Consider the following 67609-nt stretch of genomic DNA (forward strand, 5'->3'; position numbering starts at 1 on the left):
CCCTTCTATTTATCCCCACTCCAAACTTGTCATTTGCTCGCTCATTCTGTCCCTTCCTCGTCTGCATACAAATTTAGGACATGTTATATATATGTCCATTTTTTGTGGCCTTTGAAATGCACATGAAATGGCAGACACACAACCCAGATGTAATATAACAAAAATAATGTTGGCTTCTGGGAAGTTTTTACTCAAGAGCTTGCAAGGTTTAATAATAGTGTGATGTGCTTTCAAGGGATTTTAGTTGGTAAGAAATTGAAGTATTGAGAATTTGGAATTTCTTTTTTACTTACTGACCAACACTAGAGGATTTTAGTGCATCAGCAACAAAATAAAGAGCACAGACTGCACATTATACTTGTATTGCTTAACCTTTTATACATTTCATGCTGCCACAGAGACTGATGGGAAATGTAGTTGTAACTTAACATAACTTGACAATACTTTGACGTTGTGTTCTACAACGTACATTTTCATTTCATTTAACATGAATTTTGAAGCAGTTATTTTAAATTTTTAAAAACGTATGTTTCTAATTAGTAACTAAGACAATTTGGGGTGTGAGTGTGTGCAGTTTACATTGTAGAACAAAACATCAAAATATCGTTGTTGTGTTTACCACAGGCTTTATTTCACTCATAAAAAAAAAAAAAAAAAAAAAAAAAACATTATAAAGCTCCATAGGAAAATCTTGAGGGAACCAGTGCCGAATTAGGGGCTATTTGAAAATGGGTTTCATTGTGCAAGTTTCTGAAAATGTTTCCAGTATTGTCTCTGTGTAAACTACAAAAACGCAAATTTGTGAATTCAAAAATGTGAATTTGTGAAGACGGTTACATCAAGCGAAAGCGTATGCTCGGGCACATAGTGTTTCTTTACAAAGTTACATTGCCAGCTACTGCCCTAAAATGCATAATATAGCATTTTTATTTGTTTTTGCGGATCACTGAGAACAGGGATCGTTTTGACAACTTTGTCATCTTTTTTTAGTAAATCGTCATGTAAACATACACTCAGGGCCATTAGTTGGCAATGTCACTTTGTAAAGAAACACCCCACGAACACGTAACTTAATACGCATGCGTGAACATGCAATACGCATGCTCATGACGTCACCGTTTTCACAAATTCAAGGTTTTGTTGTTTACATCGTACATCATTGGATTATAAGATAACGAACAGGTACGATTTTAAAACAGTTTCATCTCGAATCAATATCTCTTATCCCTATAATTATTTATGTGGCATAATGCTGTGTAAGAAGTGGTATGACTGTACCGTATCCTTTAAATGTCCGTCTAGTTTCAACTTGCCGCGCTAGCAACTGCTCTCTCTCTGCGGAAGCTTTGCATTTAAAGACCTAATAAAATATTTCCACTCAACATTCAACTCAACGATCAATATTTTGTATCTAATTATTTACTTACCAACGCTTCGCGTGGGTTTATTCTGAGATAACAGCCGGCTGAATGTACATTATCCCTTACTTAAAACATAATTTATTCCTGTGATGACAAAGCTGATTTTTCAGCATCATTACGTCTTCAGTGTCACATGATCCTCCAGAAATCATTCTAATATGGTGATTTGGTGCTCAAGAAACATTTCTTATTGTGATGTTATAATATTTTTGAGGAAAATGATACATTTCTCAGGATTAATTTATGAACAGTTGGAAAAACTGAAAAAAATTATTTGAGAAAGAGATATTTTGTCACATTATAAATGTCTTTAATTTTGATCAATTGAATGAATTGAATGAATTTCCTTGCTGAAAGAAAGTGACCATATGACTGGAAGGCAGCAAAACAAAATACTTCATGTCTACCTAATGTGCGAGATATGGCATGGGCTGAGACTGTAATGAGAGAACCAATCAGCTGCTCGTTAGGAACCGTTAGTGCTTGTTATGGTTTAATTAGTACAGCACAGTGCCTCTGATTAAACCTCCTATGGTTTCAGCATTCAGTTAGCCGTCTGTGTTCTTTTATCCCAGCCTAGTCGGATAATAGCTCCAGTACAGTTCGGATACACCTGTCAACTAACCCACCTCCAGCGTCTCTCCAGATTACCTGCCAAAACTACTTATAAAAGGCCCTCAGTATACCTGTCAAATTTACTGCATAATCCCCAAAGAATATCTGTCAGGGTTCACTTCTAAAGCAACTTCAATGTGACAGTCAAAATTAGTTCTTGACCTATGGAGTTTACCTTGTGTGCAAGGCTAGCAAACAAACCAGCTGGCGTGTTATTTGTATTCTCTTACTTATAATTGTGAAGATTAGAATTACACAGCCAAATGAGCATCCGCACGTGCGTGATCGGATGGAGCAGGCTACGGAAAATCAATGCTGATTAGCCGCATGAAGTTGCTTTTCATTTTTAAAGATTATTGCTGTAAATTTGGGGATTACAGCTTTTATGTGGGAGCCGTAGACATTGGTCTACCACCCCTTTTACTGGGCCGTTAACCCGCTATGATTAAAACATGAGTACACATATACTTAAATGCACTGAGCATATATTTTACAAACATTACAAGCCCTCTGCAAAACTGCTCGCTGCAAGGCGAGCACTTCAAATGATATAAAAATTGCTGGTGATTTAATCAACAGGCTGTGCAGGAAGTTTTTTGGGGAATTAGCCGTAGCCTTGCTCTCTCTCTTTTTTTTTTTTTTTTTTTTTTTTTTGACTTATTGTGGAAAATTCAGCCTGAACACAAACTAATGGAGTAACTCAATCGCAATCTGACTCAAAACTGCTTGTGTACAGCAAAGCCACAGTCATTAAATCATTAGCCGGCATTAAGAGAGCTCTCACATCATATATCACACAGATGGGGAATTACATGCTCTCTGGAATCCAAATTAAAAGCTTGGAACATTACGGCAACTTTGACATAACACAGGCTGTGTAAATAAAACAGTTCGGCCTGTATGTGTGTTGACGCTTGTGAGTATGCACTCCAGTGCATCATGGGGAATGGTTCTGACATGAGATGTGTTCTTTATTGACCCTGTGGTTTTTCAAGGTTCAGAACATCTCAGTGAGCTTGTACACACATTGATGTCTTATTGATGTATCTACAGGTATAGATTCTCTATTAACAAGCACTATACAGTTCACACAAAGCCTTGACAAATGCAGTAATGACTTGCCAATGAATTGACTGTTAACAGTGGTGAATGACCCAAAGACTGTGATGACACATTTCTGCAATAATTAACTTTGTAACTCAATTTTCTTTCACTGCTGGATACGCTTTTGAATAGTGTTATTTCATTTCTAAAAACATTGCTACAAACAAACAGACTGACACAAAAGATTGTTTTTCTCAACTTGTGAGTCATTTATTTATTTTTTTATTATATATTAGACATTTTATGATATGTTCCTGTCAACACTGAATATTTATTTGTGAATGCTCAATTCTTCATTCCTCATTTTTCAATTTAGATGACTTTTCATACTGTACATTAAAATGCTGGTATAAAACTTTATTTTGATGGTCCCTTTTGAACATTCTACTACGTAACTTTGCAACTGCATGTCAACTAACTCTGCATTAGAGTATTAGTAGAATGTGCTTAATATCTGCTAACTCTTTATTGTGATGGTCCTCCAGCAGACATTCTACTGACTATAAGCAACTTAAGTCAACTTATTCTGACCCTAACACCAGTCTACTTATACTCTTCTAGTGTAGGTGCACTGTTACTTGTAGTCAACAAAGACTAAGACCCATTTGTTAAAGGGACCATCAAAATAAAGTGAAACCTATGAGGTGATGCCTTAATTCCCTTGTAGTGTTTTAAAAATATATATTACCATCTTATCTGTATTGATGTTCTGTTAATAACTGTGCATATTAATATGCAAAATATATTACATTTTGTTTGCTTTTTCAGACATTTCTGTTTTCTTTTGTTCAAGAAACAATTTTGGTACTTTGTTGAATTTAAGGCAGAACCATTTGAGAACCATTGTTCCTAGTCTAGGCCTTTCCAAAAAAGTAGCCGTCCTGAGCGGAAGATAATGCTTTCTGAGTCGGCTGACTCCTCTGTTTCTGAGCCCTGCTGGGTTGATACGTGGGGACTTCCCGAGCCAGACTCTGGGAGGTCAATCTTCTGAGGTAACCATTACCGGAGCTTGTATGTGGATCATCCCTGGCTAATCTTGCCCCTGCAGCTTGTCTCCCAAAAGCTTTTCCCGCATGGAGCCGGGGCAAACCCAGCCACCCGTGCAGCAGGAGCAGCAGGAAGCAATGTGCTTTGCCACAGCCCTACAGAGAGATGCTGGTTAACCAACCAGATCAATACGGTGGGCTCCATGATCTCTCTGACCCCTGCTTGCGTTATTATTTCCCTTTCTCTCTCTCTCCCCTTCTCACTCCTCTAACATATTTGGTTTAATAGTAAATATTAGAGCTGAGAGCTTTGCTAATGGACATCTGTTCCATGCTGCACTTATTAGGTATAAGAGCTCCTGTCCCCCATTAGGGCTGATCACTAAATGGTTAATAAAGAAAGGCTTTTGTCTCTTGTCTAACAAGCCTCTTACCATCGCTTCAAAATGTCTAGTATTCTCTGTCATAGCTGGTCCTCTGGGTCAGCCGAAGACTGGAATCGCAGACAGAAGAGAAGGAGAGGATGAGGAAAGGGGAGGACAGAATTACTCAGCCCCTGGAAAAGAATGAAAAAGGGTCAGATTTTAATGGCTGTGGTCTGCCCAGCTCGGAGGATCCAGTTGGTTTATTAGAGCAGAGCCTCTTACCAGCCCAAATTACCAAAAGATAGAGAGAGAGAGTACAGCTGGAGGTGTTTTTTTATATCATATTTCTTTTCACCCATCTCCATAGTTTGGGGCTTCTGGGTTGTTTTGTATCAGGAAATCTCCAAGGCCAGTTTTACACTGACCACACTTGTCTACCCCCTGTCACAGGAGAGAAAAAATAACAAGGTACAAGGGTTACTGCGATGCAGAAGAGAAAGAGAATGCAAAGTGAACAGCTTGGTACAGCTAGAATGAGAAAATACCAAAGAGGGTAGAGAGTAAGCAAGACATAATGTGGGAGAGAGAAAGAGAATGAAATGAAGAGAAAATGCCACGCAAGGCTGATCTAAAACAAAATTATAGCCAATTAGTGTGTCTCAATATCCTTTTACTGTTGAGATGATCTCTAAAAAGAATGTGATTATACATATCTCACATTCGATTTGTATTACCTTTGAGGGGTTTAAAAGTACATTTTGCCATCATTTACTCATTCTCATATCATTCCAAACCTGCTTTTTTGCTCATTCAACACCAAACAAGAACTTTTGCAAAATGTCCGAGCTGCTTTCATGCTTTCTTACTTACAATGGAAGTGGATATCTCTTTAAAGTCACAACATCCATTGCATGTAATGACATCACATGTTCAATGCATGTTGTCTCATTTGAACTGTTCCTTCTTATTAGTCACATCTTGCCTGTACTTGTATCCCACATAATTAATCATTCAACCAAGCATTAAATTCCATTTTACAGAAGGCTTATTTGATAGTATTTATTGCATTTTATTTAAATTTATATAACTTTAATTTAAGAGAATTTGAAAAATTTGGGTATGAGTGGGTGCAGGTGTGTCATGTTAAGAAAATGTGATGATTCATTGGAGCCTGGTTAAGTTCTGGTTAAGGGGATTATGGTTTTTTAACTGCATTGCAGAGCAACACTGCCACCCAATGGTTACTGTGAAACTGAGACAAGCTGCCACCTGCTTCTAGAAGTGTGTGGTTATATGTTGCATGTGTGTGCATCTGTGTATGATAAAAGGCAGAAGATGAGAAATGGTTATGGATTATGGGCTATGCTGCAAATCCAATACATCTGCCATATGAATAGGAAATGTTACAGGAGGGAAAAAAGGAAGAAAAATTGAGGGTTGGAAGAACAGTGGCTCATATGAATCATATGAATGCACGTAGCTTCTTTATTTTGTAACTCACAGAAGCTCAGTAACATGAAGGTTAGCCAAGGACTCCCTATAGTGGCTATAAAATTACTGTAGTGTGGGCTTTTACCAAACGCATGTAAAAACAACCTGTAAAAGTAATGGGCCAGCAATCACTGGCGTCAGCATCTCTGTGATATTACGGTACCCTGAACTCTGTCTCATTCTTGCTCTTTCTTTCTCTCCTTCTCACTCTCTCCACACACACATATGCACTCTTGGCTGGGAAATGAGTTCATCTCACACATCATAATTCTACTCTCTCCATCTCTCTCTCTCTCTCTCTCTCTCTCTCTCTCTCTCTCTCTCTCTCTCTCTCTCTCTCTCGCACACACACACTGCCCGCTCCAGTAAACCAATACATCATTTCCCTAGTAGAGTCTGTCTCCTCTCCTCATCTGTTAGACAGGGGTTTATGAAGCATCAGCACAGTCCAGGCTGGAGCCCTTTACCAGAGCACAGAGTTCAAACGATGAGTCCTCTATGGGTCCTTGTCTTTATATATCTCTGTTTTCACTTTATGAATAATCCACAGCCACATTTGACACTGGGTTAAATGTGGTCTCTTAAAATAGCTGGAGTTTTGTGGATTTAGACCATGCCTCGTATAGCATTCAGGTTCTATCAGAAAGACTCGGAAGGCAAAATAACGTAACAAAGCATACATTTATTAACATCCCAGCATGCAAGTATTTATAAAGTTCTTTGGCGTAGGCCCCATCCGTAGCTCGCAATCAGAGGGTAACGGAATCTGCATTTCCTGCCTGAAGACGAGGGCAGGGGCGTAGCCGACCCCTGGGAGGTATGGACAGGGACCATCCTGGTGGTGGTGGGGAGGATGGAGGTAATTAATAGCGTCAGCATCTGCGAACTCAGACGTGTGTAAGTACCTATCTTTTATACTGCAAGTATTAGAACACGATTGGTTAGATGTGAAGGTAATAAGTGACGTAACAATTGAGTCTTCCTGGCAGAACTTACACTAAAGCTTTAATTTATCTGTGTGTTAGAGCAGTGTTTCTCAAACCTGTCCTGCAGTACCACCAGCTCTGCACATTTTGTATGTCTCCCTATATCTGACAAACCCATTTCAGGTCTTGCAATCTCTACTAATTGTCAGAACCAGGACTTGAACCAGACTCTCAAACTTTGAGCCACTGGAGGACGGTGAACCCAACAGTAAGACGCACTATGGAGAACTTGAGATGCAGAAAGTCTTTTAATAAGAGTTCAAGCAAAAGTCCACAGCTGGAGCAAAAAACAGCAAAAAGTAGTTCTCAAACAAAATAAGTCCAAAAAGGGTATTCCAGAAAATATCCAAAAGATTCAAAAAAATCTTAAAGCAAAAAACCTCCAAAGGAGTAAGTCCACAAAAACAAAACAAATAAACACCAAGCAAAGAAGCCATGAGACAGAGTCACTTAAATACACACGGCAGAACGAGACACATGTGAACCTAATGACATTAATTACAAGCTGAGTAAGCTGGGCATGAGGGTACCATGAGGACCTCTAGAGGCCAAAACACAACATGACAAGCAAAATACTGACAGGACTGCCTTAAAAGACTGCCTTATTTCCTTTAGTGAGAGCTGATAGTGGAGCCACCACAGAGCTGAAGTTCAAAATGAACTTGCGGTAAAAGTTGGCGAAGCCAAGAAATCGCTGCACCTCCTTCACAGACGTGGGAGTGGGCCAATCCGTAACTGCTTGAACTTTCTGAGGATCCATTTGAATATGACCAGGCTTAGTGATGAATCCCAGGAACTGTACTTGGGTCACATGAAATTCACACTTCTCAGGTTTGACAAAGAGGTGATTATCGAGAAGGCGTCTAAGAACCTTCCTGACATGCTCAATGTGTTCACTGAGGGAACTTGAAAAAATGAGAATATCGTCCAGGTAGACGAATACAAACTGATTGAGCATGTCTCGAAGTACATCATTTATCAGAGCCTGGAAAACTGCAGGAGCATTGGTGAGACCGAAGGGCATAACAAGGTACTCATAGTGCCCGGTGGGAGTGTTAAATGCAGTCTTCCACTCATCACCTTGTCTAATGCGCACTAGATGGTAAGCATTGCGCAAGTCGAGTTTGGTGAATATGGATGCTCCCTGCAGTATCTCAAAGGCTGTGGCCATAAGTGGCAACGGGTAACGGTTCCGGATAGTGATTTTGTTGAGGCCTCTGTAATCTATGCAGGGTCGAAGGCCCCCATCCTTTTTGCCCACAAAGAAAAAACCAGCACCAGCAGGTGAAGTGGACTGATGAATGATGCCTGCTGTGAGGCCCTCCTCAATGTACTTGTCCATAGCAGTTCGGGAGAAGACAAGGAGAATATGTGGCCTCTGGGGGGACAGGTACCTGGAAGCAGGTCAATGGCGCAGTCATAAGGACGGTGTGGTGGTAAAGAGGTGGCTCTCTTTTTACTGAAGACTGCCTTGAGATGGTGGTACTGAGTGGGGACTTGAGATAGGTCTAGGGGATCTTGAGACTCGAGAATAGGGTCAGGGGAACTCTGGACCAAACAGGTGACATGACAAGTGGGACCCCAACTGAGGATAGCGCCAGTGGCCCAGTCAAGGTGAGGGTTATGGTGAAAAAGCCAGGGGTGGCCAAGGACCACAGGGAACTCTGGAGATTGTATCAGGTGGAAACACAACTCCTCTTGGTGTTGGTGAATAGAGAGGCGAAGGAGAGAGGTTAGAAGGGTTACCTTCCCGGGACCCAGAGGTCTTCCATCCAGTGCCGTAACCGTCAGAGGGGTAGTGAATGAGTCAGATGGGATCTGGAGACTCCTAGCAAGAGATAAGTCCATAAAGTTCTCGGCTGCACCTGAATCCACCAATGCCTTGAGTTGATTTCCCCAAGCGAGTGTGATGGGGAGAAACAATCCTGAATTGGAAGGTGGGGCAATGCAAGTAACTCCCGTTACAGTCCTTCCTTGCCTGTACGGGACCGAGCGTTTCCCGAGAGCTCTGGGCAGGCAGAACGAAAGTGTCCAGGCAGTCCACAGTATAGGCAACAACGCTCCCTTATGCGGCGGTCACGTTCTGATGGGGAGATCCGGGTACCACCCAACTGCATCGGCTCTGGAAATCCTTGGGACGGAGGTAAGTTCTCTGTGGGAACTGAACTGACAGGAGGTTTGAAAACAAACTGGCGACTCGAATTCCTCTCCCTCAGACGAATATCCAGCTGGACTGCCAGGTCAATCAGAGTCTCTAGATCATGGGTAGGTTCTCGTGTTGCAAGTTCGTCTTTGAGTGCCTCAGAGAGACCATTCTGGAAGCAGACCATGAGAGACTCGTTATTACAGCCACTCCCTGCTGCAATGGTGCGAAAATGGATGGCATATTCTGCAGCACTGCGACTACCCTGCAGGAGGGACAGCAGTCGTTTAGATGCATCTCGGCCACTGATGGGATGATCAAAAACCCGTTTGAATTCCCCCTCAAATGCAGAATAACTTGAGCAGAAAGGACTCTGGGCATTCCAGACAGCTGTTGCCCAGGAGAGAGCCTTACCAGAAAGGAGCGTGATGACATATGCAATCTTGGCCCTGTCTGAAGGGAAGGATGATGGCTGTAGCTCAAATGTGAGGGAGCACTGAGTGAGGAATCCACAACAAGCACTGGGGTCTCCCGAGAATCATTGTGGTGGAGGTAGTCGAGGTTCTACAAGGGGAGCTGACATTTGAGGGTCCGGAAGTGGTACAGAAGCAGCAGTTGAGACAGTAGCTTGAGTAGAAGACAGCCGATCGAAGATCTGATGGACAGAGGTCAAAACATCAGACAGTAATTGTGAATGCTTAGCCATCAAGGCCTCCTGATGGACCAAGCACTGCTTCGTGACGTTGGACTGAGGACTCATGCTTAGCCACTGTAGTGAAGAGCTCTTCCGCGCTGGGCGTCTCTGGGTTCATGTTTGGGCTTGGTGTTTCTGTCAGAACCAGGACTTGAACTCGGGTCTCCGGTGTGAGAGTCAGACTCTCAAACTTTGAGCCACTGGAGGACGGTGAACCCAACAGTAAGACGCACTATGGAGAATTTGAGATGCAGAAAGTCTTTTAATAAGAGTTCAAGCAAAAGTCCACAGCTGGAGCAAAAAACAGCAAAAAGTAGTTCTCAAACAAAATAAGTTCAAAAAGGGTATTCCAGAAAATATCCGAAAGATTCAAAAAAAAATCTTAAAGCAAAAAACCTCCAAAGGAGTAAGTCCACAAAAGAATAGAATGAATAGAATCGGGCATTTATATAGCGCTTTCATATGTACTACTGTACACCCAAAGCGCTTTACAATCATATCAGGGGATCTCTCCTCAACCACCACCAGTGTGCAGCATCCACTTGGATGATGCGACGGCAGCCACAGTACAACGGCGCCAGTGCGCTCACCACACACCAGATATAGGTGGAGAGAGGAGAGAGAGTGATAAAGCCAATTCAATGTAAGGGGATTATTAGGAGGCCATGATTGGTAAGGGCCAATGGTGGAATGTGGCCAGGACAAAAACAAAACAAATAAACACCAAGCAAAGAAGCCATGAGACAGAGTCACTTAAATACACACGGGAGAACGAGACACATGTGAACCTAATGACATTAATTACAAGCTGAGTAAGCTGGGCATGAGGGCACCATGAGGACCTCTAGAGGCCAAAACACAACATGACAAGCAAAATACTGACACTAATGAGCTCATGAGTTGAATCAGTGATAGATGAGGGAGACATACAAAATATGCAGGGCTGGTGGTACTCCAGGACAGGTTTGAGAATGTGTCCGAGTACTCTTAAAAGTTGTTTAAATGAACTTTTAGCAGATATTGCATTTTAAATTTTGTCTTTCTCTTCCAGGAAAACGGAAGTTGCATGTGATGAAGAACTGACTGTTTAAATTATCTGTTATTTAAATTTGACATATCTCTCTATATAAAAGGAGCTGGATGTATTGAAGAGTCTGCATATTCCTTTCTACATCTAAAATGGGTTGTTTGCCACATTTTAATGCATTATTTATAGAGGTATAACAATGAATAAATAAGTATTATAATGTATTATAACTGTGGTTACAGTTATTCATGAGATCATACAATGTATTATAGGATGCATTGACAGGCATAATTAATGCATTAAAAATACTGGTAACACTTTATTTTGAGGGTCCCTTTTGAACATTCTGTTGACTATAAATAACTTTGCAACTACATGTCAGCTAACTCTCATTAGAGTATTAGTAGACTGTCTGCTTAATATCTGCTAACTCTTTATTGTGATTGTCCTTCAACCGACATTCTACTTACTATAAGTAACTTTGCAACTACAAGTCAACTTATTCTATCCCTAACCCTACTCTACTGACACTCTAATGAGTAAGTGCAACATTACTCATAGTCAACAGCATTGTAAAGTCTGTAAGTTAAGTGTTACCATATTGTTTTTAAAAATAAATAAATAAATACATATTGGATGCATTAAATAGATAAAAAGTGACAGTAAATATAAAATGTTGGAATCATTGGAATCCATCAATAGACAATGTATCAAGCAATTTCACAGGATCCCTAAATGTCACTAAAGTCTAAAAACAGCCCAATCAGATGTTTCACAACTTGCTAGAAGCAAGCAGGATGGCAAACGCCAGGAACTGGAAATGTTTCATTGCCGTTGCAGCCCTGCTCTGGCATTCATGAGTATGCATATTTCAAAGTAAAAATCAATTAGTGGCCTCCTTTGCCCTTTGCAATTTTGCTGCTGCATTTTACAAGTTCCAAACTTGTAAGCAAACATCTTCCTGTAAGCCCCCTCTCATTCCCCATGAGCTCTACCCGATTACGCTGATCTCTCGGAGATAAATCGCTGACTCTGGGCTTGGGTTTCCTGCCCCTTCCTGGAACTCTCCTTTCATCTCTCTTTCCCCCTTTTTCATCTATTTTTGGGGCTTAAATGATATTGAAAGGCCGTGTTCCAGTCCTCTGTTCAACCAAGATAAGATTATTGATGTGGGCGCATCTAGCTGAGCCAATGCAACCCCTCTCCCAAAAAAAAACTCATAGTGGCTCTGAAACTCATAGAGAGTGGACGTGTTTGTTTCATTCCACAAGCTTATATAACAATCACGGGTATTGAGAACAGGCTAAATGTTTCAGTCACAGCGATCCGTACAGACAAGTCCGCAAGCTGTCTTTTGTTAGCCGTTCTAAAAAAAAAAAAAAAAAAGAGTGAAATTTGTTAATTAACCTTTCGGGCAAGTGCATTCATTGTGCATCTGATTAAAAGAAAGCGTTCAGCGTTTGAAGCTGGGTCATCGCTCTCATCTTCCTCTTTATTTCTTCATTGTCATTTCTGACTTGCTGCCTTTCACCGTTTATGGGAGAGAGAGAGAGAGAGAGAGAGAGAGAGAGAGAGAGAGAGAGAGAGAGAGAGAGAGAGAGAGAGAGAGAGAGAGAGAGAGAGAGAGAGAGAGAGAGAATTTGAATTTTAAAATACCTTTTATTACAATTCAAGTCACACAAGAGAATACAGCTGAGTTTTTAAAACTCACAAGATACTGTTGAAAGTCAAAATATTATCATCAACGTTACACAGTACGTCTTTTATACACCACCTTTGTTCAAACATCATTAAATTGTTTGTGGCATCGTAGTACCGGAAATCGACTAGTATTCTAGATTTCAACAACAAAGAGAAAAGCAATATTACATCTACGTCAGAATCCTTTTCAATCTTGCTTTTTCTACTTACATAGATTGCCATTTTTGCTTGCCCCAAAAAGAAGTTAAACAACTGACACTCATAAGACCGAATTCTTGAGTACTTAAAACCACAAATAAAAATCTCCATGGAGAACACTTCATCAAATTGCTTAAATAAATCATGTAAAAAAATAAACAAAGGTCCTAATCTTCTGCAATGCATAAAAGTGTGAAAAACAGTTTCCCTTTGCAAGCAAAATGGACATTCAGGATTGACTCCATGGTTTATCACTGAAACAAATGCATTAACCGCTATAGTCCCATGCAAAACTCTCCATTGCAAGTCCCCTGTTTTTTTAAGCAATGGTGACTTATAAAGTGCCCCCCATTTAGGTCTTGTATTTTCACTTAGATGTAAAACATTACGCCACGGTGTATCTATCTTTCCATCAAGAGTCTTCTTGTTAAATGCTTTAACACAACAATCATACATTTCCTTACTAGATGCCTTTCCTTCTCCTAATAAACTTAAATTATTACATTTTAAGAAAAAACCTGTACACATTTCTAAATCAGGCATTAAAGACAGATTTGGAAACGGATCATCCTCCTTTGGTTGAATGTGTCCTTCTTCATAGTCCTTTATCATTTTTAACTCTTCATCAGTAAAAGTTCCTTTCCATTTAGACAACAGCTGATTTAATACCCGTGTTGACCTCATCTTCATCATTCCTTCCATTGTTTTGGTGTCAGATAAAACAGGTCCAGTTATGCGAATTAGAGTCCCAATAGTAATGATGTGAGATTTCATAAGTAAGTCCATCAGAGCAGGAAAACATCCTTCATTTGAAACATCAAAACGTGATCCACAAATCAACGGTTCTTGCAATGTCCAGTACAAGGAGTCCGTTTTTTCACTTCTTAATACTTTAAAACATGACCATACTTTAAACAAATTACAGTAAAATATTGGTAGCTTAGATATAGACAACTTCTTAAGGTTCATCCAGAACAAAGGCTTATCTAGACCCAGACCTTCAAAGTTTTTAAAAATGATGGAAGCAACCAAACTCCAATTCTGGTCTACAGAACTTTCAAGAAACCTTTGTGCATATTTTAACCGAAAAGCTGCCGCTCTGCTCTGTAAATGAATCAGACCTTGTCCCCCTTCGTTTTTAGACAGAAATAAAACACTTTGAGGCACCCAATGTAAATTGTCCCAAAAAAAGTTAACTAATATAGCTTGAATTTTCTTCAGAAGAAGTGCTGGGGGATCAATACATGTTAACCAATGCCAAAGAGTGGAGGCTACTAGATTGTTAATAATTAAAACCCGTCCTCTATATGACATATTAGAAAGTAAAAACTTCCATTTGTTCAAACGCCCCACTATCTTTTCTTCTATCCCCTCAAAATTCTTTTTTACAGTTGTATCATCTCCCAAATACACACCCAAGTATTTGAACCCATCTCTACTCCATTTTAACCCTGCGGGGAGACTAGGTTGCCCATGCAGCCACTTTCCAATTAAGATAGCCTCGCTTTTGTTCCAATTAACCTTAGCAGAGGAAACAACCATAAAATCACTTAAAATCTTTGTTAGTTTTGACACATCACTTTGTTTCTTGATAAAAATGACAATATCATCAGCATAAGCTGATAACTTAAAATACATTTCACATTTTGGAATAATTACACCCTTTAACTCTGCTCTAAATTTCCTTAACAGGGGTTCAATTGTTAAACTATACAACATGCCTGAAAGAGCGCAACCTTGTCTGATACCTCTATAAACACTAAAGGGGGCACATAAGTCACCATTCACCTTCAGCAAACTTTCAACATCACAAAATAAAACTTTTAACTTATCAATAAAATTCCTATTGAACCCAAAAGCGTCTAAAACCTCCCATAAATAGCTATGTTCGATTCTGTCGAACGCTTTCTCTTGATCTAATGAAATCAGACCAAAATCAACACCAAAGAGCTTACTGACATCAAACATATCTCTAATAAAGGAAATATTATCAAAAATTTGCCTTCCTGGTACACAATAGGTCTGATCAGCGTGGATGACTTCTTCCATAACCCCACTCAATCTATTTGCTAATGCTTTGGATAAAATTTTATAATCACTGCACAACAATGACACAGGCCTCCAATTTTTAATGTCACTCAGGTCTCCCTTCTTTGGCAGTAGAGTCAGCACTGCTCTACGGCAGCTCAGTGGTAACCTTCCACTGTTTATACTTTCATTAATGACTGCAAGCAGATCGGCACCAATCTCAGGCCAAAAAGACTTATAAAAGTCTATAGATAGGCCATCTATTCCCGGTGCTCTGCCGCATTCCATGCCTTGGAGAGCTTTCTCTAGCTCTTCTAGCGTTATCTCTCTGCAGAGATCGGCGTTTGCCTCTTCAGTCACCTGAGGAAGATCTTCAATAAACACATTAGTGTTTGGCCTGTGTAGAAGTTCACTGCTATACAGCTCTTTATAAAATTCTACCACTCTCTTCCGAATTTCTGTATGATCCGACAAGAAAGCACCCTCTTTAGAACGCAAAACATGAATACATCTTTTTTGGCCATTTTTCCTCTCCAAACTGAAAAAAAATTTGGAAGATATATCCATCCACTCTATATTCTTAAAGCGAGATCTGATCAGAGCCCCCTGTGCTTTCAGGTCTAAAATTCCAGCCAATTCTTTCTTCTTTCTGTTTAAAATTCCAATAAGCTCTTGATTCTGTTCTGTTCCAATAGATTCTTGAAGTTTCTTTATATCATCTTCTAACTTTACCATTGAACGAGTTAATTCTTTAGTGATGTTGTAAGCATACTGTTGACTCAATTGTTTGATTTGGGTTTTTCCGAAATCCCACCACTGCTGCAAAGATTGAAAATCAGATTTGGTGGTTCTAAACTCATTCCAAAAAAATCTAAAGATATCTCTAAATTCCATGTCAATTAAGAGTCTGTTATTAAAATGCCACATAGCGCTCTTTGGTTTTATGGATCCTAAAGTTAAAAAGCACTGAACTAAACTATGATCCGAAAAACTAACTGGAATAATAGAGCAATCTCTGAAAAGATTAAGTTGATGGCTGAAACCATAAAATCTGTCTAATCTTGCTAAGGACAACATATTATTATAAGTGTGACTCCATGTATAATGTCTCTGTGTCTTATGAAAGTTCCACCAAATATCTACAAGCTCATGTGTTTCTATAAATTGAATTAGCCTTTTTCGTGAAGCCATATGCGGCTCAACATGATTTCTATCTGATGCAAATTCAGTGCAATTAAAATCTCCTCCAATCAAGAGCAAATCTTCAGAATTGCAATTACTTACTGCTTTACATAATATATTTAGAAATCCCAATCTTTCAACTGCATTGGTGGGAGCATAAACACAACTAAAACAATAGAAAGCATTTTCAAATTGAGCTCTTACTTGTAAAAATCTGCCTTTCACCACTTCTTCTACTTCATATGAAATTGGAATGGAGTTTTTAGAAAATAAGATAGCAACACCGCCACTCAGAGATGTGTTATGACTAAAAATGGGTAACCCATCAAATTCTCTTGCCCAATTTTCTTCATTGGAGACATCACTATGAGTTTCTTGTGCAAGTAGAATATCTATTTTCTTCATCTTGATTAACTCATATAATTCAAACCTTTTCTTCTCCTCTCGTGCCCCATTTAAATTAAGAGAGGCTAAGTTAAATTCTCTCATTAAAGAGAAGAAAAGGATAATCAAGACACACAAAAAAAGTGTGTTTTTAAAGCTTGGCATTGTCGACATTAATTCCTACTTGAGAATTCACTTTAGTGAGAATTTTTTCAGTCTGTAAACCTCTTGATCAGAAAAAAGACCTTCACTCTTAAAAACCTTTGCTTTTTCTACAAATTGCTCTAGATCAGGAAAATACTCTGTAATGCGCACATTTCTTGCATTCTTTGTTGTTCTTAAAAAGAGCTTAATATCATCTGCGCTGTAGGATTGTTCTGGCAACTCAATATTTGTTTGATCGTAAGTAAAACTGCATTCTGAAAGGTCAGTTTCACTGTCGGTATCAGTTTGACTATTTTCCATTGTTTTCGATTTACTGCCATGGCTCTGCCTCATTCTCCTCTTTTGTGGTGTTTTAAAAACGCATTCATCTTGTTCTCCCCCAGAACACTGGTCTCCTTCCAGCTCCATGTTCAGAACCTTTTCAGAACTCTGCATATCTAGACCAACAGTTAACTGCTGCCCTTCATCAGATACAGAAGCTTCCATTTGCTCATTGCCCATTTGCTTCAAAGCTGCAGCTTCACTTGATGAATCGGTTAAGACTACAGGTTCTTGTACATTGTTTACCTCAACTACATCCACTGTTGAAGGCACCTCAACTACATCCACTGTTGAAGGCACCTCAACTACATCCACTGTTGAAGGCACCTCAACTACATCCACTGTTGAAGGCACCTCAACTACATCCACTGTTAAAGGCACCTCACTCCTAACGTCTGTTGCTACCTCTTCTCCCTCACCAACTTTTTCAACCGGTGCTGATGAAACAGTTTTCTTAGATTGCTCATCTTTTTTCGGACAAACCCTCACGAGATGTCCTATTTCACCACAACCAAGGCATTTCATGCTGTTGGTTGTGGCATAAACCACATAATTGAAGTCATCGTGATTGAAATTAAACGTCAAATCCAATTCCTCTTTGTTATCCTTTAAAACCATATACACAAAACGTCTGAACGACACTACGTGTTTCAGTAACGGTGATTTACAGCCGATTTGTATCATCTTAATTGGGGAAACCAACCTACCATGTCGCTCCAACAATTGAACAAGCTTCTCATTTTTAATGAAAGGCGGCACGTTTGACAAAATAACCTTTTTGGACGGAGTAGATAACGGTAACACTGGAACAAACACATTGTCAATGACAACACCACTTTCAACCAAAACGTTCGCTAACTCAACGGTTTTCAAAAAAACAACAACCGCGTTGTTCATTCTTGACGCCGACAGAACATTCTCACAGCCGACCACCTCTCCCACAGCTAAACTGCACTCTTCCACGCTAGCATTCAAACTTATTTTCACCGCATGACGCCGTGTGAGGAAATCTAACGTCCTCACACCTGAAGTCATCCTGCCAGTTATAAAAACTGGCAGAAAGACAACAACACACTATCTTAATACTTCTAAACCCGTATACCACAGGTAAGGAGACAAAAGATAGAGAAAAGGAAACTTTTTTAGGCACAGCGGCCAGAAAAAAGAAGGTCAAACACTCACCACACTTCTCACTCGCTCGCTCAACAAACGCTCACGCATGCGCAGAGAGAGAGAGAGAGAGAGAGAGGGAGAGAGAGAGAGAGAGAGAGAGAGAGAGAGAGAGAGAGAGAGAGAGAGAGCAAATTACGAATCACTGTCAACACAGTGCTCTCTCACCCTCCATTCTCTCCTCTGTTTCTTCCTCTTCACTGTTTATCAATGCACAACTCCATTGTGAAACGCCACACTGTAACTATAGTAACCTCTTAGCAGGTTGCCGTAGTGATATAGTGTATTCCTGAGCAGGAAACAGAGAGAGAATTAACCATCAGAAGGTTCCCTCTTTTGCACTTTAACTCTCTCTTTTAGAAGCCTGACACTGTTCGACTAGCCATTAAAACAAACCTAATTGCCCTATCATTGATTGATCTGTGTTTTTTGGGGTTTTACTTTAGGTTTCATTCGACCCAGTACCCAACAGTTCTGTGATATTCCAGGAAAAGCTAAAACAGACTACCTGAAAACCTGGAAATGCAAGCAATTGAAGTGCACATTACCGAAAACCATGTGTTAATAGGAAGCAGGGGCTAAATATGAATAAGTTGTGCTAGTGTATATCACCATGCTAACCCTCCAAGCTGCCCAGTTCATTGTGAAAATATTCCAAGAAATGTGATTCTACTTACTTCTTACGTTTATTTCCCTCATCTGAATGATTCAGTTCCGGTAAATGTGTCTGCAGTGAAAATAACTTTATGCCTCTTTGTAAATGAAAAAAACATCAATTTGCAGTAAAATGGAATTGAGTTTAATACAAGGATGCGCAGTAGCTCAACGTTATACCAAAACTATAAACATCCTTTTGTCAGGTAAAAACATTTCCGAGCTGTACTTATAAATGGCACAATGGCGGTCTGTGATGTGCAGATGATGTCTGTGGGAAAATTGCTCCGTTATCTGTGTTTTTGCTTATCGGATGTGGGGGATTGCAGCAAATTGAAATGCGCAGTGCTAAGGGGCGGCTTTTCTCTGGTTGTGTCCAATCGCTCATGGTTTATCAGGACTCAACCTCTGGGCACATTAGCACCAGACTGGAGGTGGAGATGGAGCATCCACAGAGTGTGAATCTAATTCTCTGTGTGCGCTCTCACATCTTCCCTCCATATTCATGTGTGGGTTATGAGATGCAATTATGAACTCTTTGAAATCATGGAGTATTTTATGAGATAGCATGAAGTTATCGCTCTTTGTCTTTTCCGGTTAATCTCTCTCTCTCTCTCTCTCTCCCTCCCAGTCTCAGTACACCGCCATTTGTGCTTTGGAAATCTCTCTCATATTTTTTCATTTAAAGCCGGTTAGAACTGCAGGCATATGTGTATGCGCGCATGTGTATGTGTGTGTGTGTGTGTGTGTGTGTGTGTGTGTGTGTAATGACACCATCACCTCCCCTAACAGGGTCATTTGTTGCTTTTCCAATATACCATTATGCCCAAACAGCTATTTTTCACTCAAATGGAAAATGTGGATATGGAAAAGATTTCTGCTCAACTTGATTGTTTTCCACGCGCTCTTCCAACAAATCTCCAGCTTGTTCTCAGGCAGCCTCTGTCACACATTTGCTTTTATTGTAACAAGTCTGTCAGTGTGTTTTGTGGATTTTGCCTCATAGGCTTTCTGGAATAACACCGCTATTCACTGCAATTTATGTGGTTAATTTTCAAAGCTAATTCTGTAGTTTGGAGTTTAAACCCTGGCGATCGATAGGGAAAAAAGAAAAGCCACTTTAATATTGAATCGGGAAATGTTTCAGAAGGGATTTAGGAGGTGCTCAAGGGATCAAGGGATTCCTTTCCACCTGAGACGGTGAGATGGTTAGGAGATATCAATGTAGCCAAAAGACAAATGCTTTTTTCTCCCAACTCCAACGACTTTCCTCTATGTCTTGTTCTCCTCCCCTCGTCGCGTCCCGCAAGGTCTGCAATTAATGCTCTTGGTTCCCTTCCAGAAAATGGAGGGAGTGTGGGATGGGCTGGAGCATGGAAGGTGGAGGTGGCTATAACGCAATTTAGTCTGATTTTGCCCTTTTCCCAGTGATCAGAGCTGTCAGCGTTCAGTAATGATCCTCTCATTGACATAGCAGTTAACAGCTCTTCAGGAACCTCACTCCCCACTGCGCTCTGCTCCACATGTATTAACACTCTGCTAACCATGGAGAGAGAAAGAGAGACCAGGTGTATCATTGGTCGTTTAAAAGGCTACTAAATGTGTGGCTATTTATTCATGTAATGCTGCAAGAACGCATTTATTAACTGATTTAGTGAGGTTTATGCTTCAAACAAGAGAAACATGATGGCAATTGAACCAGACCAAACACATTTACACAACTGTGCAATGCTTTGGGGTCGATTAGATTTTAGCAGGCCTAATGCGTTTGACAAAAGTATCTTATGCTCACCGAGATTGCGTTTATTTGATCAAAACTACAGTTATTTTGTGAAATATTGTTACAATTTAAAATAATTGTTTTATATTTCAATATATTTTAAAATGCAATTTATTCCTGTGTTGGCAAAGCGGAATTTTCAGCATCATTACTCCAGTCTTCAGTGTCACATTATCCTTCAGAAATCATTCTAATATGCTGATTTAAGTAACTAAGGTAACATTTTTATTATTATAGTAGCATTTTTATTCAAATTAATTCTGAAAGCAGCTGTGACGCTTAATATTTTTGAAAACCGTGATATTTTTTTCAGGATTATTTTACACCAGAACTTAAAAAAAAAAAAGTAATTTATTTTGAATAGAATGCAATATATGCAATATACTGTAGTACAACCATGAATGCCCACTTTTTTAGGGTTTATTCTACATTTGTTTTCTTCTTAAATTTTGAAAGAAATTATTTGATAAAGAATTCTAAGCCGTGTTTTAACAATAAATAAATAAATAAATGTTTTTTTTTTTTTTTTTAATAATATTCAATAATTTAAGGGTGAATGTAACTACACTCATCCCAAGAGGCATTCCAAATTATGAATTTAATTAAAAAGTAAAACTATTCAATTACAGTAATTTATTTTATGTATAAAAACAATATACCCCAAGTTTATTTCAAAATGTTCAGGGCCCGGTTCCACGATAACGCTCACTCTTAGCGCGCTAAGAAGACTCGAAAGATATATCTTACCAAAGTTGTTTATGTTCCTAAGTTTGTTCCCTGAACCATACCTTAGGAAGCTGCTTAAGATATACCTTCTTACGTGTGACGTTTCTGGGTGCTGTCCGTGGCGATGGTGCTGAATTGGTTGATATCGATGGCTCGAGAATCAGTTATTCTCTCGTGCAGGGGCTGTTTATGTGAGAAAGTGGTGTTCTTTATAAAAGAAGCACTTCATATAATCCAAACTATAATAGACTATAATAGCCTAGCCTACATATTTTTAAATTGTATCATATATTGCTGCCATAATAACCATTTCAAATTTGTACGTGCTTTCTTCTCTTTCCCATTTTTGTTTGCTGAGGTGGAGCTGCGATGAAATATTGTTCTTGGAAATACTTTCCAGCATTTCAGTAATAAAGGTGTAGGCCTACATCTCGGTGCTCGGCAGTGATCAAAAAGGGTTTAAACAGTGGATTTTGAATCTCTTCTTGTAAACTCAGAGATGTGGATTCAGACGGCAATTAAATTACCACACGACCTGTTTGTCAAAAAACAGTAGGTACTAATTTGGCCAGGGATTTTTACGCGGGTTGGGTGAGAAAAAACACTGATATTATGGATTCGGACGGCACTAAAATCACCGACTCACCCTATAACACCTATAAATGTTTAAAATACCATACAAGCCCATGAGAAACAATATTAACTATAACTGACAGTAGCCTATGTTTTCACTGGCCTTTAAAAGCGCTTTTTAATTAAATTAATAATATTGTATAATAATATAATTAAAAATCTAACAACAATCAGTGTAATGACAATTTTATTCTTTGCATGAAAACACTTGAATTAGCCTAATTTAGTACTGTCTGGGTGTATTAAAACTTCAGAATTATATTCGTATAGACCTGCAACAGTGATAAGGTAAAGCTAAGAGTGGTCCAGACCAACCTTACGAAAGTGTGACTTACAGAAGATACAGATGGTGCCCAACCAGAATGCGACTTTTACCGCCGCCGTTCCCGCGGCGGCAAAATTGGGATGTGTATTTGCTGCCTTTTACCGCTGAGTGGCGCTGTAATCACAGACTTTGAAAAGTGTCAGTTTATTCTCTTTAATGCCGTAATCTGCCGCGGCAGTAATCTGAGCTGAGGTCACAGATAAATTTAAGATAAATATTGTGGTTAAACGAATTCAAATTCATTTAATTTAAACAAAGTAGACACACGTTAACATTGTGTGCCCAGTTTTTCTATAATTTAGAAAGGCTATGTCAATAGGTTACTTGTCATTTACTTCGTGTTATTTTAATGTGTTTGTAGATTTATTAACTGAAACATAACAGTGAAATAAATTAAAATAATTTACCGTAAAATTAAAACATTTTCAGGACTTGCAGTTACTAGGCTAACCGATGTTAGTCGGTTTAAGCATTATTTCTTATATTCAGAATTAGGCTTACGTTGTTATGATTATCAGTTGAATTCTTTAATAAATAATCAACCACAATGCCTATTACTACTGCCGCAGCAAAAATAAACCAGTCGAATTTCAAAGTCGTTCGCGAAATTACTATAGGCTATACCGGGCAAGTGACAGGGCAAAACAGCAGCAACTGCGGCATTTTAAAAGGTAAGCTTCCTATCTGTTTATTTAAAAAAAAAAAAAAAATTAAAAAAAAATCATTATGTGAACAAAAATGAGACTGATTGAATATGTTAAAATATAAACAAACAAAGCAGAGAATAAAACAAACTTTTAGGGAAAAAATATAGGCCTATTATGCTCAGAATTGGTTAACATTAACGAAAGCAAAATATGTAAAAATACATTTCAAACAAAATAAAACAAAACAAATTCGTGGCCGAGTGGTAGGCTATAATTTACGTTTCAAATCCCGAACAAACATGGGCTACTTTTTTATTATTAATTTGATTTGATAGTTCTAAAATATTGCTACACCATATTGTTTTTTTCTCCTATAGCCTATAGGCTATTAAATATTTTATATTTTTAAAATAAAATTACCATTCATTTCCATTTTACATTAGGGACAATCTTTTTCCAACAGAATGGCTGAATTAACATCTGCATAATAATAATAATAATAATAAATAAATAAACAGCACAAGGTCTTGTAAAAACACTTTTTTTATTTTTTGACATAATTTTTTTTTTTTTTTTTTACTTTTAAAACAGAGAAAATAGTAGACCTAGGCTATTCAGACGATATCTGTGGTCAATGCATTAACAATAGACTCTCGGAGCTTCAAACGATCTGAGATCGAATCTCAGTATAGCCGACAGTGTTTATGTTTTTCCGTTCTTGATGCTTAAATATGCATCTGTTTATTAAAGTCAATCACCTTGTTTAATTATCAATTGTACATTAACATAAATTTGCTACATTCCAGTTGAGCCGCTGCACGCTATGACATATCTGATGAAGGAAGACTGTCAGCCGATTGCACCAGAAAATGAAGATGATGAAGCTCGTCTTTAATCTGCTAAATTATGTTTTTTTGTGTGTGTGAATCATTCACGAGATTGAGATGACTGACAGTAATACCCGGCCATAGCAACGGAAGACATTTTTCAAAACAGATCGAACAAATCAGAAAAATACTTTCAATACAGTATTGCTTTCAATTAAAAAATAAACAATGAAAATGTAAAAGAAAAAGAAAATTAATTAAGTTTGAAAACCCATCGCACATTTCAAGGTATGAATAAAGTGTCGGGACAGTTTTATTTAAACAGGGTTGCATCGATTCGATAGAGTTTATTCCCTTTGCGATGCAAAATAAGAAACATTTTAAATTTATTGTCAAAGAAATTGCAGCTAAATTAAAAAATGAAAACGGTACAAAACGAAAAAAAAGTTCAAAGCAACATAAATTAAGAACAGGCGTTTTTCTTTGCCTCTCTCGCGCTGGATATTTTTTTAGTAAGTTTGGTCTCCCTCACTGCGCGCGGCGGGTCTTTTTCGAAATTAAGCATTTCAGCGTAAAAAACACCATACAGCTGATAATACTGTATATGTCGCTGTGTGTCATCCACACAAATCACGAAAGAAAAAACTGTAACAAATAGCTTTTGTTCCTTCAAAGATACAACATGCCTTGCTGAATTCACCTACAATAAAACGAGGTGGGTCGCGAATTAAATAGCTCTGTATCTGCTAAATTGAAATTGTGTGTGGAAAACCTTTAAATACAATCAATAAAACTACAATATATAATTTAATAAGATATAGGGCCTACTGTACATAGGCTATGGACTTTTGGAGATTTTGAGATTAAACCTTAAAATAACTTTGCCTTTGCCTGCTCATCAGGCTGGCTCCGACACTCTCCATATGAAAGACGGAACATTAACACCTCTGTCCTGCACCCCCACGATAAAGCAACTATTGCCTTCTCCAAACCCCCCACAGGCTAGCCGAGTTTGCAAAACAAAACAAAGAGTTTGCCACTCGTTGTGGTGTGCCAAAACACTTCATTATAAACTTCAATATTTCATTCAAAACAATCTCAAAACGCTTTGTGACATTTTGAAAAGCCGTGGATGCATTACTGCCACTGGAACCATGAACGCAAATACTGGTTCTGATTTTATTGTTTGTCGTTTAAACGTCATATATATATATATATATATATATATATATATATATATATATATATATATATATATATATATATAGGCCTATATATTAACAGAACTGCTTTTGAAATTACGATTGGAATTATTATAGGCTACAGAAGTAAAGTCATTGTATAATATTTGTTCCTTAGTGTAAAATGGAAATGCATGGTGATTTTATTTTGTAAATAGGCTATAAGCAAAAAACTATGTTTTAGAACTAGACAAATCTCTCTGCATCAACAATAGACTATAAAATGCATTAATAGGCTAATATAAAAATATCAATAGTCTAAGTTAGTTCGGGATTCGATCCCGTGTCATCTAAATGATCATAACGTAAGTTCAACCACTCGGCCACGATTCACTCGTTGCGACATGGCCTAATGTTCCAGTGTGTGTTCGCTCACACGAGCGAGAAGCGCTCTTCATTCAAATGAACGCGCCGCCGCGTTTGTCGAACACTAATTCAACATGCCAGAATAAAACCTGGCTTTGGAACAATGCATAGCGCCACTCGTCGTGGTCTGTGCCAAAAAATTATAATAATTTAGTTTCATTTATTTCAGTGTTAGTGTTTGAGTTAAAAAAAATCCTCTACAAATTATATTAACACAAAGTCGGCTGTAAGAGTCCTTTATAGGCTAAGTAAAAAGCAAAGGGCTTACAGTCTTAACATTTAGGCTACTTTGCTTAAATTCGATACATTTATTTTCAGTAGGGCCTAATAAATTTGTAGGGATGTAATTTCAGTATGCTTTACCAACGCTATGTATTCAATTAAAGTTCCAAGAGGTCTGTTATATATTTCCTTCCCAGCTGACACTAATATGCAAGTGCACAGCAAAAATCACAACTTGTGCTTGCTGCGAACGCAACTTATTTAAGGTGTCTCAACTGTACACAGTCTACCCTACAGTGTGAATTCGTTACAAGGTTTCATTTAATTATTTTTTTTCCATCTATGTTGAATATGAAAAGTGAACAGCACGAGTAGCCTAAGATAGGATGCATTAGGCTATATCGAGAGATGGATATGGAGTGGGTCAGACATGATTTTGACCACTTCATTAAAGTCCGCGTGAACCGGAAGTTGCAAACGACTTTTCTCCAGTGCTGTGACGTATTTCCCAGTGAAAAGGAATATTGAACAGAGGGCAGGGTTTTACTCTAGCGCTCCTCCTCTCCATCTCTCGCTCATAGCAGACTAACGGTTTGAGGGGAGTGGTTAAGCGTTTCCCAAACCAAGCCGTCAAACATACGTCATCAGGGAAGGTCCTCCAATGCAGAGGGGAGGGGCATTTTCAGATTTTGATTAAAGATTACAAAGCCAAAAAAATTTTTTGTGTGGATTGACTTGCATGGATGAATTGTTCACCACAAAACTAACAATTTAGGCAAACAAAGTAAATATGGTCAATTTTGAATTCATGTGGACTTTAAGTTTTGTTCAGTAGAAAACCTTTCTTTAAAGTGAATTTCGTTTTCTATAAATTGTATCTTAATTTTAACCAATTTTTCATCAACCAATTGCCTGTAAGTTGCCTATAACTCTTATAAGTAAGAGAAGCAAATATAACAGACACTAATCATGGAGGCGCCCGCGCGGTCACTTGCGTTGCACGTCAGCTGGAGCGCATCTCATCCTAACTTAACGAAACTCAGCGTATGCCTCACACAGACATGATAAATACATCAAATACACAAAGCTTGAAATGCCTTCAAACGAAATAATTCAAAACGAAAAGAAAAGGCTACTCTCTGATAATCAGATTATGTCTTTATGTGCATTTATCTCTAGGTGCGTTCACTACAAATATGGCGATCGTCAAGAAAACACTAGTTTATTGATAAAAATCAATGCACGCATCACCGGATTTAAATACACATCTTGCTTGTTGCACGCACACATATTATGTCGACAAAACGATATTATGATATAACGAAATATTATGTTGAAATAACATTATTATTAATAATACATCTTTTAGAATATTTGATTAAATGCTGATTGTTGCGCTTGTTCAATTTAATAAAATTAAAACTTTAATTGTGATAATTCAAATAGGCCTAATTGAAAATTAAATATTTAGTGGCCAAGTTTTGCTAATTTATTATATAGGCTATTATATGCCTATTGCCTATATTAAGTAGGTCATATTAAGACAAGGCATATATTAAGTTATTTTAGCTGTTATGAGAAAAAAAAAATCTAACGAAATCTAAATTCATAAATCAAATAAATCAAAAAAAAAAATTCTAACGCCAATTCAACATGCCAGAATAAAACCTGATTTTTGAACAATGCGTAACGCCACTCGGCCTGGTGTGCCAAAACACTACATTTTAAACTTCAATGTTTAATTCAAAACAATCTCAAAACGCGTTGTGACATTTTTTTAAAGCAGTAGCCAAGCCAATATAGATTAAGGGCATTGAAACCAGGATCTTAACTAAAACGCGTTCCGCGTAATCTCTCAAAATTTATGCCACACTACTCCATGTATTTTTTTTTTTTAAGGACTGCTTTTGAAATCACTATAAATTACTATGCAATTGTATCGCTCACGAGAGCTCTTCATTTATCTAATTCCTCAATAGAATAGTAAAAATATTCAGCGTCATTGCTCCTAATATCGTTTCTATTTTTAACTTTTGATTCTATTTTTTCAGTTCTAAAATTGATTCTATCTTTAGTTCTATTCTGTCGTAGTCTTATAGGCCTATTTATATATATGAAAAATATGCCTATTAGGCTTAGGGTTTTATATTTAACCCACTTACATTTTAAAATACGGCAATTGCTGCTGATTTGCACAATGTCCCTTTGCGCCACCTGGCGGTCATTTCGGGAACGACTTTGAAATGCGGCTGGTTTATTTTCGCCGCGGTGATTTCGCCGCGGCGGCTGGCGCGGCGGTAATAGGCATTCTGGTTGGGCACCATCTGTATACTTAGCGTACGAACGTGTCGGGAATCATGCCATAACGTTAAGAGAGAGGTTAAGGAATAGGTTAAGAACTACTTAGCGATAAGAACGTTTTGGGGAACCGGGCCCAGATATTTAAAACAAAGTAGTTGGAGATTAGTTTAGTAGTTTAGTTTAGTTTAGTCTAATTTAGTTGTACAAATGCAGTATGTACAAATCCATGCTCTAAAATGAAACATGAGTCTTTTCCAAGAACTGATATTAGACCAGACTGAATTTCAATTTCCCTCAAGTGCAGCCTTTCCTCTCTCTTCCCTGTTTTCCTTACAGTTGTGTTGTTAACGTTCCTGGAATTGCGCAGTCCATTTGCCAAGAGAGTGAACATGGCTTAATGAAAGACTCCCATGAACACACAGTGCTGTCTTTGATCTGCAGAAATCAGGCTAAATGCCACGTGCGCCTCTCTGATTAGGCCATAATGAAATGAATTAGCCAGAGACTGCATGAGCTCCTCTCTACGGGTGAGCTCGCGGAGCAGACTCAACAATAGAGAGGACAGGACGAGCAGTTACCACAACAGGACTATGAGTGTAGCTGAGCTGTAGAATTTATGCAGTAGCACCCGTGCACACACACATCACTCTCTGTGATTCATACACGAGATGAGAATAAAATACGCGCCTTCATGGACATTCACACATTTGCAGACGCAAAAAACACCCATGTGAAAAAACACCGAAAGTCATCTCAGCCACTTACTCACCGTGCATTCACACATGCAATCACCACGCATTAAGTGTCAACGATAATTGCGTTGCATTGCAAATGAAATGTGCATTATAGAGTAGTGCAGATCAGCCCTTGTGTACATTAATTGCACACTGAAAATGACACAGGAATGCAGAGGTGTCAACAACACACTAATGCTGAAAGACATTACTGAATGAATACACTGATGAGCCAAAACATTATGATCAGTCACAGCGAATATCGTTGATCATTTCCCATGATCCACATATTAAGATCTGGGTAGATTAGATGGTAAGCAAACATTCAGTTCTCAAAGTCAACGTGTTGGGTGCAGGAGAAATGGGCAGGAGGAAAGATCTGAGCGAAATTGTTATGGCAAGCGACTGGGTCAGAGTACCTCTGAAATGGCAAGGCTTGTGGGCTGCTTCTGGTCAGCAGTGATGAGAATTTACCAACAGTGTTCTGAGGAGGGACAAACCGCTGACAGGGTGTTGGGCGCCCAAGGCTCACTGATGCATGAGGGCAACGAAGGCTATCCCAACTGGTCCGAGCCAACAGAAGGTAAACTGTGGCACAAATCACACAACATTTTAATGATGGCTATGGGAATGTGTCACAACAGACAGTGCGCCTCTGCTGCGTATAGGAAAAAGCCTACAATGGGAACACAAGCATCAGAACTGGACCTTGGAGTAGTGGAAGAAGGTAGCTTGGTCTGATGAGTTCTGTTTTCTTTCACATCACATGGATGGCCATGTATGTGTGCTCTATTTACCTGGGGAAGTGATGTCACCAGGATGCACTGTGAGACGACGACAAGCCAGTGAAGGAGTGTGTGCAATGTCCAGCCATTCACGTGGACATAAATTTGACACGTGCCACCTACCTAAACATTGTTGCAGACCAGATGTACCCCTTCATGACAATGGTGTAGCCTTGTGAAGTGGCCTCTTTTAGCAGGATTATGCTTCCTGCCACACTGCACACATTTAGAAATGGTTTGACGAACATGATGAAGAGTTGAAAGTGTTGCCCTGGCCTCCAAATTCCACACATCTCAATCCAATTGGGCGTCTGTGAGATGTGCTGGACCAACAAGTTCAATCCACGGCAGCTCCACCTCGCAACCTACATGACTTGAAGGATCTACTGTAACGTCTTGGTGCAAGATACCACAGGACATCTTTATGGGTCTTGTAGAGTCCATGCCTCATGGGTCGGCACTCTTTTGGCAGGACGCAGAGGACAAACAGCAAATTAGGCAGGTGGCCGTAATGTTATTATTACGGCCACCGTAATTATGTTTTATGTTTAATTATGTCACTGTAATCACTGTTATTATTATATGTTTTTGCTCATCGGTGCGTATTTAATATTGTAACTAAAGACGCTGTAGCTGCACTGCAAGGAATGGTGATGGCATCCACTAAAGCCCCATTCAGATTCAACTAGTTAGCTATGAGAAGGTTAGTTAAAGACACAGTTGTGTCTATAATTGTATCCCATCTGAATTAAGCATAAACAAATTACATTAGTTTGGTGGTCCTCTTTAAAAAAAATAAATAAAAAAAATCCTATTATTTTCACCTTTTGCTGACATTTTTCTGTGTAAAATAACAGTTGGTTGTTCCAGTTCTGCTGGCATCCCATCTGATGTATGATTAAGCAATAGGAATATCACATGCATAGTGATGATGTTCCGAATATCGCTGTATTGAATTTTACTCCACCACTGACAAACTAAACAAAAGCTGATAAACCATTACATGTCTCCAAGCAATTAGTTCATGAAGTAGTTTTGAGTTAATCCGTTGAATGAACGAATCATAACTCATTCATAAAGACAGTCTCTTGTCGCCATCTACTGGCATAAAGATGCGGCATTAAGATGTAACATTAAGAAGTCTCTGAAAAATCCTCTAATCTTTCAATACCTTCCTAATCAGTAAAATCACAATGTTAATAATTGTAACTCAAATGTAATTTAGAAAACTAATACTGTCAGAACAATGCTCCAAATGCAAGGAAGAGACAGTAGCTTTTGAAATGAGATGTGAATATGCAAATTCATGGCTTCTGAAGAGGCATGTTCATGCCTATTTCAATGAATGCACTTTCCTCTCTGCTCTGTTAAAATAAAGGCAAATGTAACATCTATGAATTGAAGGCAGTTATTAATTCAACAATATGAGTTTTCATTTATGACTTGGATGCTGTTGAACTCAGCTCATTAGTCAGAAGATTTGAGATTTAGATATCTCTTTTCAAATCTAAAGCTTAAATTGAAAAATGCACTATCCTTCGTTATCCTTATGCTTTGGATTTGATTTTAACATCACTGTAGCACTCATGACATTGTGTGTTAGTATGGTAACAAAGTCTTCACATTAAAGAACTGTCAGATGACTGGCACTCAGCATAATTGCTAAGTGGAGCTCCCCAAATAGCAAGCTATTTCACAGCTATTTAAAGCTTAGCACAGCCGTGGGACAGATGTTGGTGTTTATGAACACGGTGAGCACATTATGCGTCGTGACTATTTGAAAATTCCAATTCTTAGAATTTAATAATCAACCGAAGAATATCAGGATTAATATTAGCATATTAGTAGGTTATTAGCATATTCATAGTTTGTTATGTCATAGCTGTGTCTGTCCTTATATTACAGTAGCTCAGATGTTGGATAAATCTGAATTTACTTTTTGCATTGTCTGTTTAAACATATACCTGGTCTATGCTGGTCTTTTCTACATAAACCTGGTCTATGCTGGTCTTTTCAACAGGACTGAGACGTTCACATGCACAAATTCACTATGCTTTTAGCCCTGCACTGAAGTGGCTCTTCTAAGTCATTTGCTTGGCTGGGCTGTGAGAGAAACCCTGAATGTGAGCTGCATATCAACCAGTAAGTGTTACTCAAACACACCCACATGTACACACTCCCTTATAAATCCACATACATCAAACGCCATTCACACAAACAACATACATCACACGCTCACAAGTGCATCTGTACAATGACTGTGTGTGTATGAGTCTGGATGTATCTGTGACACCTGCCCTTTTGATGAGGTCACAGAGGGAGAATTCAAAGCTGATCCAGAAGAACATGAGCCAATCCCTGATGCCATACGGACTGTCGTGACCAAGCGACAAGCCGCATACCTGCTTTTGAACTTCACTCGACTCCGGCTCTGTTTTACTTTAAATTTCCCCTGCCTCACAAACACCAGTGCCTTTCTATACCTCCCACCGTAGGAGTCCCTTTGTTCGTCCATGACTATGTTGGGTTCTGCTTTATAGGGCATCATGAATTCTGCACCTTTCTCTGTAATATCAGTCACATGTGATGAAGTGTGAAAGGTCAGCTTTAGTTTTCTGGTTTCGGCTTCTGGTTCGATGAATCATCCATTACTGACTCTAGTGCTCAGAATATACTTTTCAGATAAATAATTGAATTTTCCCAGTAGATACATACTGTACAATCTTTGGTCACAGCCAACATATTTATGATCTTATGCATTATAAAAAAAAATAAAAAAAACTGTAGTATTGTTTAGAATTTTTTTTTTTACGCCATAATATTATGTCACAGATCTAACAATATAATCAAAAATAAATAAATACATGATTCTTTGTTTAGCCAGTCAGATACACTTTCTGCCGGTCAATCATTTTGAACTTTCACAGGGCAGCCCATATATGGAAAGCAGAAAACTGTTGAAGCAGATCATTCAAGTCATTCTATTCAGCATCATAGTTGTCAGTTGTTAGTTTGTCATGCAAAAACCCTATGTTCGGAGACTGCAACAGATATCGGCCACGTGATATGATATCGCACTGCAGGGTTTCTGTTTTAATGAATAATAAATCACAAAGAACAAATAAAAATGTAAAAGATACACTGTAACTTTTGGCCCTCTAGTGGTTAAAACATTTGCAAGCATTTTGCTGAAGAACATTGTTTTGGTGGTGCTTCGGCTCTGTATGATTGTTATTTTTTATAACATAATAGAGAGAGAGAGAGATCATCCTACTGCTCATGAAACATTCACTACTAGGCTTAAGATATATAACCAGTTTAGATGGAAAGGATCTCAAGCTGACTAACTGAAGACGTTACTGTATATATACCCATTAATAGACACAATACGTCCTTGAAAATGATTCCAGCACAGCACTATACAACAACACATAATGAAATGACCCTTCATAGTAGATAATGCTTTACAATGAACTCTGAGAGCTACATATGGTAATTTATCTGTTCAATAAAATACCTTATCGGCTGTTGAGTACAAAACATGTTCCATCTATGTCGCTTTTACAACATTTAAAATCCCTCAGTTCTCGCCATCTCCAAAGAGCCAAGCCAATGTTGATTCTGATTGTATTACTAGCTCTTGTCGCATTTCTCTGTTTGCCAGCAGACTCTACTCTTGAGTTTTATTAAAAATGGGTGATTCCCTGGAGGTTTGAGATTTATCATGTTCCGTGTCAACCTTTCTCGCTTGTTGTGCATAATTAGAGGTGAAAATAACTGAAGGAAACAACTATTTGCTTAACAAATAGTTCACAACATACACACGTCAAAGTAGTCGGAGCAAATTTTCTCTATTTACGGATATGACAAGACACGCACAGGCGAGTGACGCAATTTCACGAAAACTATCCCACTAGGTCTAAAATATAAATACTTATAACGGGCTTACCAAAGTGAATCAGGGAAAGACAAAAACACATTTTGGAAGAGGATTGAAGATGAATTGACAATTGAATTGACTAATTGATTATTTAAATTTTCTTAATTTAAAAAAAAAAAGAAGTTACATAGTGTACCTTTAAAACACATCTACTCCACTTTACTGCAACACTGCACATCATTGAAGTTAATCTACTTTATGTATTTTGCCAAGAATGCAATCTGTGACGCTTATATCTTCTGCTGGTTAAATGTCCTTTGACTATGAAAATTCAAATGTCAGAGTTCACTTAACTTGCTAAATTTCTTTGCATGTGCTCACATTTCTTCTTTCTTGAGCACATATGTTTATGAATTGAAGGGAATGAAGCACAAAATGTAATGTTTTTCAATGCAGCCATTGGTGATTGTTCTGTGATTAGCCCATTTAGTATGTGATGCTTAACTTTATTATCCTTATAATAGTTCCAGAAAAGGTGATAATGGTGTTCCTTCATTTGAAGTGTGCTGAGATAGTAAATAGTCCTTTTAGTCTAGCAGAGGAAAGTAATTTCAGCATCATGGTGTGCACAAACAGTATCTTATTTGACATTTCTGTGTTTCACATAGACTGAGGGACTGATGCACTGATATTGATGCCATCTTCCTTGTCACTGTCACCCCATCATCATCATCATCATCGCTGTCACAAATAATCTAGTGCATTTTTTCCACTCTTTTTTCCTCTCCCTCTCTCTCTTTCTCTATCATTAGACTTCCAAAACACAAACTACAATAGAGCTCAGATGGGATTGAGGGCAGAAGGGGACGGGGGTCCGGGTCTTTCATGCTGTCTGACAAAGCAAACTATCACACCTCGTCTGTGGCTGTCTGCTGTGTGTTTGAGTGAGATACGGTTCATTTTCCTGAGATGGAAAGCAAGAGAGAGCCAGGGAAAGGAGAAAACAGGAGCGAGCGAGTGAGTATCCTGCTTCATGCTTCTGTTCATATTACAGATACACCATTACCACTTTTTTCAGAATGAGTCCGATACCGATACTTTAATTTTTTGGTTCTTGCCGATACCGAGTACCAATACCTGTATATCCATTGCATTTGTAATTTTTTTTAAATATTGGTTAGAGAAACCAAAATCATATGAATTAAATTAGTTGGCTTAATGTTAAGCAAATAGTTGTTTCCTTTTCACGTCTAATTATGCCTGTTCAAATCTATTGTAAGAACTTCTGTTACTTTCACTGTTCATTCTATTGCTCTATCATGTTTTATCTTTCATATAATAGCATAGTGAATATTTAGAGCTCCTCCAGCAGGGGAGAATTTAGGGTGAACTAACCCTTTAATGTTCTGTTAATTAGGTGCATTTACTTCATAGACATCCTCTCTCGATTATGCTCTATTTTTGCTCTGTCAATGTTTCTTTGTCTGGACACAAACACTGTACACTGTACACTGTACACACAGTACACAAGGGCAGTATGGGGCCCGAGTCCGAAACCGGTGCATCCCTTGTTTAAATGAAAGCACAAAAGCTTTGGTCAGGGGGAACACTTTCTGTCTAACACATCATTCGCTCATGTGTTTAGACCACATGCTTTCTACATTTAAAACAATGGCGGACCTGCACAGGGCTCCTCTCTCTCTTCTTTATGTTGTTTCCTGTTCGGAGAATCAGTGTAATTCACTTCCCTTTTTACTGCCATTTTAGTGCATCAAAAAACAGCTCTGAAGCTAAAAGGCATTTTGCCTGCATGCATCTGGAATTGAGAGATCAATGTGAACAGCAGCCATTAGAGACACTGTTTCACTGTAAACACGTATTTATACAACTGGTTGCTGGGGCACTAATCGAATGGAGATCGGTTAAGGTATCAGGAATAAAAAATGTTATATATTTATATCTTGACTTGTATATTTTCTGCATTTACTCCTCAAAGCACATACAAAAAAAAAAAAAACAAAGAAAAGGATGTAACAATTGAGTTTTGCCGTAGATATCTTTGGTTATTGCTGAGAGAGGAGAGAGCGAGAGGTAATAAGAAATACATTTTAAATAGTTAGAATTTTAAAGGGCTCCTATTATGCATTTCCACTTTTTCAACTTCAGTTAGTGTATAATGTTGCTGTTTGAGCATAAAAAAGATCTGCAAGGTTACAAAGCTCAAAGTCCACTCCAAAGGGAGATATTATATTTAACAGAATCCCGTTTCCAAGAACTACAATGAACAGCTAGTTTGGACTACAACGCGATGTTTTCAGGCTTTATGAAGTCATAATGTTCCTCATTTAAATAATCTCCACTCACCGAATACGCAAAACAAAAAAGGGTGGCTGAAAAAAGGTGGCTCAGCCTGGCTGAGCTGCGTTAGAGAAGACAAGTCAAGTCAAGTCAAGTATATTTGTATAGCGCTTTTCACAATACAGATTGTATCAAAGCAGCTTCACAGTATTAAATTAAAATAATACAACAAGGTTTGTTTCTAGTGGAATGTATTGATTGATAAAATTAAATTAAATATCCCCAAAATATCCCCAACTGAGCAAGCCAAAGGCAACAGTGGCAAGGAACCGAAAAACTCCATCAAGTGACCTAATGGTGACCTGAAACTCCAGCAGGTGACCTAATGGAGAAAAAAAAAAAACCTTGAAGACAGTGTTGTCGATATGTCAAAGAGACACTGTTTTTTCCACAACGTTTCCAAAACTCATTTGTTTGAGCTTCCTAATGCTGACGATCTTAGAGTGGTGAAAATGTATTTCAAACACTGTCACTGAACATTGTAACCCCAACGTGTATCTGTGCGCTGCACATTTTATGGAGAACAGCTTGTTTTATTAACAAAAAGATAGACAAGAGTAACTAACAACTACCAAATGAATGCCATGAGTGGTTAACGTCTCCTCCCTGAGGAGGGAAAGGAGACGTTACGTCAGTGACTGACGAATGGGGTTTCGCTTAAAAAAGCCTATCAACTTTGAGTATTACAAAACAAGCCAATGGCAAGGAAATGCCATGGGCCTGCGGAATGGTCTGCCATGGGTCTTGCATAGCGTAACTTCGCCCTACCTCGTGGGTATATAAGGAAGTACACTGGCAACATGCAGTTATGTTACCTGCTGAGGAGCCGAGACTGAACTCAGGCGGTTCCAGCGGTACAGCGGAAGTGGCAGGGAGATGTAACGTCTCTGTTCCCTCCTCAGGGAACGAGAGTTACATACAGTACGTAACCGAGACGTTCTCTTTCGTTCAGTCACTCCGAGTTACGTCAGTGACAGACGAATGGGGTTCCCAGTCTAATCACGCCACCTCGGCTGTCTTCCAGTGCCCTGCGTAAGTCTGAGCTCCCTGTCGTGAGACTAGCACGGATGAAGGACTCCTACTTAACACAGGAATACCAAGATACACTGGGAAGCATATCTCAGTGAAAATATGCAACACAATGCCTGCCCGAAGGGAGGACTTACAGAATACACATATGACCCGCGACCGGGCTGCATATGGAGAACACTGGGGTATACAGCCCGCAGGGTGGAATCTTTCAACCCCAGGGGTGGCAAGGTGGCTTGCCAAGGGAAAGACACATGCTCAAAGAGGCTTACAGTGGAAATACACATGTGGGGGTCGCCCAAGGGGGGAACCATGCACATGGAGGCACCTAGCCAACACGAAAGCTGCCACAAGCATAACTCTGGCTTTGACGTAACAGTGCTGGAGGAGCTCAGGGCTTCCCAGAGAATATTGCATGTATCCAGTCCGAGGAGTGGAATGGCGAGCAAGCGAAGACACCTGAGCAGATCCTAGTTACAAGCTACTTGAAGCGAGTACACGAGAGGACACTGGCTCTACTCTGAGATTGTAGAATCTCACGAATGTGTTAGGTGTCGCCCAGCCTGCAGCTCTGCAGATGTCTGTTAGCGAGGCACCATGCGCTAAAGCCCAAGAGGAGGCCACACTCTGAGTGGAGTGCGCCCGAACCTCAAGGGGACATGGTCGACCTTGCTGCTGGTAACCCAAAGTCCTTACCTTACACCCAAAGGCGGCAGCACAGCCGAATCTTCATCCTTGGAAGACTCCAGCCCACCTTGCGATGTGGCGATCGATATTGTTTCATCGTCTGGAGCCCCGAATGAGACACGAGGAACTCGCGATCGCACTCGGAAGACTCATGGGTTGCGGTGCACAAGAGGGGGGTGTGGCCCGAGGAAGCATCGTCGGCACGTTGTTCCACACCGCAACCCTCAGGTCACCTTGGCCACCAGCCAAAGTATCGCCTCTCGTGGAGGGGACTCTACCTCTAGTGAGGTCACGGAGTCTTGACCGCAGCACCGCGATGGTAAAACCATCAGATGGTAAAACGGAACGACCACACCCAGAAGTGCACGGGCAAGACATCTTTAAAAAGACATGCCACGTGCAAGCTGTTTTGTGAGAGGAAGCTCAGCAGCTGTGCTGATGCGCCCAGGAACAAACACACACGCTGTTGCAGACCACTGCACAGATCAGCAAGCAGGAATGTGAAACTCGCTGGATAACGCCGTCACACCAACACAGACTGGAGAGCTGCTCGTCTCGAAGAATCTCAAAGAAGACACTCAGAAACAGGCTTACAGGAGTGAAAAGGACCTCTTGGCTCCGAAGCAGAAACATAACTGCATGTTGAAAGCATACTTCCTTATATTCCCACGAGGTGGGGCGGAGTTACGCTATGCAAATTCCGCAGACCCATGGCATTTCCTTGCCATTGGCTCGTTTTGTAATACTCGAAGCGAAATCCCATTCGTCAGTCACTGACGTAACTCGGAGTGACTGAACGAAAGCGAAAGTGCATTATATTGATAAATGCAACTGATTGAGTTGAATTTTACTATGCAGTTACAATCATATTGAAAGAAAAATTGTCGTTTCTCTGCATTAATAAGGTAAAAAACCATAATCTGAATTAAACAGATTTAGATGATTTGTTCTTAACTGACATCCGTTATGTGAGATCTAATGCAAATTAGAAAATTCTAAACTCCTTGAGCACAAGGTTTTTGTCTGGAACATGCAAGAAGCCTTAAAGGTGAACGTTCTGAAGTTTGTGCAGAATATCCGGATAATCTGGAACACGCAAACAGAGGATTCCAGAAGAGAAGGTTCTTGGTGCAGAAAGCCCCAAAATTTCTTTCTTGCAGAACTTCCTTTTGTTTCTCTTTTAGGGCTTCAGAGATATAATTTTACAACAACAAAAACTAAAGTTACAACTTCTTTGTCTCAAAGAGAACTTTTTAATCCTTTCTGAGAAAGAGGTATTTGCAAATTGCAACCTTTCCGATCCAGCATTGTGATTGGCTGGTGTTGACAGTGTTAGCCACAGTATGGCCCCCTCTGGTGTCAGGGTAATGTGCATAGCTTAAAGTTCACAGGATTTTCCTATGCATAATTAATTTTCAAACCAATTCCAGATTAACCTAGGCAACAAGTCCAAACATGTAATGTCTATGTAATGTTGAACGTTCACCCATGCATTCACTTAATAGGTGAATTTGTACACGTTGTTATGTCACAAACCAGCACTGATTAAGTGTAGAGGATCTGCTCCATTTTGTGCCCATTTCGTGTAATAGAATTTGCTGTTAAGTCTGTGAAGATCTGTCCTTCGCTTGTGACTTCACCCATGAGCAAAAGGAATTTATGATCATTCACACTTGTGGATAAGAATGAGGGAGAACAAAGGAGTTCCTGTGATTGGGGTGGTCACTTTGTGTTGATAACCCTCCCTGTTCTCCACATAAAGTGTTGTTATCTGAAGGCAAATTAAGGCATCTATTTTGTTGTCCACAGAATCCCGATCAAATTAAAGGTAAACTTTTTCCACACATGGGGTGGAAGGGTGTTGCCATCATGTTCACTTTGCTGTATAGCAGAAACAAACTTTGTTGCAGTATTTTCCTGTTATCACTGTAAAGCTACTTTGAAACAATCTGTATTGTAAAAAGCGCTATATAAATAAAGGTGACCTGACTACATTTAATTTAACTTAATAGTTTTAGTTTTATTTTTCAGATAGACATTTATTTTTGTTGAAAGCCACATGTAACTGGCACAGAGTTTTAAACTCTTAGTTTTTTTGCGCTGTGATTGATTGACAGGTGAGAGGGTGGTCCTTTACTGTTATCCTGGAAGCATCAGGACACATTAGCGTTTACATGTTGTCACATTTCCGACTATCTCTGAACGTGGTTTGGATTTGATCAGAAAACACTTTAGCGCTGACCACTTGCTATCAGATCACTCAAAATGGATTTTAAAATCAGGTGTAAATAAATAATGATGTTATCCCCAGCAGGCACCAGTACAGTGGTGTGCAGTGCTCTTCTGAAAGTCCTCACTGTTTTTTTTTGTTAGTTTTTTTTTTTGTTCCAGTTTCACTTAATCTTTACACATTTTCAGGTTAAATAAATAAACATTACTTACGCTATCAAGAAGACAAGAACAACCAAAACAATTATATATGTATTTTTTTCTTAACAATGAATTTATTGTTCTATTTATTAATACTTTTATGCTTTTATAAAGTCACTAGTACTGCTCTCCTTCTTCACTTTCGTTGATTTTTTTTTGGCTTCACTATTGCCACCTAGTAATGAGGCATACATATCGTGTTACATTGATCAGCAGATGCCATTGGTCATTCTGTTTGTTTTTCTTTAGTTTTTAAAGTATTTTAATTATGAAACTCTCCGGTGAATATTAATTTTATTGAAGGGGTAGCGTTAGGGTAATTTTTAGTACCTGCACCTTTAGCATTGCAAGTGCTGAGACACAAGAAGACAGGATGGTGTGAGTGAAAGAATGAGGAGGACTTTATGCCACAGTGGTGTTTTCCAATATTGTGATTTGCAGACTTGCAGATATGGAATCCATTTTCCGATGTACTGGAGAGCAATTCTTTACCATCGCCTGATTTTTATCAGAAGCAAACGCTGCTTGAGGGTTTTCCTAAGGTTGTGTGGACATTGTGAGAGATGAGACTGCAGGGTCGATATGGCGCCACCATCCTGTCGCCAACATCCCACGTCCCCATGTGTGTGTTATCAGAGATGCATCAATTCTTAGGCGAAACCAAATCTGTGCAGATGGAACTTCACACATGCACGTCCACGTGCACAAACACGTACACACATAACAACAGATCACCTCCTCATAACACTCATCTGACTGTCAGGCTTTGCCTTATTATTCCATTTCGGATCAGTAACGACATGGGTTTCTTGTTTGCAGTCTGGCTTTGGTGATGAGATATTAAATTGCCTGCAGTCTAGAGCTCTCGCATGTCGCTTTATAATCTCTTACAAAACTTTATTTTGAGAAGTTTATTTTCATCATTCCTGAGGTTAGATCCAAGTTAGCTTGTCCCAAACTTCAGCTAAGTTTCTTTAGATTTGGCTGATGAGATTCATGCGTTGATGTAATATTCATTATTGATTGTGTAAGGCAAGTATCACTATTCCTATTGCTCAAATTGCTTGGAACTTATAATGAATGGCACATAGTTTGCTATGTGTGAACAGATCAAGTGAAAAGTTTGTATATTAAGCTAGTTTATAATTTTGTAAATTAATACAAGTTGCAATCAATATAGTGTTTTTTGTACACATCACATTCCGAATTACACCCAAAACTGTACATTTATGTATTTGTGTACACCTTTATCCAAAGTGCCTTACTGTAGGCTACATTGTAGAGTTGGGGTAGCCTACTCGAACTCGAGTCCAATATTTGAATGAATTCGGACTTGTCACGCACTCAGATGAATTTGTATTCGGACTTGACACGGACTCTGACATTTTAGACTCAGATATATTTTCGAGTACAGTTGAGTCCGGGCACTGGAGGACACAATATTATTCAAAAACGAAACGAAACCACTTGTGCCGTTTTAGCGTTGAGCATTGTAGCCAATCACAGACATGTATATTAAGCGCATGAACACAGTGGCATAGGCTATCAGAGGAGATATGCATCACCATGCGGAGAATTCGCTCAAAATGTATGTTCAGAATCAGCACTAGCTTTATCCTTTCGCAAATCCCCTCATAAACAACAAAGTCTAGACGCGATGTAAACATGAGAATGTGATAAGCAACATTTTGGCGTCTAATAATGTTATGATTTTTGTTACATTTACACTTTATTCATAAGTTTACATACACTTTGCAGAATCTCCAAAATATATATATATATATATTTTTTATAAGAATCAAAAGGATCATAAAAACATTGTTTCTATTTAATACTGCCCTTTATTTAATGGTTGTTCATGAGGAAAAATCCTCCAGCTCCTGCACAATATTTGCTTTTTCAGCATTTTCTGCATATTTGACTCCTTACCAGCAGTGACTATGATTGTGAGATCCATCTTTTCACACTGGTGACAACTGAGGGACTCATACACAACTATTACAAACCCTGCAAACATTTAGTGATGCTCAAGAAGGAAGCATCCGTTAAGAGCCAGGGGGTGTAAACTTTTGAACTGGATCATTGGTGTAAATTGTTCTTGCTTTGTAAAAATTCATTAATTAATTTAGTCCTGCTCTTCAGAGGCTAAATAAGATATTAGCATGTAAAACAAAATAAGAAAAATTTAAACATCATCTTGCTCAAAAGTTTACCCCTGGCTCTTAATGCATCGTGTTGCATGCTTGAGCATTACCTTGCAGATTCTGAAAGATGTACAATAGGTAGATTGTCAGTGTCCTCTTTGCTACGCAATATATTCACTGTGTGAGAACATGTGGAGTGAGAGCGGAATGGCTTGTCGGACGTAGCAACAGTAACTAAGAGGGGCGGGTCTTTGTGAAAGGTCAGTTTCAAATAATTCAAATCTTTGTGTCCTCGGCCAGACTTGACTCGGGCTCGGATGTTAAGGACACGGATTCAAGTCCGATTCGGCCCTCTTTGGACTCGGACTTGAACTCGGACTCGATTGTTAAGGACTTGGACTCGACTCGGACTCGACAAAGGTGGACTCGGACCCAACACTAGTACATTGCATTCAATGTATACATTTCATCGGTTCATTTATTCCCTAGGAATCGAAACCATGACCAAAATCTAACTGCGATTTTTCTGATAAAAATGGTATTTGCAATGAATGAATAACTGAATTAATGAATTAATTAAAACTCTAGGTTTGCTTGTAGGGCTGCACTTTTTGGTCAAAAACTATGTATCAATATGACTATAAAACATTATTATTATTATTATTATTATTATTATTATTATTATTATTATTATAGAAATATTACACAATAAGAAATCTTACAATTGCAATACTGACTGTAAAATTTAAAGAAAACAATATAATAATTATTTTATTTTACAGTGCAACTGTAGAATTACAATACTAACATTTATGGCTGTCTTAATTTCTTTCTTTTTTTTCACTTCACTCTGAAACGCAGCGGATTTGTTTATTTATTTAAGCTGCAGTCCGTAACTTTTGCCGCTCTAGCGGTTAATAAACAGAACTGCATGCGTCATGCAGAAGAACATGACGCATGACGAGTCATGCAAGTACTGGGCTACTCCGCAGCCGTGCCGATCCGAACCATTCAAAATAGTCCGGATATAAACACTTATTATAGGTGTACCGTAGTGATTCAGGATAAGAAAAAAACACGGTTTGGAAAATGGATTCATGATGTACTCGCTTATTATATAAATATTGTAAATTTTGAGCACAAAAAAAGTTACGGACTGCAGCTTTAAATAGGGGTCGAAATGCAAATTTGATTTCGATTAATCATGCAGCCAGATTGTCTGCTCAGAATGAAATGCATTTAAAAAATCGAATTCTACAATATGGATATGGATTGGATCAAATGTCATGTGTTTTTTACTGTTCAGGCAAACGACTAAACAATATCTTATTCTGCTTTTTGCTTTGGTTCTTTCCAGCATGTCTTGTTTATGTGCTGTTTTTCAACATGATTGCTCCTAGAAAGGAGCTTTAACCATGTAGATAGAATGTATAAGTATTCTCTCTCTCTCTTTCTCTCTCTCTCTCTCTCTCTCTCTCTCTCTCTAAACATGGGTTATTTTTTATCCTCCTGCAATCAGAATAGAGTAAAATAGTCGGATGTTGTGGAATCATCCATACAGTATGTGTGTCATTGCTTTGCTGTTTTGCTGTTTTCAGTGAACGAGAGGCTGTAATCACATACTGGCTATCCTTAAGATGTGAAGAAAACTTGCCTAATTGTTGCCGCATCACAAACAATGGAGAAAAGCAAACAGAGGGAATGAGAGAAGAGTAGAGATAAGAAATTCGGAGCAGGAATTGCCTTGGTGCCTCACTATGCTTATTAGAATCCTGGGCTCATTACAACTGCCCGCACTTTTGTAGTCTGTGATTTTGAGGAACTACGGTGTCTGCATGCTGATTGAAGTGGGTTGGATTAAAGTCGAAAATAGAAGAAACCTCTCTGATGCTGGTTGTGTAAAACCCAGGGAGATGTGAGGGTCAGTGTCTGTTTAAGGCTCGAGAATCATTAGACTTCCTGTCAGTGTGGCGTGTGATTGATTGACAGGCTAGCTGTCCCGTCACGCGCTGAGTGAAGTGAAGGAAGAGGGGTTAGGTCAAAGAGAGGAGGCCTGCAGGTAATAAGATCAAGGCCAGATAAAGCCCTCACTGCAAGTGTATGTGGAGGTGTGCTGTCAATCATCAACTTCTGTATAGAGTTATAACAGGTTTCATATGCTTATATGAAGTGCAAAGTTAGGTAATCTGGTTGTTTAACCAATTTGAATGCATCCAAATTTTGCTAATGTAGTCATTTAGTCCGGCAGATCTCAACTGGTGGGTCGTGACCAGTGTTATTTTAGTACTTTTTTTTATACTATAATAGTATTTATTAATATTTTGAACTATAGCTTTCATTTTATATGTTCAGCTTTCATTTTAATTTTTTGGTTTACGTTTTAGTAAATTTGTTTTTAGCTTTTGTAATTTTTATTATTATTTCTTTCTATTTAATTTTCTAATGCTAAATTAGCTAATAAAAAAACAGCAACTATACCACCTAAGAGAATTATGACCCTGACAAAATTAAATATAAGTTACGTCTGGTGCTGTGTTTGTCACCACTTGATGTACGATATACAATCTGTGTCATTATGCAAAACAGGCAGAGAAGCTCTGATTTAGCTGATTTTGACTGAAATTAGTAATGCATCTATTATGGTATGCATCCCTGCTTAGACTAACATTACAATTCATATTCCTTTCAAAGCTTATGCTGCTGCTTATTGGCGATGCTGATCTTCAACCAGCTTGCTTGCTTGTCAGTCGAGGTTTTTTTTTAGCATATTATTTTCATTTATCCTATAGGGACACCAGCATATGCATAACACAACATATGCCCATCTATATTTTCAGAGTGCATAATTCAATATACAACTAATTTTGTTGCATTTTTCTACTGCTCTCATATCTCTCAGATACACCTCCATGGCATCTATTTCTGTATTATCTTTGCACTAAGCATTCTGTAAAGTTACTATTTAAATAACAGTCTAATTAGCTCTGTGGTTTCTACTCAGCTCTATGACAGTGTGTGACTTTTGCCATCTGCACCAGATTTCACCAGTTGTACCCGCCGCTTCGGTCCAAAGCTACTTACTTTTGCCTGAAGCAAAAAACAACTGAACAAATGTAAGTGTATCTTACAATCGTTCTCTTTATCCCCTGTGTTCTATTTTCAGTCCCAAAATAAAATGGCTTCCATCAATGAAAGTGAGGAACCTATTCTATTAGTGCCCAGACATGTTAGAACATTAAACTCTCATAATGCTTAACTATATCAGGGATTTATTTTCGTCCGCTTCAAATGACTCCCTAGGTGAGCGCTCAAATAATGTGCACAAGCGACAGAGAACTGAAATAGAGTGAATATAGAAAAGCAATAACACTGCGTTCCTTCAGAAGCGAATTAGATTTGCTGCCTTGCTCTTTCTCATAAGTGTAATGAAGTCTTCCCCTTCCTTTAAGGTGTGTGTGTGTGTGCACCCTGAAGTCTGATAGAGTTATAGATAAATAGGAAATGGCAGGGCAATGTGTTTTGTATGATCAGAGGCTGAGGTTTTAGTCTACCTCCTGTCTCTCTGCTGCAGCTGGAAGCAGACTTTCGGTGGGCCCTGCTCCAAGATATTCAGTGGCGTTGGACCAAAAGAACACAGAGTCAAACAATGCACTTCAGTACAGGAGAATCTACAATATACTCTTTCAAAGTACTGAACATAGTACGTAGAATGCATCATCCAGAAAAAAACTACTTTGGTTGACAAAATTAACTATCCAAAACTGCTATTATGAACATTTCAGAAGGGTCACCCAAATAACTACTTCATTTGAACAAGTGAAGCCTGTTTGGTGTTTTACATTTTACAATACTATATTTAAATTGATATGTTTCTTGTATATTTTGTTTGTTATTTTTATGTTGTAATAATATATATTTAGATAAATAATTGGTTACGTTACAATAAGGTCTCATTTAGTAGCATTAGTTAATGCATTAACTAACATAAACTTACAATGAGCAATATATTTTTACAGCATTAATTAACTTTTGTCAATGTTAGTTAATAAAAATGTTCATGTTAGGTAACAGTGCATTAAGTAAGGGATAATGTATATCCAGCTGGTTGTTATTGCAGAATAAACCCCAATAGAGTGATCGGGACTTGCATCACCCTGAACAACCTGCTGGATGTACATTATCCCACTTATTACACATCTACACGGCACGGACACCACCATCTCCGGCACGGACACCAATGTTTTCGGCACGGACACCACCATTTCCGGCACGGACACCAATGTTTTCGGCACGGACACGAACGACTCTGGCACGGATACCACGGACACCACCGTATCCGGCATGGACACCACACCACCGTCTCCGGCACTGACACCACACCACCGTTTCCGGCACGGAAACCAACGTCTCTGGAACGGACACCAACGACTCCAGCACGGACACCAACATCTCGAATTATGAAAATCGAATTATTGATATAAAAAATGTACATTGTTACTAGTAGCAATTCAATTGTTGATATCAAGAATAGATATTTCGACTAGCGACAATTAAATTCTTGATATTGAAAATAAAGGATTTACTAGTAAGAATTGTATTTCTGATGTGTGAAAAAAATAGATTAATTAATATCAATGATAGACTATAGTAAAAAAATTTAAAAATAAAAAAATGCTGCGTGCACCATCAGATTGCAGCCAGCCTGGTGCTCCTTCTGAAGGAGTCCTTCCGCATCAAATCAAAACGTAATATCACAAACACTTTCACAAACACTCTTCCCGACGTTATGTTCTCAGTCACGGTTCTCCATCTGATTTGAGTGCATCTACGCCGGTTCACTCTTGCAGACAAAGTCCTGCATTAATCCAGTAATGTGGGCTGGTGTGGCTACAGTGCCAGTCCGCCCCTGACAATTGCTGTTCTAGCCAGAGCAAGTGGATGTAGTGGAGTTAAAAGTCAAAGGTGGAGTAGGCTAATGTCAAATTTACATAATTGTGGTTGTGATTTATTTCTGTTGTCTTCAGCCATTTTTATGTTTAAAATTACATTGTGAAAAACAAGGTTGTGTATTTTAACATAGTATCATCATCATATCAGTGTAGATGTAGATGGACCGAAATAAAACCATTAAAATATCAAGTAAATAAGTATTGTGATACTTGGTGCCATAGTGACACTCTTGTCCCAAAAATGATTGCTATACCACAATACTCAATATGTTGTCCCACGGTGAGTCATTTTTCCCTGTTGCACCTACACAAAATTTGAGGGTTCCCCCACCTGCCAAATCAAATTTTAACCACTGTATAAAAGCACAGCTATGATTCCAAAATGAGTCTGTGTTTCTGAACAAATAGTTTGAATGAATGATTCAATGATTTACTCATAAAGTAAAACATTGCTTGTTTCGTTCCAAAATGAATCCTATATCACACAATCACTCTCTCACACACACAAACACACACATACACACACACACTAGATTATTCTCTAAGTGACTTCTCTGTGATGACTGAACAAGCTTTACATGGGAGGGAAATTTTTTACAATGTACGAATACATTATGAGTTCTGAGATGCATTTTTTTGAAGTCTGGTGTAACATTTAGTGCAGCATTCATAATCTTGTTTCGTGCCTGTTGCCATTTCCATCAATAATTCTCTGTTTAGTAGCAGTTTGATAAAGTTCTTTTAGGAGCAACACTGCAGATCTGAAATAGATCTGAGTACACATTTTGCCATTGATAAGTGACATCTCTGCTTCCCCACTCTAGAGAAACACCAGCTGCCACTGGTGAACATCTATGCTTGATTTCATGAAGGCAAGCTTTAAGAGCAGCCTGCTTTTGATAAACTGGATTAAGAACTCAGTTTTGAGCTTGGTTTCAATAATATAACCAGTCTGACAAGAGATCCAAGAGCTTCAAGACAGATGGGAGTAGTTTTAATATAGACTACATTGCCCCAAATTCCAAAATATATTTAGTGTTTGAATTGGGCTGCAAAATTTGCAATGCTAATACATTGTAATCCTTTCTAAATGTTGTCTTTGTGGTGTATGCAGGGGCTTATTGCACCTCAGATTTTGGACAACCAGTAATTACCATTATTACCCAGGAATAAAAGATAAGCCTACAGTTCATTTAACACATTCTACATGTGTTCAATCATTATTTATGAAAAAATCAGTTACATGACAGCACATTTGCAACAATCGTTTTATTCTTTTAATTTTCAGTGCTTTTGCTTGTCCTGTTTTTCGCAGTCATCACACTTGCAGCCTAAATCAAAATGTAATGACAGCATCAGTCAATCAACTAATCAGTGAAGCAATAGATTAACCAATAATTTATTTTCTCTGTAATGGGACAGGCTCAAAGCAGGAGTACAGGGGATCAGTTCTTCATAACAAGGCTTTAATGTTAGTCTTCTAAAGAAACCAGTTTATTAATTGCCTCACGCAGATCACACATACACCCCAATACCCCTTGTCACATGTTCAAACGAGATGGATTCCTCTTTAGGCTGCACTGCTCTCACTTAGGGGGAATCAATGGCCTGTTTTCATTTTAATTAAAAAATTGAAACAAATGTTTGCAACCCAGGCTCATTGGAAATACGTTACTCTGGGTACTTTTTTGCAAACCCTGAAATACGTACCTGAAAGTACATTTCCCTGCACTTTCTGGGTGAAACGTCCACTAGAGGCACTATGTACTTTTTTGCAAACCCTGAAATACGTACCTGAAAGTACATTTCCCTGCACTTTCTGGGTGAAACGTCCACTAGAGGCACTATGTACTTTTTTGCAAACCCTGAAATACGTACCTGAAAGTACATTTCCCTGCACTTTCTGGGTGAAACGTCCACTAGAGGCACTATGTCCAAGTCACGTGACTTTCAAGATTCCGGTCGCGAGAACAAAATAACATGGCGGACATTTCTATCATTTTTGGTGAAAAAAAAATCAATATTTTGAGTTAGATTCTGGATAAAAATAAGTTTTGATTACATTTCTAGCGAGAAATATATATTTTATTTTCATAATATTCATTCAGTGAATGTACATAATCACTCGCTTTAACAAGTTTTGCCAGAACCTTACGATATGTAGTCAAGGCTACGTTTCAGTCAGGTGATTGTTTTATGTAGACTACTCCGTGAAACGTACTACAGCAAGTTAACGTTAGTAAGCATGAGGACACCCAGCTGAGCTTCAATTAACCCTGGTAAAAAAAAAATAGTACGTTGACCCCATAATCATATCTATATTATATACATACATATTCTTTTGAATTTAACATATAGGCTACATATAGAGGGGACTAATCACATTTAGGCTAATTGATAACGTTTTATTATTTTTGTTATCAGTGAATGTAAGCAAATATAAATAGTCTTACATTGAACATTCACAGACTGATCAGGCTACGATCAGCATCGTAAATGCTTTAGATATGTATGGGGTTATATATTTATTTATTTATTTATAGAGTAGTGAGCAACGGCGAATGTGATCCACACTCCATATCAGAAGGTGGCGGTAATGCACACTTAAAAGTTGTTTGACAACTGCAATTTAAAAAAAGAAGACGACCCGCGGCCTGGCTGTGAATTTACAGGCCTATACCTGTAAATAACCATCTGTAAACCTGAAAACCATTCTGTAATAATGGCCACCAATGATTTCTCTGATCCATCTGCAGAATTTGAACTCGACATCGATGAAATAATGTCTGATTTGCAGGAGTTGCAGGAAGTAAATTGTCTCTTGAAATGTCTGTAAGTATTGATACTGTTCGTTTTGTAGCATTTTATTCTGATAACATATATCATTATGGCTAGGAGGATACTGCTCTTAAATCACGACCTAAAAAAAAAAAGAAAGACGTTCCAAGGATCAGATGGAAAAAAAGAGACAAAAGTGGTCATTTGGTGTATACAAAAAGAGAAGCCAAACAAGGAAAAGGAGGTAAGTGATAATATCATGTTTATTTTCTCTTAATGTTTCTGTTTTCAAAAATCGTATAGAGGCTTATCACTTTTACACTGGTACGTTACAGGTAAATCCAGAGCTTCAGTGGTCCATGCATCAACAAGCAACCAAACTTTGATTGATCCTGGTAAGCCGATTGTGTCCATTTAGTAGTTTATAAAAGAGCCAATAAAAAACACAATAATGGGTTTACTGATTTAAAAAAATATATATTCTAGTAAATTCAAGTGCTGCTGACTCTGAGTCTATGAATGAGGATTGTTCAGATACACGCATCAATGCACAGTGTGCTATTGGTAAGTAACAAAAGTCTTCCATCTTGTCAAGATTTTTTTTTAAACCATTATCTGTGTTTTGATAAATTATAATAGATAATGACTTTGTTTTTTATATGACTTTTGGCTTTTAAGATATACAGTTACATCAGCTCCATGATGCACTTATCTCAGAGAAAAGTATGTCTGCATCTCACAACTGGACAGTAAGAAAAATAGTGTCTGAAAACCATTGGATGGAAGCAAGACAAAAGCTCTTGGACTGCTCGCTTGCCTCGGACAGGGTATTTTCCGTATCTTGTGATCACTGCAGAGTGAATGCAGCAGTGATAAGGTGCAAGGACTGTTTGCCAAAACCACATTACTGCGACAACTGTGATGTGTCAACCCACCAATACCTTGTTTTGCATAACAGGGAGTGTTTTTTAGATTTTTTTTTTAAACCTATTCCTCCATCAAATGTCATAAAGAACATCAATGGCCAACACACATTATGTGAGCAAGGTAAGTAAAACATTTTTAAGATGTGTTGTCTAAAAATCTAAGTCATATGTTAGTTATGTTCTTTTTTTTCTTTTCTTTAGCATGTTTGTTACCCATCCAACAACCGCAAAACATTTGCAGTTGTGTGGCTCAAAACATGTCTGTAAGTGCTGGCCGATTAGTACATCTCATCAACATAAATGGTATGTACTCTTTAAAACCAAAGTATTTACTCAATCCAAAATTTTTGATATTCAGGCTTGTCACTAACTTATTTGGACTGTATTGTAGGTCGCTATGACCTCTCTTTGCCTGTTTGGCGCTGCATTACATGCCACAAAACATGGACACCTGAGCTGCAGGACCTTATCCAAAGTGGTTACTGGCCAGGCTCTTCTGCATTTCAAACTATATATCAGATTGACCTATTTACATCTTTTGAGCAGTTCAAAGTCACTGCACCAGGCCTCTCAAGACAAGCCTTTGTGAACATGTTAGAGAATAGGTCACGGACATTTGGACGGGTACTTTAAAAAAATTACAATTAATTTTGTTAATGAACTTTTCCTTATCCCCAATTAATTAAATTTTTTTTTTTTCACTGCTAGATTGATACTATTTGTGGCAAAACATTCCAAAAAGCATTTTTGGAATGGACTTATTGTCGTCATGAGAAAGAGAAGCTCAGTGGAGTCGATCATTTCTTGTGCCCTGCATGTGTCCCAGATGCAGTTGCTGTGTCTGCAGATGGAAACCGTAAACTATACCGGTTTAACAAAGCCAAAGAGTAATAGCATAACTAATATATTAAAGGAATATTTCTATACATGTTTAGTGTATATTGGCCCTCTAATCCAATTTGTTCCACTGTAATTAACATAGAGTAGAGGAGCAGCCTTTCTACGAAGGTATTTTCATTGCCAAGGATGAAGATGTGGCAGCATTTGTTGATTTCATTCAGCAAAACACCAACCCTGTATGTTTCCATCATTTTATTAGTATTTTTGTTGTTTAACTGTATATATGTTATACATCTTTACTGATAATGTTGTTTATTATTATGATTATTACTGTCTTGCAGGTAAAAGGGAGAGGCACATGTGGACAGTCAACATGGTCTGCTGCCAGGGAGACCTCAAAAAAGTCAAGCAATAAATTGGATGAGGAAGGGTTGGAGGTGGCAGTGTGCAGACACAACATTTTGCTTAAAGGACTCAACATGAAGAGGGGGGAAATATTTGCCTATCCAATGTTTTTGCAAAATGAAGTGGCTACAAAAACAAACTGCAGATTCTTCTGCACAGACATTATGTGCCGATATTGGCCCTATTTGCAAAAAGTTGCACAGGCAGTTCCACGTCTGCAGCCGTTAACAGAGATGAAGCCTTTTCTTTCTGTTATGCACGCAAAGGGACACTCTACTAGCTGTGAGGTAACTCTGTTTTAAATGACATAAAAAAAAAAAAAAATCCTGCACATTATCAGTACTTGCACATGTATCAAAATAGCCCATTAACAACGTTTTGGTCCCATGACCTTCATCACAGTAATATACCTACATTCATGATGGTCATGGGATCTAAACTTTAATAACAGTTGTGCAAGTATTGACCGTGTACAGGATTTTTTATTTTTTTTTACCCGCAGTTGTGTAAAGGTAATCGTTGATCGATTGTTTTAAATAACATGAAATTGTTAAAGGTCTTAATTATTATTGTTAAAGGTAACAATTATAATTTGTTATATTTATATATAAATATCTTTTTCTGCATACTCATTTTCACTTTAAACTTGATTTGTCTGTAAAATTGTGCCGGTTTGTTTTATAGGTTCAGTGGAGTGGTAAAAATCAAACGGGAGCAGGCACTACTATTGGTGAAGAAGTGGAGCAAGTTAACAGTTTTTTATCACGTGTTGCTCTTACAACAAAATATATGAGTAAGGCTGGTAAGTGTCATGTACACAGCCTTGTATTTTTGTAGTCCATAGATTTAGACAAAATAATCTAAAATTTCATAATCAAATTTAAAAATGAAAATGATGCCTGATTTAGGGCCTGAGCAGCAATGGTGTGAGGACCCTATTGGAATTGTTCAGTTAATTATTATTATTTAAATTTATATTTGTGCTCATATTAGTTGTTTAGCTTTTCGTAAATCACATAGTTCATTCAAAATAATATTTTTTTCATCATTGATTGACCCTGTTGACTTCCATAGTATTTTTTTTCCTACTATGGAAGTCAATCGGGTCCATCACCTGCGTGGTTACCAACATTCTTCAAAATATATGTTGTGTTCTCTTGTATAAAAAATTGAGGGTGAACAACTTCCATACAAATTGAGGGTGAATCTTGACAGAATTTTAATTTTGAAATGGACAATTCCTTTAATCTTGGAATATCAATGTGCAGTGAATAGACATTTAAAAAAAAAAATATATATATATATATATGTATGTATATATGTTTGTGTGTGTTTGTTTTTTGTTTTTGTTTAGCACGAGTGGACATGATCACCCTTCATGCTAAAGGATGGAATGAGAGAAAGAGGAAGAACCTTCACATTTACTTGTCTAAGCGGTATATCAAGGTACCACGCATTTAAAACAGTTGTTTTAAGCCATACATTTACTATTAATTTATTTTTAAACAGTCATATTCAGTTAAATGTTTAATCTCATCTATGTTTAAGACTGGGCAAAAGATGAAGGAAGCCAAGGAAGATGTCGAGGCGGTTCAGGCAGTCCTGGCTAAGTCCAAAATAGAGCTGCAGCAATGGGTGTGCGATGTTAAGCAATGGGCAACTCAAGGTGCATTCTCAATTTTTTGTTTTTCATATTTTTACAGTTTTTATATTAAGTAAATATCATAGTTTTTAATAATTTATTTGAAGTAAAATCTTAAAATACTTTTCTTGCTTAATGTCCTGATTCAGTAATCTGATATGCTATTTTAAACAGTTCCCGATGGCAGTAGAACCGACGATCCAGTGGGGTTGCAGCATCAGATTGAAGGGTTGTATTTAGGCATTCAGCAGAAAAAGAGAGATTTGTATCGGCTAACAGGTAAATAAAATGCTCTATATATGCTGTAGGGGTGTGTCGAGATCTCTTGCTACAATATCTTGCTTGACTAAAATGTGACAAGACTAAAATGTGACAAGATGAAATTAGCATAGAATGTCACAGTTACATTCCCATTACATGCCTCCACTGATGTTTTGCTGTTAAAAAAATAAATATAACCATTGTAAACTATTGTAAAGTCTGCTCTGCTCATCCAACATGAGTTGCAGTTGCTAATAGTGTAACAGGAATCACATTTCACTGATTGCGTGAAGATTGCGACGGATTTGTTGCATAAAAGAGCCTGCATGTATTGTATTGTAGAACACGTCGTGTTCAGCACCGCTGCTCCGGGTACATAGTACGTGCAATCGTGAATTTGAAAGTGAAAATAAAACAAGAGCTCTTTCTAATGTGTGCAATTTAAGCTGCATACAATAACCTAATATCAAACTTATATCTCTGTACTGTGACTCTGGTCTCTGTTTTTGGTTTGTTTGCACTTCAAAACTGAGAGAGTACTTGGATTATAGTTGAAATTTTTTTTTTTTAAATTGTGTCATCATTTACTGACCCTCAAGTTGTTTCAAACCTGTATGAATTTTTCTTCTGCTGAACACAACGATATTTTGAATAATGTTGGTAACTTGGGTCCCATTGACTTCCCATAGTATTTTTTTTCCTACTATGGAAGTCAATGGGGTCCATGAACTGTCTGGTTACCGGCATTCTTCAAAATATCTTTCTTTGTGTTCAGCAGAAGAAAGAAATTCATACAGGTTTAAAACAACTTGAGGGTGAGTAAATGATGACACAGTTTTTGATTTTGAGGTGAACTATTCCTTTAATAAGACTAAGAAAATTTTATTTTTATTATTAGTTATGCTGTTTTTATTTTTATGTTTTCATGTACAGTAAGGTCTGAAGAGACTTAAATAATATAGGAGAAAAACCAGTCAGTTGAGTTTGGCAAAACCTTTTAAAGTGCTTGTATATAATTGTCTGTAAGCATTTCAAGTCTAAGCATTTCAAAATGAGACTTGAGACTTGAGACTTGAGACTTGTAAGCATTTGATAATTCATACTCCAATGAAGTAGTACTGAAATGACATTCATTAGAAGATTATCAGTAAAACAATTCAAATTTTTCAAGTCATGATTTGGCCTGACCATTGAGGATTTGAATAAAATATTGTGCAAAAATCTTTCCTCGTTCTTGTGAACCCATTGCGTCTCATCTCGTGAGATAGGTGTCTCGTCATACCCCTAATCTGTTGTTTCTTATTTGGATAATCCTAAATTCTTTTAAATGGGCTGTTTTAATCACCTTTTTTTATATAACCCAGATCGCAACAAGCAGCGGCACAAAGTCCGACGGAGGATTGTCGAAGAGAAGAAGAAGTTATCCGATGCAATATCCAAGTACAATTCTCTTCCAACAAGTACCAAAGCTTTGAATTCTGCAGATGACTTGCTTGCTGCAGAAACGCCTATCTGGCCATGGGAAATGGGTATGACCATAAATGATTAGTTTCCTGATAATTTACTCCCTTCAGTGCCATCCAATATGTCAATGTCTCTCTTTCTTCAGTGTAAAATATATATATTTTTTTTTAGGAAAACATTTCAGGATTTTTCTCAACACAATGGACTTCAACTGCAACCAATATGTTGATGTCAAAATCAATGCAGTTTCAAAGGGCTTTGTAGAATATCAGCTATAGGGCTGGTCAATATATCGATATATAAAATATATCGATATATTTTAAAATACGATACAAAATTCGACCATATCGCATATATCTCGATATAGTTCAAATTTGCACTGTGATCATTGCTCCAAGCAAGCTGCTGACTGCTTATGTAGAGTGCATCTCAACAGCCTAGGGTACAGCGCGACACATACTTGCATCGAATGTTAACGCAGAGGAACGGGACACTGCAGTTTAGTGAGTTCACAAAAGTTCATTATTTCCATGTGCTTTAAAGCCTTCCCAGTTAAACGTGTCATTCACTGCTGATGGGCTGTTCTAACATGCGCTTTACTGAGCACGAACACCTGAAGCGCACATGCACTGAAGCCTATTTAACAGCGCCTGGTTACTATTGGACTAAGTTATCTTTCGAGTCTTATTTTGCTAATACTCTCAAATACACACAAGGTTTACATAAAGTTGGTTATGTCTAAGCTGAAAGCAAACCGAGAAAATTTTGAGAAATCTGCTTTTCAAATGCATGTATATTAGAAGTGTTGTGGTCCATATCGCCCAGCCCTAATCTCAGCTGAGGAATAGGGTCTTATCTAGCTAAACGATTGGTCATTTTCTAAAAAATATATATATACATTGATATACTTGAACTACAATTGTTCATCTTGTGCTGGTCTGCGATGTGCCGGAAATTACGTCGGCATGTTGGAAATGTCACAAGAGTTTGTTTTTTTTTAAATGGTAATAATAAACTAAATCAAAGATGTCCGACAACAATTTTGAATTTGGAGGAGAATGAGATGGAATTTTTCGCCCCTTCCCTACCTTTTTGAACCGGATGCCTGGCAGACCATCACAAGATGAACAACTGTGGTTAAAGAGTATATAAATGCTAGATAAAGACCCTATTGTGTAGAGCCCTTTGAAACTGCATTGATTTAGACTTCAATATGTTGGTTGTGGTTGAAGTCTAGCCTGGTTAAAACCAGACCCTTCTCAGTCGTAACTGAGATAGGGTCTGGAAAAGCTTCATTAACAACTCATTTTCAAAGAACACAAACAGACGTTGCTCAAATGCCTCTGGGCGCAATTGAATAGACCAAAAACCAATCGGAGCAATCGTCATTGTGTAAAGCCATATGCTGCGTCCCAATTTGCCTACTTACTCTTTTTGTGAATAAAAGGTATTTACTTTTGAATGTGTAGCAAAAGAGTAGGCAAGCTTTGGGACATACTACTTTGTTATCTTTATTGGACGGATCTTTCATATACATCCTGTCACATAAACTGCCCTGTAAATCATCTTGTCACAGTTAAAATGCTCCATTAAATCTAATTTAATCTCCTACCATTTAGGAGAGAAATGTAATAGCACGTTCCTCTGTCAGTCGTGGGTCTTTCATTGAGACTGTCCTCATGTGTTTGCAATTTTAATATAATAACGCATTTCAAAGTTGTTGCGCTTCACCAACGGATGTCGCTGGGGGTAATTGGATAGACCTAAAACCAATCAGAGCGATCATCATTGTGTAAAGCCACCTCAACTTTTGAGATTATTGCCAAGATTTGGAAAGATTAGAAATGAGCTTAAATGGACTCTTGGCCAGACTAACTTGCAGAGCAAATCTACATTTACCAGAAGTTGGTCTGTGTTTTCCCTGGTTAGTTGAAGTCCATCATGGGGAGAAAAATCCTGAAATGTTTTATTAAAAAAACTTAAGAAATAGAGCAATGAACATTTTGGTTGGCATTGGGGTGAGTAGATTATCAAGAAATGTTTATATTGACGTGATTAAATCTTTTAATTTATGTAAACAATTTATTTAATTGATAAACGTCCAAAAACTTGTATCATACCTTTTATTTTTTGTTACATATCAAGTTCATTTTCATTTTCAGTTGGTGATGCTTCTCTGGCCATGAAAAAAAAGGTATTTGACAAGCTGATGCAAGTACAGAGACTTGAGGAAGAAGAGGCTATACTTGTGGAGGAGATGAAGAGACACTGGGATCACATCTGCAGACGTGTCAAAGATCTAAACGATCAGACTGATGCGTTGTCAGATGGCCTCACTACTAAGAGTAAGTGTTTGTTTTCTCAGAAATCATTGATTATTAAATTATAAATATTTTACCTCTCATTGGAGTTTACTTAAGAATTTTGACAGGCATGTCAAATTTAGTGTATTGATATACATCGCTAAGTTGCTTCTTAAAAGGTAACTCTCGCCAAAATGCAACCTAGGGTCGTCTTGTTAATCTACCTGAGGCAAACTATCGTTTGTCATAAAACATAAGCCATCAATACAGACCCTTTCCAAAAAATTAAAAAAAGTTAATTTATTTCAGGAATTCAACTTAAAATGTGAAACTAATATTATAGACTCATTGCATGCAAAGTGAGATATTCCAAGCCTTTATTTGTTATAATTTTGATGATTATGGCTTACAGCTTGTGAAAACCACAAAATCAGGATTAGATTTATGACCAGTCAACGCAGCCGTCTTCCAGGACATTTAGAACGCTTTATGCTTCCTTCAGCAGAAAAGCTTTATGCAGATGCTGAGTTCATTTTCCAGCAGGACTTGCACCTGCCCACACTGCCAAATTAACCAAAACTTGGTTCAATGAGCATGAGATTACTGTGTAACTACTGTGTGATTTCATGCAATATTATCATTTTCTGACATTTCGATTTTGTTGTTTTCACAAGCTGTAATCATTAATTAACAAGCTTCATCAAAATCACAACAAATAAAGGTTTCATCAAAATTACAACAAAAAAGGCTTGAAATAGGCTATCTCATTTTGCATGCAATGAGTCTATATATTAGTTTCACATTTTATTCCTGAAATAAATGAACTTTTTCCACGATATTCAAATTTTTGGAAAGGGTCTGTAGATTTAGGTTATCTGGATTGAAACAATATTATAATGCAGGATTGTTGCAATGATAACCATGACGTTCAAACATTTCCCTCTAATTCCATAAAGACTCAGTAAAGTACCTTTTTAATCAAACATTATTTTTAATGTTAATTAGTTTAACACCCAAAGAGCTAGACTAACGTTGTTAGACCCTTATCTGAGAGACCTGACAATCATAGAAAAATTTGAAAGTATTGCGTATGTAAATAACGTAACAATGTGGTTGTTGCAGGGTTACTTAACTGTCTGCTTATGGACTTTTTCAACTTGGTGTAAAACTTACCTCTAAACTCACTGCTAACTGCTTATCAGCCTCTCTTTTCCGAGACACTTATTATATACCGTCAATGGAGACACTGCGTACTGCAGACTGTAAAATTTCGCAGGGGTCACTGCTGTGCTGATGATGGGTGAAACCATTGTGAAGGGGAGGGGATTCTAAATCGGCGATTTCTGTTTGATGCGGGTCTCCTTGGTCTTCAACGTAGGCTATGAACATAAAATATACTTAAAGGTGCTATCAGTGATGTCAGGCGTCTTTTAGGCCAAAACATTTTTTTTCACCTACCGCAAACAACATCTCACGATCCGCTAGCTGGCTGTCTCCTGAACACACTGTAGAGAAACGAGGTCTCTGCAGACAGCCTATTCTCCACAAAAGCAGCTCAAACAAACTGAGCAAAAACAGTTCGACCCGTAAGCAGTAAACATAACAGACTGTTCCAGTCAATAACTGACTAGAATGATGTGGGGGTGGGGTTCGGGGAAAGTATGAGGAGAAGGGAGGGGCTAGTTAGCGTCCGTTTTGTTTGATGATAATTTCAAATATCAACAAGAGGTTATACCAACCGGGATCGTATAATGCACCTTTAAGAAATATTATCTGACTTATAAATGGGGTGGCAACATGGGTGGCAAGGCTTTATCCCATGGGTGGCAGCTGCCACCCTGTAGATCCACCCCTGGTTTCATGTTACCTATATTACCTATATTTATAATGCCTATTTTTTTTTATTTTTTTTTAGCCTATCCATCAGGACTGTCAGAGGATGCATATTGTGGCTTGCTCTGTCTTCTTCGAAAGCAGCTGCATGATCTGAAGACTGAAAAACAAAGGGTGAAGGAAGCATATCACCGATTAGTGACTGGATGGGATAGTTTGGATGTCCTTGAAGAAGATGACTGTGGCGACTATGAAAGCATGTCTACAGATTCCTACGAATCAGCTGACGAAGACAGCGTAGATCCACATTTCTGATTTTCCAGAGATTTCCAATGTATTTTTATTTTTTGTATCTGCCTAAAAATGTACAAGATTTTTAGATTGCACTTCTGGAGTAAAGAATGGTTCAAAAAGCACTATTGCATGGATTAAAAAGATGACTGGCAACTATGAAAGCATGTCTACAGATTCCTACGAATCAGCTGACGAAGACAGCGTAGATCCACATTTCTGATTTTCCAGAGATTTCCAATGTATTTAATTTTTTTTATCTGCATAAAAATGTACAACATTGTAGATTGCACTTCTGGAGTAAAGACTGGTTCAAAAAGCACTATTGCATGGATTAAAAAGTTAAAGAAATGTTTGACTCACTCTTTTTGTTTAAAATAGGCCTAAACAGTCCCAGGGCATGCTCTATTATGACATTTTTGTTTGCCTGTTTGTTCATTTATTTTAGCAAAATTTCCTTTAGTAGGATCATCCATATGCATTATTTGCTGATAACAACTACAATAAAGTAATAGCTTAGTTAACAATTACTTGTTTGCATTGGTTATATGATGCATTTTATATTATTCTAAATCATAAAACCCTATCAGTTTAAAAAAAATAACTTAAATAACTTCATTTACTTACCGTATATTGAAAATGTAAATTTTCTGTCATCTCTTAGAATATCTGAAAGGATTTCTATAGCATTTCTTCCAGTAAGGATACATTTACAGGTTAGACCATTAGTGGCTCCTTATAACCATGCTAAGGGTAATGTTAATTTTTATTTTTAGCTGTTCTAAAAAAAAAAAAACCTGTAATCTAATTGTGAAAAATATATTCCCTCAACAGACTATTTTATAAATTATATAAGTTAATCAAAATTAACCACACTAAAACATGATCCATTCTAGTGAATCTGGTCACATAGTTTAAATTGCTTTGTATTGAATGTTTGTGCAGGATGATGTTTTCTCCTCACCCTTAAATGCCCTTTAGCCATATATATACACACTACACTTCAAATCAGGTTTCTTAAACTGCTTAAAAGTATAATTCACCCAAAAATGAAACTTCTATCATCATTTACTCACCCTCAAGTTGTTGAGTTTTTTTTCTGTTAAACATAAGAGAAGATATGTTGAAGATTCTGCGTACCAAGCAGTTGATAGCCCCCTTTGACTTTAATAATATGGGGAGAAAAAAAATCTACTCTGTTTAAGAAAAGAAATAAACAATTTCTTTATGACCTATCACTTTAAGTTGTCAATATAATCCATCCACTCATTCTCCAGACCACTAATCCTCTTTAGAGGCATGAGACTTCAGAGGCTGGTTTGCCTTCCCCAACATCTTGGGCCACATGTAGAGAAATACCCTGGATGATTGGCCAGTCTATAACAGGGGTCACATTCACACCTAATGACAGTTTATGTCTCCAATTGAACTATGATGCATGTTTTTGGACTGTTGTAGGGAAACCAGAGAAGGTTAGGGTTAGGGTTAAGCCTGAGGAAACCCCACATATACTGGCTTAGATGATCAAATAGGGACATTGCCTGTTGAGCGAACTTCCTGTGAACGTAACATTTGGACACCTAATTTGATTACTCTCTTTTTGATTAGTAAAGAGAGTCATTTGATAAGTCAATGCAGATGCTCACGGGAGCGTGTCTATGTTCCCACAGCCCTATGTTCCATCATTTCCAAGGTTGATTTTCTTTAACCCTAACCCTAAACCCAGTATAAACGAGACTGTGGGATCATAGGGCTGTGGGAACATAAGACTGTGGAAACATAGGGCCTAATTTTCTAAATTCTTCGTAACAAGAAAAAAAAAATTCTTAGAAATGTGGGAACATAGGGTTGACCCCATGCTGACAAGTTCATGACTCATACAAAAACACTTAAATAGTGCATATTTTAATTGGGTGTGGTACATGGTACATGCATATGTGCACTACTGTAATAAACACAATTGTGATGGGATGCCTGTGAGGTTGGAGGCTGGAGGTTGGGCTTCCAAAGGTTTCACTGAAACTATCCCTGGGAAAAAGCTGTGTCCATGAAATGTTGAAATTAAAGCCTTGACGTAGGATTAGAGAATAATATATGCCAGTATGAAGATTGGAAATGGCTCCTGCTTTGGAATATTGACCTCTGAACCTTGACCTCAGTGCATGCCCTGCTGAAAAATCCAGCTAGCCATGGCTGGTCTCCCAGCCTGGCCTAGCTTTTTTCCAGCCTGGCCTAGCTGGTTTTAGCCTGACCAGCTAAAACCAGCTAAGACCAGCTAAAAAATGTTCAAAACCCCTCTAAAACCAATCTGCTATAGCTACTTCCAGTTTAAACCAGCTTAGACCAGCCAACTGTCTTAGGCTGGTTTTAGCTGGATTTTTCAGCAGGGTGTTAAGCCTTGTCATTCAAAATACAGAAGGGGCGAAATACATCGGACCAATTGTTATAGAGAGCTCTTTAGCTATGTGACTATACTCTTAAGGATAGAGTCACTAAAATGGGGTGCAGTCAATTATGGTCAAAATTGATTCTCACCTATTTAGCAGTTATATAAAATATTATCACACAAATGCGATTACATCCACTTAAATCCCGCCTAATTGTACTCTTAATTCAGTATTTATTACTTTCAATTTTAAGTAATAAGCTATATTTATTTAAAACTACAATTTCCTATAGCAGCACCTTCCAGCTTGACACAAATTAGCGCCATATTTGTAGTTCTTCCAGTTACCAAAGTATTGCTGTGAATAGGGTTGTAAAAAGATACATCTACGGAATATATCAAACCTATAGTAGCCTAAAACCGAAGTCATACTTACACTGTATTTATAGATCTATGTTGAGAAAAAGTAAAGATGTTAGTTAATATTTTGGAGCAGCTTTATAAAAACATCAGCAGCACCACTCTCGTTGTCTTAGCAAATTAGGGGTTAAATATAGGGTTATAAAACCATCTATGCACATAATATAAAAAGGTTTTACTGCAGCCGGAGTTTTAAAACGTTTGTTTGGCCATGGCTTTACTAAACTGCCCCCTTACTTAGAAATTAGCAGTTAGCATGTTGTTAACAGTGTAGGATTAATGTGATATGAATAATGCTATTTGGGTAAACATGTTTGTAGTTTGCATTTACTTTTGGATGTGAAACTTACTTTAGTAAATTGTAGTAGGCCTAACTGTATTACAACACTTTGTTAATGAAAACTACAGAACCCTGATAAAGTGTAGCCTACTGTTTAGTTTTTACTACGGTAAACTGTAGTGTAGTTCACTCAACAGGCAATGCCATCACAATTGTCTTTATAATTGTCTTAACAATTGTCTTTACAGTAGTGTACGCACCACACAAGTAAAATATGCACCATTTAAGTGTTTTTGCACGAAAGTGTTTGCTAAGTGTTTTTGCACAATTCATGTAGCCTACTTGTGAGCATCTGCATTATAGAGAATAAGTCAATTAGGTGTCCAAATGGTACTTTCATAGCAGGCAATGCCATCACAATGGTGTTTATTAGTGCACATACGTATGAACCACAGTAAAATAGGCTACACTATAGGCCTAAGTGCTTTTGCATGAGTCATGAACTTGTGAGAAATAAAAACTATAGTAAGCATGATACATTTAATTTTTGTTTATTTGATGAATGGAAAGTTTAAAATAATTATTTTATATTATTTAACAGAAAGCTTTTGTAGCATTGTAAATGTCTTTACTGTCACTTTTAATTAATGTAATGTATCCTTGCTGAATAAAATTATAAGTCTACTTTCTTTAATTTATTTTTTTAAATATGTATTCTGTTAGGTTCACACAACCGGCCATTACAATTGTGTTTATTACAGTAGTGAACATATGTATGCATCAAGACAAAGGAAGAAATTTCTCCACAGATTTACAGGATGTCAGTGAAAGTGGATTTTATCGATGATACAATATGGAAAACATAACAGAAAAACATCTATGGTTTAAATTCCATTTGATGATGTTCAACAAACAGTGAATAGATATTGCATACATACACATATAGAATAATATGAAGAAATTGAAGAAGATCAGAGGCAATATTACATACCCTGTCAATGTACTTCATGCAAAAGTTACAGTGATTTATTAAAGCAGTAGGCTAAGGACTTTTTAGTTCACTAACAAACTTTTAACATTATTATTTCGCTACTGGTGATGCCAGTCAAGAGAGACACTTATTAGCTTTGGTTTGAAATGTAAAATTCAATTGCACTATTTTCCAACAGACAAACAGACGATTGATAGAACTGTTGTGCCCACATCTAGCGTCCTCTATCAAGTCACAGGAACCTGTAGAGGAATTGTAAGGAAAAACAGAAAGAAAAAGATGACATCACACATCAGTCAAGGTCCCAAAAAAACATGACAATTCCAAATATCTACAAATAGTCTACAATGCTGCATTTCCAACATCAAAATAACCTTTTAATCATTATCTTTACTCGTCAAAAGAAAATGCAGCTTCATGTAAACGATACCAAGATATCATACAAGTGGCTATAAATATTTGGCTGGAGATATTGTGAAATTGTGACAGACAAGCATTTAATTACAGATTACTACAGCAGATTAACATTGTGGTCAACTTCGTAATAAACACAAAACTTCTTCATGTCAGATCATGTTCATTATTTTCTTACCATCCTCCCACTCTCTCATTTCCAGCTGGTGCTTTCAGGGTTTCCAGGTCCCAAAGTGGATCTGCTTTAGAAGTCTAAAATTACAAGAAACGTATTATTAGTGTACGAACCACCATTTGATTTTTGTTATCTGATTACTTGATAATTCAGGTTATTCTGTTTAATCATGTTCATATTGTTAAAAACAAGTTACATTTGTTTCTTGGATATTAAACAGGTCTCTTTTTTATGTATTTAAATTTATATGTAATTTTATGCCAATATTAAATCAGTTTGATGCTTAGAAGGCATAATTATTGCATTGCCAATGAATAATAGATCAAAAGATACAACTGCTACTGGTCTTCTATCCAAATACAGACTATTGTGGAGGTACTAGCTGCAATGGAAAACACAGTGAAAAGCTAGCCGAGCCAAGCTGGTACTGTGTAGTGGAAAACTGCCATTACATGGCATGCCAACTACTGTTCCACTTCCTTCCCTAGTGTGGAACCAGGACCATTATGATGTTTACCACACAATGTCATCTGAACAAAGGGACACAAACCTGAACATCAAGGGCATAAAGTAAAGCAAATGTCTCCAAATACATCCATTTTAATTAATCTAAACCCTAATAAAAAATTTGATAGTTTCCTACCTGGACCATGCCCCACCCATCCATCAAGTTACAAGTAATCCTGTTTACAAACAAGACACATACAGAAAAACACAGGTGAAAAAAAATAACATCTTTCACAGACATAAATATAAATTAAGTTTTATTAACTAAGTTTGGGAGGAACACGTTCAGATAATTAACACGAGTGGATAGCACTCAGCAAACAAGAGGGTATATATAGACTCAACAGTTTTACCTCGATCCATTAACAGTTTGCAGCATCCCTCCACCACCCCTTCTCCACACTTCTAGTTCTGAACACTTACACGGGGGGGAGTACTCTGGATTCGGGCCTAATCCGAGCTCGGAGCCCTCCCTCCGGACAGCACGCCAAATAGGCATTAAACCTTGCTACCTGAAATTATATGTAAGTGTGAACTAGTGAACATTTATTCATACAAAACTGACATTTAATACAATATTTTAAATTAAGTTATTTCTAAAGATCTGTATGAACTGTATATAGCATAGTTTTTTAGACAATGAATAACAAGCCAAAAACTTTGTAGTTATTTTATTCATTATAATTTTAAAATTAACAAACAAAATGCTTAACTCATTCTTCAAGAAGGGAGGAGGGCTCCCAGGAGTCCTTCCATTTGGTCCCACTGTAAAGATACAACGTTTAAAGTAAAAATTTACATTTGCTGAGTAACTCTGTCAGGCTAGCAAAATGGTATATCATTTTATGAAATATAACTATTAAAAAAAACTGTTAACATTGTTAATGTTTAAACTGTTGTGTATGGTGTCAGTGTGTAATAAACTGTACATTAGTACACCTACCAGGTCTTGCATGGAACCCAACAAATAAGGACCTCCTCTGTTCCCTATAGAATAAACACACACAGAAAAACTATCACAACACAACATCCAGCAACGTTTGTCTTGGCACAAGTCTTGCAATTGTGGTGGTAGCAAGTAAGTCATGTCAGGAGTACTCAAAATATACTTTGTTGGAAAATATTAACATGTAATAACATTAAAACAAGAACATTTATTGCTGTAAGGTGGTGTTTCAAAGTGGTACAGTACAATATCATACATCTGAGTGGTCTAGTAAATTACATGAAAACATTGTGACAGTTTCAATTCATGTTAACTTTACATTACCAACGTATTCATTCTACTATTTTATCTTTACATTAATGTTTTCAAGGTTTCTGCAAGTTTCAACAAGTAAATTACATTTAATTAGTAAATAAATATTTTTAAGATTTTAAGAATTTAAGACCTATTTCATGTCAATACTTGCAAAAAAGTATGAAGGCTATAAGGAAAATCAAAGACGAATAATTACTTGAAAAATTACATTAATGTGCAATTGTAGGTTTCATATTTGTCAGACAGACAGACAACTAATAACTACAAGTAACGTTAAATAAATTCCAACATAAGACCTACCTAAACATATATTGGTTGGTAACCGAAGTATTGATTGGACAGCAGTCTACATTATATGAGCAATACGTACAGCCAAATTATTTTCTGTTATTGTAAAGTATGTATGCATCTTGTTTGTAAAACTCTGGTTAAATTAGTGCTCAGTGCATGAACACTAAATCCAGATTATTGTTCTCCAAACATCCAGTTGTAGAGTCAAGTGCTCAAACAATGAAGACATTTTTTTAACGCAGTATTAAACCGCATGTCCACCAAACCGTTTTTAGCCAGCTGAAAACGCTAGGCGCTCTGCTAAAATCACATATTATATGAAATATCAACAAAAGTGTACTAGTATCTCATTTCACAGATCATTTTATTTCTGTGTTGTTAAAAATTCCAATAAATTTAAATGTGAGCAAGCAGAATGTGACAGTTGGTCTGTGTGGCATTTGTCCAGCCCCTCCTCCACTGTGATTGGACGGCTGGGTAAAAAGTGACAGTGATGAGCGCTGCGTTTTACCCAAAGTTGAACATTCGTCAACTCTCGGCGACTGGTAAAAAACGCAGAAGGCTCGGTATATCAGCGTGTAAAATACGCTCAGCACCTTGTTACACCCATGCATGTTTTAAAACCACGGCACTCCCATTAAAAACAATTGGAAAAATACGGCAGTCGCGTGAAAAAAACGCTTTGGTGGACACATGGCCTTTTTTCATTGTAGAATCAAAAAGGATTAAAATATTAATAATGAGTGAATGAGGGTACATTGATATAAAGCAAGACAGTTTGAAATGGCTTTAGAAAGACAAACCTCTCTCACTCTTCTTTTCAAAACCTTGGAGTACTCAAAGTTGTTTTGCCTCACTCTCATACAGCATTCTGGACACTCATCTGAAAGATAGGCAATATAACATTGAAATAAGTATACCAATATGCCAGTATAGACAATACCAAACTGTGGCAAACTGTTACCAAATACCCTGAATCAATGTGTAATTGATACATCATATCATTTTAAATAGAGAAAATTTACTTAACACTTTTTTTTTTGCTTCATCTTGCTGGCTACCCTCTGTTGGACTGAATCTGTATAAAGAATATACAACATACCACATTTTATTAAACATTATTTCAGTCAGGACCACAATCATCAAACATGATTGACAGTTAGCATACAGTTTTGATTGCCGATTTAGTTTTGCTCTGGACAAGAACTCCATGCGCATCCATGCAGCCTAGCATGAATAAGAGCAGGGAGAGCAGCAATAACAGAACATAACCAACATTAATGTATTGCAGATATCATTAATTATTTGTAATGTACAACATTATTAGAGAATTTAAGTCTCATTCAGAGGGAATCAGAATGCCACATACTGATTGATGAGAGGAGGAGCTGGGGATGGAGGAGAGTAAATAGCTCCTGGGAAACGCAATAGCTGTTAATAAT

The 67609-nt window shown here is 37.8% G+C and overlaps 1 protein-coding gene and 1 long non-coding RNA gene across 2 annotated transcripts; one reads left to right on the forward strand and one right to left on the reverse strand.

The window, feature by feature from the left end:
• Positions 1–49304: 49304 nt before the first annotated feature.
• LOC311095330 (uncharacterized protein) lies at positions 49305–59793 on the forward strand. The gene is made up of 17 exons (XM_084133803.1): positions 49305–49508; positions 49595–49721; positions 49813–49872; positions 49964–50041; positions 50156–50524; positions 50605–50706; positions 50795–51027; positions 51112–51290; positions 51386–51479; positions 51585–51935; positions 52333–52450; positions 53003–53094; positions 53197–53314; positions 53465–53569; positions 54916–55080; positions 57178–57360; positions 59234–59793. Exons 1-17 carry the CDS (start codon positions 49422–49424, stop codon positions 59464–59466), a joined length of 2694 nt encoding a protein of 897 aa, XP_083989929.1. The 5' UTR covers positions 49305–49421; the 3' UTR covers positions 59467–59793.
• A 3197-nt stretch (positions 59794–62990) lies between these two features.
• On the reverse strand, positions 62991–67292 carry LOC311095286. Its single transcript, XR_014608807.1, has 8 exons — positions 67198–67292; positions 66971–67050; positions 65559–65602; positions 65329–65380; positions 65039–65127; positions 64752–64791; positions 64112–64185; positions 62991–63761 (listed from the first exon to the last, which is right to left on the reverse strand). It is a non-coding gene; the product is annotated as an uncharacterized lncRNA (long non-coding RNA).
• Between the last annotated feature and the right edge of the window lie 317 nt (positions 67293–67609).

Source organism: Abramis brama, assembly GCF_963993115.1.
Source record: "Abramis brama genome assembly, chromosome: 13".
Classification (NCBI taxonomy): domain Eukaryota; kingdom Metazoa; phylum Chordata; class Actinopteri; order Cypriniformes; family Leuciscidae; genus Abramis; species Abramis brama.

Bases quoted from the DNA above. Each gene is read 5' to 3' on its own strand.
- LOC311095330 (XM_084133803.1), top strand. From the start codon at position 49,422: ATGGCCACCAATGATTTCTCTGATCCATCTGCAGAATTTGAACTCGAC. The intron at 49,873-49,963 runs GTAAGCCGATTG...TATATATTCTAG, and splicing joins CCAAACTTTGATTGATCCTG to TAAATTCAAGTGCTGCTGAC. The intron at 51,291-51,385 runs GTAATAGCATAA...TAATTAACATAG, and splicing joins CGGTTTAACAAAGCCAAAGA to AGTAGAGGAGCAGCCTTTCT.